Genomic DNA, 72,089 nt, shown 5'->3' with positions numbered 1-72,089 from the left:
TTAGGACTTGAACATAAAAATAGGGGGAGGGTATAATTCAATCCATAACACTGGATATGGGTAGTGGGAGAAGAGTCTGGAAAAGCAGGTCCAGCACAGAATGAGAAAGACTTGAGCCTCATACTAGGAATTCTTCATGTTTATTCTGTCAATGATGAGAAGTTATTGAAGGAAACTGTGAAAAAGAGATGATAAAATTTATGTGAGACAGCTTAGTCTAATTTCTGGTTAAATGAACCTTGAATAGCCATCCTTGGAATATTCTGTGCACATTTGCCAGTGGAAATTTTATGACAAATTAAGAACTGAGTACTCATAACCTCTGAAAGAACTAAAGCAGAGAGAAAGCCATTGCCAGAATCTTGGAGATATTTCAACATTTATATAGTCCATGCAGTTGGGCTGAGAAAAACATTCTGTGTCCCTTTCATGTAACCTTATACTAATAAATGTCTTGATGATGCTCATGCACCTGCTCTGGTGTCTTCTTCCTAGAACTGATGCTTACTGTCAATAGTGCCTATGTTAGGCATGGCAGTTGGAGATAAATCCCAACCCACTCTACTGCTGCAGAATTTCACAGTACAGTTTCGTTCCTTTTCATCTTTACAAAGCAAGACAGGAGGGGGGATAAGACAGGGCACAGACATAATTGGCTTTTTGACATTTGGAATGTTGTTTGGTAAATCCCACATATACAGTATTCTTGATGGTGGCAGAGATAGGAAAATGCTAACAGTTGCACACGGGGAATAATTTATTTTTTCTTGTTTATTAAATGTTTGTTATGACATCAGTTATAGAAGTCAGGTATTAGAATGAGATATCAGGGATCTCTATTGAGCCATGTAGCTTTGGATTGGTTAGCTTGCATGTCAATTACTGTCCATTGAAGATTTGAGATGATTTTGTTTTTGTTGCTCTTGTTTTTTTTGTTTTTTTTTTTTTTTTTGACAAGCACTGGATGAATAGTAACAGTAAAGAATATTTGTGCATCACGTATCTTGAAAAAATTTGAATTGAAATAGATCATTACTCAATCAAGTATAGAATAGCCAAAGAGAGCATTAAATGCCTATATTGAACTGATATGCATAAATCTCATTATTTGAGGCTGCACAATCATAGGAAAAACATACTAGAACTTAAGACAAAAATACCAAAGGCAAGAGAATAGGGAATATTATCCTGAACATTAATAGAAAGCTAATAATTTTGAAAATAATTTACTAAAATAACCAGAAAAAGAATTTCAGAGAACTCCATATTATATTTAATAACATATAAGACATAGCTCATCTGAAATATGAAAGAAAATCCCTAAGGGCTGAAAGGCTAAAATCAAACTGCGGTGTGATGAAATAAATAATAACATGGATTGGAAGATAATCTGCATACAAAAAGAAATAATGGCAAGTGAATGAGAAACTGCAGTAGAATAAACAAAGTCCTAACTAATGGCAATAAAATGAAAGATTGGAACTTTTTTTATTATGAATTTGCAAAGCCTTGCCAAAATGGAGATTGTCCTGTTTTGACTTCTTTCCTGGAGGCTGTTTCTAAAAGGAACAAGCAAACAAATACTTTACTAGATTATGTGAATAAATGCACTTTATAATATCAGATCCCTTTTCATAATGACATGAGAAGATCGTTAAGCTTATTATTTAGGACAATGATTCTAAAAATGTGATTCTTGAAGTATCAGAATCAGTACCACCTAAAAACTTATTAGAAAGGTAAGTTTTCAGGCCCCATCTCAATGTATTGAAGCAGAATCACCTGTGCGTGATTCTGATGTAGCTCCTATTTGAAAACTACTAGGGTAGGAGAACAACTTGCTTGCTGTAATGAGAGGTATGTATGTAATGTAAAGTAGCTCCCAAGAAGCTACCTTAGCTACCTCAAGTATTCCTTGCCTATCACTTCCCCAGACACACAAAATTTAGACAAGATTCCAGAGGTGAGGTCACTTTAGATGCTTCACCACAAATAAGGGAAAAGCAACACAAATAACTGATTTTCTCAAAGTAGAACATCAAAGCAATGTCAAATGCAATATCTGAGGGTACTTCAAAAAAAGATTGTGGAAAATGGAATTAAATGTTTATGTTGGTTCAAAAAGCTTTTGAAATTCATGCAGTTTTTTCATGATGTACATGTCCCATGAACTTTTTGAAGTGCCTCTGTATAAAAGCAAATTAAACAACAGCAACAAAAACATTTCCTATTTGAAGTGTCCCTGTATAAAAGCAAATTAAACAACATCATCATCAACAACAAACATTTCCTAAGGTGAAAGAGGAGCTGTGTTTGCAGGTTGAAAGTACTTACTGAAATACAGGTAAAGTCAACAATAAGATTTGCAGGTGATTAATTTGGGGGGGAAATTGATACTATAGCAAGAACAGACACACATAAAGGAATGAAGGAAGGAAGAAAAGAAAATAAAGAAAGACAAAAGAAAGCAAATCTGCCTCAAAGATTAAAATTCTTTGCAGAGTAGTCATATTTGAGTCATAGTGGAAAATTAGGTATACATAGGAAGATGGGGACCTCTCCTTCTAAGGCTATTAAGAAGAAAGCATAATATTATGTGGAAATGTTGGAAACTTGAAAAAGATTAAAAGTTTGTAAATTCCCATGAGGGATTTCCTGGTTTTTGGTTTGTTCTCACTCAGTGACAGCATTTGCCCATTATCACAGCACAAGTCCATGAACAGTGAAGAGTTGACTCCTTCCTAGATGGTATCATACCCCAGGGCCAAGAGTCTAGGCCACTATCAAATGTTTACCATGCAGAACAAAGACAAGATCTGAGAACAAGTCCCAGTAAGATAGTAAATGAAGAGGAACATTAAGAGCATAGTGGTGTGGGACATTTTATGTAACTGAATATGTGTTTGGGGATGGTGGCTGTGGGACATCAGAAGATATGGGCAAAAAAGAATGTAAAACAAAGGGATAGGGTTATTCAAGATTTAAGAGTGCTTCAAATATATTCCAAGTGCAACTCCATTGTAGAAAAAGACATCCAACACACATTAGATATGACAGTGTGCGCATATTACCCATCTCTTCTCTGTTAGAGGAAGGCAATGAAGCAAACCTGAACTCTCCTGTCCTCCAAGGTTGGGATGCAATGGATGAGAAATTATGTTGCTTAGATAGTACTGCTGTCACAGGCCAATGAGGACTCACATTCTTTCTTCCAATATGGTTAGTCATGAACAATAGACTTTTATTATATACGACCTCTGCTTTCAAGGATTATGAAATCTAGTCAGGGAGACAAACACACATCTGAGAAGTTAATAACCACTCAAAATCTTAAAAAAATACCCAATACAGACAATGCTATTAGAGTATATGTGCTAAGTGAAATGTGAATTACAGAAAGATGGCTCTATAGAACAATTGTTGGCCAGAATGCCAGGAGATTATGCAGAGAAGGAAGAAAAAAAAAACTAGGACAACAGAAACACAAATCAAGCAGGTGAACAGAGCACTGGTTCTACCACTGCAGATGAGGGAATAACGTGAGGCTCAAAAACAGGGAATTAGGGGATAGAATAAGTAGGTACTTTTGAAAGAATAGGGATTAAATTTGGGTACTGATATTGAATTTAAAATGATAATATTTGGGGCTTTGCAGTTTATTCTATGGGCAGTATAGAACCATAGAAATATGAAGATGTCCTTCACAAAATGCATTTCCAAAGATGGAATAGCACCTTAACTAGGTTTTTTAATCAAGTGGTAGTTTCCTTTATAGCAACCTACATTTGAATATCACACACTCAGCAAGATATGATTATATTTTTGCTAGTTCTGAAAGTTGTACAATTACTTGATATTTTATACTATTAAATATGGAAAAAATCTACTTTTCTTTCTTTTCTCCTTCTTGCGTTGCTTTTAGCAATCTGCAAATCAGCTTTCATTTTGACTGTTGCTTAACAGAATTTGATTTTAAAAAGTAAACTAATTACAATGGAAATGCAGTCCTGTGGAAAAAAAACCACATTATTTTGTTTTAGGGTTCAGTTACTATACATTCATTTATCATCTTCTTAAGTGATGTTAAGGTGATGATGAATAGGCTCTGGCCTTGAATCAGAAAATGTAAACTAGCTTGCTTGCTTTCTTTCTTTCTTTCTTTCTTTCTTTTTCTTCTTCTTTCTTTCTACAAATAATGAATATTAGTAAATTTTAAACTGTCTGATGTGCCAAGAACTCAACAATGATGTATTGTAATGAAAGCAAGTCAACACTATACATCTGTTAGTCTGAAGTAGGGAGAACTCCTGGTTCAAGGATAATAGAACATGACCCATAGAGAGCTGTGTCTCATGATTGGGCTGGCTGATTTGGAGGACCAACTGTAAGGTGCCTCCTGCTCTGCTGTTGCTCTTTGAGCCTCCCTTATGACAAATAGCTTTTTCCCTGAGAAAAGAAGATAATGAGTTCCTTAAACCTGCCTTCATCTGGATCTTTCAGCCAGAAAGCTTTTCTCTCTCCTCTTCCCCATCCAAAAAGTATTTGTCCTTTAAGGGGTTGCTTACTTTTCAGCCTCATTGTTGAAGTCTTCCTTGATTGCCTCCCACCAAAATCAAGTCTGTTTAGAATGCTACAGATACTTAAAATGGCATGAGAAATAAGGTGGCTTTACAAATAAGGGGCTCAATGTTCAGGAGGGACATAACTTAATGTTTGGGAAAGTGATAGAAAGTGGGAAAGCACATTCCTGATAAGATGAGAAAAAGGATGTCAGTTGTAGACCATGGATGAAGGGAGACCAACTCTTGATGGTGATTATTATATATATGAAGCAGAAAAGAGCCTGAGAGAGACAAAACTTGGGATGCACACCTCAGGGTAAATAAATCTTAAGTTTACATTAATATTTAGTGAAGAAAAACAAATCTAAGTTGAAAGAAAATAGTGATATGAATGTTGGCTTTATTGGTGCGGAAAGTTATGCATATTCATTTCCATTTTCAGGGATTTTGCAATGTTTACATTAACTGGAATGTAGAATGTTTAAGTTATTTGCATGTATTCTGCAAATTAAATTAAAATCAGCAATTTACTTACATTTGGGTGGCATTTATGGGTAAAGACATTATCCATAGACACCATTCATAGATAAAGTTATATTTACATCATTAATTCCTATATTCTTCATAAATTATATCAACTCTATATTTATGCTGTGATTTTATATATTTCCTGTTTTCTCTTTTGGAAACAAAACTAAACTATGTCTACTCATCATAGCACAAAGAGAATATTCGTGTTTTTATGTCATTAATTTTTGCTCTTCTCACTATCTTTCCTTTTGGTTGCTTTTATTATACTCTCTTTCTGAAGGTTGAGGCAATGATTAGGCACACTGGAACTGGCAAAATAATTAAAGTGAAGGGAATATGAAATTCTGTCACTTTAAAATGTAGCCCATTTCCACCAACATATTACAAGTTTAAATATTTCATTGTCTGGGCACAGTCTCATTTTTATTGCCCCAATCACAGCTCATTGACTAGGATATGCTGGGCAAAAGAGTGAGCTGGTCAGCTAATGGCCTCCCTGCTGCTAAAATTAACTAATTGTTAAAGTAATAACCATGGACCCTCCTGGACTATTTTAAAGTCAATGGAAATCTGGGAAATTATTTTGCTGCCTTCATTTCAGTAAGTTCTTCTATTGGCCATTTGCACCCTCTTCATCCACTTAAATGTCCTCTTGATGAGAACTACTTCAATGGGAATCTGCAGGGTGCTCTGACCAGTCTCCACAAATTGCAGTTGTAATCCATTGTTTCTCTTGTGAATAGGGGAAGAATTCTACAGATCTGTATATTGGGGCACGTGGAGGTGGCCATTTATCTAATGTACCGAACTTCCTTTCCAATCTGATCTCTCTTCTGTAACATGTGTCTTTCACATTTTGTTTCATATCTTGCTATGTACTGTCCATGCACTGGCCATATGATGTCTCTCCTTGTGGTGGAAAATCCTTCAAGAATCTCCAGCTATTCATAATATCTACAATGAATGGTTAATTAGAGACTGACTTACTAAATATCTCATTTCCATAATTTTCAGCATTGACTTCTTCCATGAAGTTTTTTCTATCTAGCCTATTATTATAGCGCATTTTACCATGGTTTTGAATTTCACATTCTTTTGTGTCTGGTTATTTATTGCTTTATGTTTACACCTTCTTTATTCTTATCAATTTATCCAAAAATATTTTGTAATTTCTCTTCTATCTCTCAGTACCAGGAACCATGTTGAATATATTACAGATGTTTAGCAAACACGTACCCTGTGTTGGTGTCTTAAATCTTTCATACACTCATATGAAAAGGTGAATTCTAGGGGTTCTTTCACTGATGCTAAATATTGATGAATTTTTCATTAAAATGTCACTAATGTAGATATAAATTCCTTGAGGTAAAATTTTTGAAATAATTTAGATAAAGACATAGTAAAACTTTGCATTGAAGAAGCCTATATCCTGAAGAAGATTAATCAAGACAGAACTGTAGTGTGAACAAACTTGAAAGCAGAGTTGGAAGGTTTTAGCTAGCTTATTTGAGAGGTTCACTTGAAAGACCTGCACTAACTACTCATGTTTGTGATGTATTCACTGGCACAAAGTGTAAGGCCTCTATGAGATTAGATACCACAAAGTATTTTTAAATAAAGCCTCATACCTATTTGATGTAGCCAAAAATTTGGACTTTATAAAACTCCATGTGGCTTTTCTCATTGTGTTATTGTGACAGCATTTCATTTTTTGTTTGTTAGTACATGATTATTGGAAGTTTTCATGTATATTAATAAAAGTATTTTGTTGATACTAACTTTTTAATTATTTTAATTTGAAAAAGTCAAGACTGAAATCAATCTATCAATTTGGGATTTCATGCCAGTTATGGTCTGTTCTGTTGAGGCATGGAAAGCTTCATGAATCATCTATTTTTATACTTTGAGTTGATTATAATTAACCCATGGAATAGTCATATTCTATATTAAGGACATATTCTAGTTTAGGTTGGTGCAACCACATTAAAAAGTCCAGACACCTTTAATTGTTGTATTTTCACATTCAGAAGGATTCCAACTCACCTACTAAATATGAGTTTAAAGAATCTTCTTGCAGATTTAGCAGTCCATAATATATGATCCCCATTTCTGTGAGGAAACCTTTGTAGTCCTGAAGATCAAATTAACATTTGGATTAGATTTTAGACAATATTTTTGGAAAAATCTTCTAAAAATCATGGTGAGGACTCAGACTAAGATGTGTCTTCTGACTTCTACACTTGCTAGCATCATTTCCTTTGGAATATAACTAGATAAAATGTGCAAATTTTATTTTACTTACAGGTGAAAATAGGAATAACTAATCTTTCTGATAGCCTCTGGTGGGGATAGGAGTAAAATTTGATGATTATTTGTAAAAGAAGACTCAATAATCATGGAATGATTTTTTAGGAGTCAAAGGTAACTCCATTAGTAGATGGAAATTTTTATACCTTATTTGATTTTACACATGCCTTTTTGCTTAACTTCAAGTTTTCATGTATGTTAAAAATAGTTGAGATAGAAGAACACTTCTCTATATATTCTGTTTTGTCTTCTCTTTTGGGTTCACATAAAGGGATAGAGATTTATCATCTTGAAATTTTTAGCAACCTCTCAAAACCTGATGTTACTTGTAGTAAACATGAGGATACCAGATATATGTGTTCCCTAGGGCTGCAATGGGGATTCCATGAAGTAATACTAAAATACATTTATCAGAGTGCACTGTACACAATGACAATAGGTGCTTAATTAATGCTAGATATTATTCTCATATTATTACTATGAACTATTCAAATGGATGCCACTTCGGCACATAACAGGCACACAAAAGAGAATCTGTGCAGTCAGGCCATGCCATCCTGAAAGACCACATCAGGGATTCACATGGCATCAGGACTTGGAGAAAGGAGAAAAGCTGCCTCCTGCCAGGGGCTATGACAATGAGCAGACATTCTCCAGACAGTCACACCTTGCCCTCCTCCAGGAGCCTCAGGTCTCTGTGGGAGCCTAGATGGGGCAGGAAGTGAAGGGTCCTTGAGGCTCAAGGATTTAGAAGTGCACTAGGGAACAAAGTCCTATGAAGGAAATCAAAGTTCTTTGTGTCCAAGAATAAGATCTTGTGCTGCAGAAGCTACAAAAACCACAGACAGCTGACTCTAAGACACCCTCACTGTGGACCAAGCAAACTCCAAATCAAATTCCTCCCCAGCATCTAGAACCTTGAGGAAAGTCAAATAGTACTCCTACAGTCAGGGAGTATAGGTCAGCACCTCCAGGTCAAATGAGATTTTTAGATTAGTTAAAAAACCAATCAGATATGTCTCTGCACACATGCGTGGGTGTGCTACATTTATCCTTTGAGACTTTACTCAAACCTTTCTTCCTCCATGAGTTCCCAGTAGATTGTTTTGTCTGACCCACAAATTCCTATAATAATGATAATCTGTTTGTTGGCATCTGATCCATTTCTAGTAGAGCTGAGTAGAGTTGTTATTTTTAAGACCGTATTTTTTTTCTCACCTCGAAGATAGGTGTCCTGAAAACATAGCTTGATGCCCTTCCCTCTTGGGTCCACTCATAGATGGCCATCTCAACTACCCAGCACTTAGCCAAGCAATGGATCCTTAGTGTGTGCTCATTTTAGCACATGGGAGATTGCTTCAAACAAGTAAACAAACCAAAAAAGGAAATCTTGTGAAGTATGTGCCAAACCATGCATGGTGTTTTCTCCTCGTTGAAGGTAAAGCTAACTTTGGGAGTTGCGGGGGAAGGTGGGCCATCTGGTCCTGTGACATTTTTCTGGAAATATCATCAAAATGGAAGTGAGAAATGCGTGACACGAACTGAACAATCATGATCCCCTCACACATCGGAAGGGAAGGTTGCGAGAGTAATGAGCATAAATCAGAGCTGGGCTTGTCCTTCCCAAATGGAGGCAAAACAGGTTTTTCTTTTTAAAAACATCTGCCATCAGCGGATTTAAATCGGTTACTCCTGTTTTTAGAAAAATCTCTATTTCCTTACAGGATGTTGGCTTTGATCACTAATGCCTGGAAAATGTTTTAGGACCTACTCCAATTGGCAGAAGTGCCAGAGAGTGGGCGTGGGCAGGTGGAGGAAAAGAAGTGTGTGTGGAGGGGAGACTCTTTCCTGAGTTAACACATTATTTTTAAAATAAAAAGACAGCCCCCAGAGCTCTTGGCTTCGATGATTGCCTTTGAATTTTCCTGCAGGACAGCCTAGAAGCACTTTCAGCAAACGCTCCTTCTGCAGGTCAGCATTTTCCCTGTTTGCCCCACTCCCAGGCCAATGGCATCAGTGTGCGTTTGTCAATATGGAATTTTATTTGCCGCATAGCAGCCTAGAGAGGGAAGCACATCGTGTTGCATTTTCCGTGCCTCTCAAACTGAAGTTCCTGTTTCTCCCCAGCTTTGTATTGTCAGCAAAACATAACACGTTTACAATCGGTCTCTTGATCTAAGGTAATTACTTCTAGGAGAAAGAGTGAGGGTAAGAACCTAACAAGAGAAGCCTTGTGTCGGCTGGTGGTGGGCTGCTGTCCTGAAAGTGTATCAGACTTGTCAAATTGGTTCAAATTAAATTGACACGGTGCTCTTCCAGGCATCACCACGTTATTATACATCTCAGAGCCCTTTTGGGCAGTAAATGCCTTCAGAGTTAAAAAGAAATGTACAAAGGAAGAGGACTCAACGGAGTCAGAACAAGGACAGTGAGGGTCTCCAGGAGGACACGTTAAGCCTGGTGGAAGGTTATGTTATTGCTGGAGCGTGGTTTTGGTCTGCACTCAGCAATTTCTAATCCCTGCCACTGTGGCTATGGTGTTCCCAGATCTTAGCACTGAGGCCTAGGAAGATTTTTTTTTTACAGCCTCTAGCTTCATTTATTTATTTATGGTATCATTTATGAGAACTGTCCAGGAAAGCTGCTGGATTCAACATCAGCCCCAGCCTGAAGGAAGACAGAGATTGCTAATCCTACCCTTTCCCTGATGGGTCTGGCGACCTTGGCCGAGTCATTTAACCTTAACACACAGGGGCTGTCATTTATAACCGAGCAGGGGAGTGAATGAGGCCTGGATCACCTCGCCAGGGTGTCAGGAGGAATAACTAATTAATGGTGGTAAAGCACTTTGCAAACAGAAAGTGCGGTACAAAATGCTTAATATTAATAATAAAATGCATTCACTGCAAGCCTCTAGGCGTATGTACAGAAATAACGACAGCAATTAAAGCAACATGCTAACAAAACTCATTAACCCTCAAACCTCCTTCTGACTGTACTTGGCTGTGGTCGCTTTGTAGCTTTCTTACAACTGCCAGGTGGCACAGGGAAGAAGGCTGTAGCTGAGGGCATTGCACTAGGTCTCTCCTTACTGTCTCAGCAGAAGAGCGTGTTTCCTGTTCTGAAAACCAGTAACCCTGACACCCCCACCTCTCAACGAAGCCCTTTGTGCCATCTACTGAAGAGGGCTAGCTCCTTCTTTCCATGCTCAGAATCTGCTGTTCTGTACTCACCCTAAATCCCTGTCTCAGTTTGTCCTCCTGTGTTACTTCAACAGAATACATGGGGCTGGGCATTTTATAAAGAAAATAAGTTTATTTGACTTATAATTCTGGGGCTTCGAAATTCCAAACAATAAGGCTATTGTGTCCAGTGGGGGCCCCCTGAGAGCAGCACAGTACTGTAGATAAGCTGTACATGCGGAAGGAGCACATGTGTCAGAGAGCAGAAGCAAGGGGGTGAGCTAAGATATAGCATCCCACATTCAAAACATACCCTAACATATCCACACCGTAGCAGTGAATGCTTTCTACTTTGTATTCTTTCTTTCCTTCCTTGTATATATGACTTTTCTGTGCCTCAGGGAACTGTCAGTTCCTTGAGGTCAATTTCCTTTGTGCTAAAATCTCCTCATTCCTAAAGCAAGGTGTAACAGGTATACAGACAGGTGGTCCAAGGACCAAGACAGCACTGATGTGATGCCTGCACAGCTGAGTGACTAGACCAAGAGGCAGAGTGTTATTTTAAATAGGCCACCCACACTGATGTCATCTCCTTGCTAGCAAGCCAGCAACAACTGCTAAAAAGTCCCAGCAGGTAGGTAAAGCTCTGCCATAGTGATAAGGAAGGAAGAAGGCAGAAAGGGCTTTTGACTCAGGTTTCAGAAAACCTATGGCATTAAAATTGGGGTGAAATCAGGGTTTGGGGATGCAGCTTCAGAGGACGAAGGGAGAGATTGGCATGATGCTGACTGAATAAGCCGAAGGAATAGCAAGGCTTGATGTGAAGGCGTCACAGCTAACGCCAGACAGAGTGTGGGAATGGCATGCAGGGCTGGAGGCCTCCAAGGATTGAGAAGAACACCCGGGGCCTTGTGAAGACAGACTGGGTGCCTTGTAAAAGATAGTATCTTTCTACTTTCTCTTTCTAATAATGAATGGCTAACTTTAAAAGTCTCTCTCCTTAGCTCCCTTCTCTTTCTCTTTAATAAGACACAGCTTTGTTTTCTGTTTCTCTTTAACTTTTAAATTTCCTATCTCACCTTGCCTAGAGTGCTGGCTCTTGTCAGAATTTTTGTGCTGCAATAGCATATTTTACAGAAAATAAAAGCTGTATGCAAACCATATTCCTGAGGCATCGTGAGTCAAAATTTAATCTGATTCTGCCTTGAGTATAATATTGTAATACAGGGTTGTGATACAGACCCCTCAATGGATAATCCAAATAGTTTTTATAAAAACTAACCACATATACTATAAGGAATGGATTCTAAATTGTACGTCAGAATAGCATAATATTTACCATGTGTTTTATAAAGCAAATAAGCAGAAAATAAAAAGTCAGATATCCTATTTAATTTTTCAAAAGAGATTTCCTGGAAAGAAAGGAGCTTTTTAGCCTTGAGTCTTAGAATAAATTGTTTACAGCCCTTGTCTCTACTGTTGAGGAACAGTGTTATTTTCTGCTTACTATTTATTGAATTCTGTGCTTACTGTAGGGTTAACCTTATGAGTATAAAATAAACTGGAAGCTGATCATTGTAAAAATTAAAAGAAAGAATAAGAAAGAAGAGAGAGTGGCAGTGTGTGGGGTAGTGGGAGGGTGTCAGGTGCTAAGTATCACTATGCTCCTAAATCTGTATATATGATATTTGTTCACCTTAAAAACTAACCAAATTAATTAATTTTTTAAAAAGAAAGAGCCAAGCAGCTTCTGGGCAGGGTGCAGTCATGGGAGTCTGTAAAGTCAAGGACTGGGGAGGAAGAATTTGCTGTGTAAAGCCTGGAGCCAGATGGGATTTGGTGCCTCGAAGTAGAAGTGTCTGCCTAAGGGGCAGAGGAAGTGAAGAAGGAATAAGGAGGGAGGGGGTGAAGGCAGAAGCAGACTGCACACAGAGGCAATGCTGAGTGACACTCATGTGTCCGGGGAAAGACGTGGTCAGAATCCAAAAGAGCAGTGAAGAGTGGAAAAGTGCAACTGGATCTCCATCCGGCAGAGGTGTGATGTGGAGAGCACTCTTGATTTTGGCAGCCACTCCATAGATGATTCCCTCCTGTGGAGAGCACAGAGTGATTGTGGACAAGCAGTTGGGGAGATTACAGGTCTGGAGATGACTTTGGGGAAAAAATCCTAAAATTATAAGAAAAAAAGCCAAGAAATGATATTGAGGGAGCGCAAGCCTCTATTTCATGGCCAAATCAAAAAATCCTCTGACTAGGAAATTGATATTCTGCCTCTGAGAGTCTTTTGTGAAGGCTGGGCACAGCTCACAGGGTGAAGGCAGGAGTGGAAGGACGTCAGAACACATTCTAGGATCCAGTCATGCCACCAACCAATGGTGTGACCTTGAGAGAGTCACTTCAGTCTGGTTTTTATCTGCAAAGCAGGCATTTGAGTTGGACAATCTGTGAAACCCTGCCTACCTCCCACAGTTGATGAATTTCCTAGTGTTGAGTGTCCAAAAGGTATTTTACGTATTAGATTACTGTCAAAAAAGCTGAATTGGGTGACAATGCCATTTTCTTGAGGCCATTATGAATTTACAAAAGTAAACTTCATAATGTCATCATAAACTTTACAAAAGTCAACTTCAGAGTCTCATGCTATTGGCTCATCCCAGTGCCCATCAGTGAAAACCCATTCAACTACTTTTGTATGCCCAGCCGTTGTTAAGCACCAAGAGGGTAACCCTCTTGAGGATCTCATAGTCCAATTGGGAAGTCTCACAAAGATAATGAAAGATAAGAAAAGTTACTAGACCCCTGTGTTCACTGCCAAATAACAAATATAGGCGAAGACTGCTTTTTGTTAAATGGGAATGTATTTTCTGTGGGCTGAATGGCAAGCTGCATGGAGTAGGTGTGAGCTGGATCAGAGTAGGTGTGACCTGGATCTTGAAGAATGAATATTCTGTTTATCCCAACAGTCCCTTCCTACATTCTGCATTCTGATTCCTGCAGGGTTATAGCTATACAATCTCTCTCTCTCTCTCTCTCTCTTTTTCCTCTCTCCTCTCTCTCTCTCTCTTCTTTCCCCCTCTCTCTCCTCTCTCTCCACACACACACACACACACACACACACACACACACTCTTGGCTGAGATTCACACCGTGACAAGTAGTGCACCTTTGTTAACACAGTGGAGAACAAGTATGAGAGGGGAAGCCACCATGTTAATGGATTATAGCCTGGAAGAGCTCACCTAAGGTAAGCACTCGTAAGTTGTTAGAACAACTATGAAACCTGGGGTCTAGAGTCTTAGGTCCAAATCCTCATTCTGTCATTTACCAGAACTATGAATTTGGATGAGTCCCTCACACTATTTTATATTTGAGTTAGATCCAAAGATTTTTTACTATATTCTGGTAGACTATGGTTAGGTTATAAGTAGAAAAGTTGGAGGTAGAGTAGGAAAGGTAGGGATCAACATGAAGATTCTGTGCATATGGGGAATGCTTGGAAGAAGTTAAAGATGATGTTAGCAAGGGAAGGCGTTGGGTTATGGGCTTGTGAATTGATTTGCTCTACAAATCAGGCTACAGTTGAGATTTCTGAAATGTTCTTCCCGTTCCTATGAAGATTTGGTTTCTTCACCTTTGTGCTCTCTATTTTTTCAGAAAGCATATTTCATTAGCAATTCTAATTAAACTGTACATAAGTGCGGGCCTGATGATGACCATATAATTTATGGCTTAAGTTAGGAAAATGCTGAGAGTAAAGAGTCTGCTAATAATTATAGTGGACAGTAGTTGAAACTCAACCATGTCTTGGGGAATCTGGTCCTTTGATCATCCTTGCCATAACATATCATTCTTTCTCCTCAATCATCATCGAGTCTTCTTTCCAGATTAGGAAGCTGCATCCATGTTCCTTCATCAAACATTGAAGATTAATTTAAAAAAGCATACAGGCCAACAAACAAAAATCTATCTTTTAGGAAACAAATAATTCACAGGAAATAGTAAAAAAAAGTTAAATGTCAAGAAATTGAAGCTTGAGAGAGGAAGAGGGGAAACAGAGGATAAATGTATAAGAAACTATGCTGGAAGGACGATTTGTGCAGAAACATGCCTTTTTTTCAACCTAAAATCTAAAATTAGGTGATCTTAAAGTGTGGTCATCCTGTGCTCAATCACATACACACACACGTGTGTGTGTGTGCATAAAAATGTGAATCTCTTGGTTGCTAAGGCAATGCAATTCTTGGATTACAGACAGGAAGAAAGAGAGAGAGAAAGCACTGGAGAGGAGGGGGTGAGGAGGAGAGATGGAGATGCATACGTAATTTAAAATTATAACCCAGCAAATGCAAAACAGGAAAGGAACAGCATTTTAAAGAGGCCAGTAGATAGCATCAGCTCATTAGTGGTTCCATTACAGTGTACATTGGTTTGCTTTCTCTGCTAGCACACACACACAAAGTGATATATGTGCATGTGGGTATGCAGGAAGTAAATTAAATAAACATAGCTCAAGTTATTTTAGGGTATTCTGAGCATTAACTCTCATCTTTGAAGGTAGTGGTAAGAATTATGAAATGCTTCAGTCTTTGAAATTAGCTATTGCACTTCAAATATAATTGGATTCCCAAAGCATCCCTTCAATAGGTGAGGAGTGGGGAAGGGTCACAAAGAAAGGAGTAGAGCTCTTTCCATCAGTTGGATGGGATGACAGGAGAATCTATTCGGCTGACACAGCACGGCTGTCAGCGATCGGAGAACTTTGTTTCCATTTGGAAATGATTAAGGTCTTATTGCTCCTGTCTTAGATATGAAAGACTTGAAATGCATCCATTTGTTGCACCTAAGGTTGAATGACAATTTTATGCATGTGGTTAGCAAAGTTCATTGAGAAGGAGAGAAGAGCACTGAATTTCAGGAAAGTTGAACCATAAGATTTGAGTATCTTGATTGAATATGATAGGTCTTAATGGGAAACTGTACTGAACTGGCAAAAAAATGCAATGTGATTTGGTGAAAAGGATCAAACTCAAATTTGGTTTTAAAAAATCTTCAGCATTAATCTTGCCCATTTTATGCAGTTAATAGTTAAAATTATTTTACATGGGGAAAGGCAATGTCAGAAATAGCAGGGTGGAATTGTAGAGGTAGAATTAGAATGGGGCAACAGGAGAAAGCTAATTTTCTTTTCCACTTCAAAATATCTCCGGAAATGATGTTTCAGAGTATATTTGGCTCTTTTTCATGAATGAGGGGGCAGGATAGTCTACAGATGATTTCTTGGTGCAGCTTAGCTCAGAGCCACTAAGTGGAGCAATCAGGAGGGAAAATGGGCTCTGATATTCAAATGTCCATGTTGTTAGATTGGATAGTGGAAAGAAGGCTCCTGTGCCATGAGGAGCAGGCTGATAGTGTCATGGGTCCTTTAAAGAATGTGGATCAGACTAGAAAAATGAAGCAATGGCAGCTGATACACAGATGGAGCAATCTTTTTGTGTACAGTTATCTGACACTTTGCTTGCTGGCCCATGAGCTTATGGGAACAGCAACCAGAGAATAGCTCTCGGGCCCCTTAGTCTTCTCCTGTTGCTGACTTCCCAGTAGGTCGGTTTTTAAACTTAATATCTTTAACTAAGACATCCATTCCGCAGATTGCAGCAGCTACCACAGCCCCTATTGTCAGATCACGGCCATGCTTCATTAGCTGTCTGATTCTGAATCTCTCGTTAGGCTTTGTGCAGTAAAGTCCCACTGCTTGGCTGTTGAAAATGCCCCCGCAGAACTCTTCTCCACACTTCATCCATGAGGATTTTCTGAGAAGCAAGAGGGGCAAAGGCCCAGAGTGATTCACTGAAGGTGCATATGGTATTCATTCTGCAGAGAACAAATATGGAACAAGAGAAAAAGTGACAGTCGCACCATTTGCATTTGGTATGTAAATTCAAGATACATATTGATTTACATGTATAATTTAGTAACCAAAAGAAAAAAAAGAGAAAGAAACCCAGATAGCTAAATAAACATGAGTACCCACCCTAAGCTAAAGGCTGGGCTCATGGTACTGTTTGTAAATGGCACTGTGTGGTAGCACATCTTGGCATGCAAATGTGTATAAACTTAAAACTGTTGCTAGGTTAAACAACACCTTTCCCAGGGAGCACAACTGATTTAGCAGCCTGTGCTTTATGCATTGGTCTCCAGGGCAGAAGGCCCTTTTCCTCACCTCATAACAAGAGCAAGAAACAAGATTTGTCCCTATTCTTTCCTTGCTGACATCTACCGTCCTGCTGATACAGCCTAGTGTCTTTAAGTGGCTTTTTCCTTTTGTTGTTTGCATTCATAAATAACTTGAACATGTATTTCACCATCTTTCAGGAAGGCATCTAAGTGCCCTCATTGACTCCTTATGTATCCAAATTTAGTTCTTATTCTCACCAAGCTTGCCATTAACTTGAACCCCTGGCTAGTCCCTCCAGAAAGAATTCTTCACTGTCCTGTAGATACATGAATATGCCCACCACACACTTTTGCTAAGAACACCTTCCTCATCCATCAAAATACCATTCACATCTCAAACCCAGCTGGGGCCCGATCACCTCTCCGAAACCTTCACAAAAGCTGCAGCTACACTCAGTTCTCCTTTCAAGGCCCAGCCAGGGACTCATGGTCTCAGGTTTTGTTCTCAATCCTGGTCACACACAGTTGTATGAAGTTCCCTAAGTGTTACTCTTGGTTCCTCACCTTAAGAAGATGCCCTCTAAAAGAAGGAATCCTTTCTCCTCTCTACAACATACTCTATTTGATGCCAAGATGGGTGTCCTGAAGATGCCAGCACCTAGTGCTGGATTGAATTGACAACACTGCACCAGTGTTCACTGCTTGTTTACCACAGCATGATTTAAAGTCTGCAATAGGAAATCTTAATCATTAATAATAGCTGGAAAATAGGTTCCAGAGGGATGCTGAAAAGTCCACTAGAGGATGGATTCAGGACTTTCTTTTTGTTCCTACTCTGTGATACCAGTTTTCCTAAAGACATCTTGTTCTTAATGAATGGCAACTGGTGCCTATTGTAATCCATGGTTCCTGAACACTGACATTGTTAACACTCTGGGCAGGAAATTCTCTGCTATGTGGGAACTGCATTGTGTATTTCAGGATGACTAGTAGCTTCCATAGTCTCAATCCACTAGATGACAGTGCTTCCCTTTGCCCCATGTCTCTGCCCCACAAATGTGACAACTAAATATGTTTCTAAACATTGAGAAATGTCCCTGGAGGCTGAAATCTGCATCATTCCCTCCATCTATCCCCATTGAGATATATTCTTATAACACAAGTCCATCTCTCTGTGGGTTAACCAAACAAAGCCCTTTGATACCTTAATACTTGGAAAATTCTGCTTTAATCCATGTTTAGAATTGATTTTTATTCATGGTTAACATATACTTACATAGTAATTCTATGTTCAATTCTCAGTTTTTCAAATTCTTTACCAATTCAACTTATATACTCATGAATTAGGTACTATAAAAATTAAACTTTATAAATGGGAAGTTGAGGCTGAGGGGTCAAGATGTTTATAGGTGGTCACACAGCTAGTAAGCTGTAGATCTGGGGACCCATCCTAGATACTTTGGCTCTGAAGTCTGTGTTTTCAACCAGTGAGCCTTTCATAAAGACAGAAGTTGTTCTGCTCAAGGTTAATTCACATTTTGTACAAGTATTTTTGTAAATTTTTGTTAGTTCATAGGAGCTGAACTTAGGGATTAACCATAACCCCAGGGCATTAAAAATACACAACTTCTTTTCTTTTTAACAAAGTGTTCCTCAGCAAGTCTTTCCTCATGTCTTAGACTTGGACACAAGCCTGCAGTGGGTACAGGGTTATAGAGGGGGGCTGTGCAGCAAAGATCTGGGTATACTTCAGCGACTGTGGAAAATATTCAGTCTGTCATACCTATCCCTCAGTTCTCTGTACCTATGGGAAAGCCCCAAACTGATTGCTGTTTTGTATTTTCAGCTGTTTTATATTGTCAGGCTATTCCCAACTCAAAATCTCTAGTGAGTCTTTACTTCCACCTGCACTGAGTCCAAACTCCTTTAACAAGATGTTAAGGCTTTTCATTGATCCCTCTGTTCTCCACTTGGTTCATCTATTGTATGGGTCCACTTCCTCACTTTCTGCCCTGACTTCCACTAATCCAGATATCCCATCTGGACATAGCACAAGTTCAACTCCTTCTGTGAGCTTCTATGGAAGCCTTCAGCTAGCTTTTTTTCTGAGCTTCTTTAGTATTTGTTTTCTGTGCTGACCAAGTTCACTCATGAAGATAAAATCTTACATTCTCTGTTATTTTTCATATCTTTTATACTCATCTTCTGAGTCTAAAACTTTCAGCTTCAACATTAGGCAAAGGACAGGTACTCAGTAAACATGTTGGTCCATTGGTCATTCAATATTTGCCTCTAGTCCCCTTTCAACATAAAGGGGCCATGCATTTTTGTTTTCACTTTGGTGGAAACTAAACTACACTGCAAAGCCCTCTACTGCTGAGTTGTAGCTTTCTTGGTGGTCAGCCTCAGGACACCAATTACCAGTCTCCAAGAAAATACAGTCTTTGGGAGAAGGTAACAGGGTGTCATATCCAATTAGCATTATGCAATGGCTTACTTTGGAAAAGGGATAAAAATTACAAATATGCTGCTATTATGAAGAACACTAGTAATAAAAACTAATAGCTTGACTTTGGTATGGGCAGCATTGTGTGCATAGCCATGTCAAAGACATGTGTATACATGTCATTAGGATAAGGGAAACTTAGGTATCTTCCAGGCATCCAGCACCAGGAGTAACAAGTGTGAAAGTGATATATGTATTTTTAAAAAAATTTGTTTGCTCAGCCCTTGTCCTGACTATTGATGAACAACTTAATACTTTATCCCTTGTAGTATTTTTTTTGTTCTACTTAATACAATTGGTTGAACTTTTTAATTAACACACAATTATTCTCAGGTGTTTAAATTTAACTGCAAAGTGATCCCTGTTAAATATAAGAGTGGGGATAAGAGGGAGGAGATGTACAATAGAGGACATGCTCAATCGGACTTGCCCCAAATGACAGAGTTAGAAACATGCCAGGGGATTCCAATTCAATCCCATCAAGGTGGCATGTAGCAATGCCACTTCACTAGCCAAAGTGATCGCAGTTCACAATTGATCATAATGATAGGATTAAAAGTCAAAGGGATCACATAAACAAGACTAGTGTCTGCTAATATTAACTGATAGAATTAAAGAGGAGAGAATGATCCAACATGGGAAGCGGGATACACAGCAAACTCATAGAATGGCAGATGTCCTAAATAGCACTCTGGCCTCAGAATCAGCCCTTAAGGCACTCGGATCTGGCTGAAGAGCCCAAGAGGGTGTTTTATGCATGGAAAGCCAAGGCACTCTGGCAAACAAAACAAAACAAAACAAACAAAAACTAAATGAAAGATCTCCGTGAGTGAGATCCCAGTGGAAAGAACAGGGCCATCAAAGAAGGAGGTACCTTTCTCTGAAGGGAGGAGAGAACTTCCACTTCGACTATGACCTTGTCTACATATGATCAGATCAGCAAACTCAAAAGGCTTCCATAGCCTTGGCAACTCATGACAAGAGCCTAGGGTGATTACTGACGCCATAAACAAGAGTGTCAATTGTTAAGTCAACAACAGGAGTCACTATGCACTTACTCCCCATGTAGGATCTCTGTCCTTAATGTGTTGTATGATGTGAATTAATGCTATAACTAGCACTCAAATAGTACTTTACACTTTGTGTTTCTGTGTGGGTACAAACTGTTGAAATCTTCACTTAATATATGCTAAACTGATTTTCTGTATATAAAGATAATTGAAAATGAATCTTGATATGAATCGAATGGGAGAGAGAGCGGGAGAAGGGAGGGTTGCAGGTGGGAGGGAAATTATGGGGGGGGGAGCCACTGTAATCCATAAGCTGTACTATGGAAATTTATATTTATTAAATAAAAGTTAAAAAAAAATTTGTTTGCTTTAGGCTGTATATTTCCTGTGATGTAGATGATGATGATGATAATGATACTTTCAGATTCCATAGTATTTTTTATGTTTTCAATGCTTTCACAATACTATGTCTTTTCATCAAAATATAACTATAATATATACTGAACAGGAGTTAATACTTCAGAGTTATAAAAACTTCTGGAGTACATTGTGGTTAAAAGGATTTATGTAAACAAATATCAAGACCTTTTTAAATTACTTAAGACTTCCTACTTGCCCTTTGCTGTGGTCTGACTTTGTTCTTAAAGTATGGATGTGTTCGAGCCTGGTCCTCAGAGTGAGGATGTTGGGAGGTGGTCAGCCTTTAAGAGGTAGACCTATTTGGTGCTATGCTCCTCTTTTTGCATGTATGTCCCTGTAGGGTGTCATTTGCCATGAGGTGAGGAGCCAAGGGAGCTCCTGCCATCAGATGATGATATGCATTCTTGAATTTCAGCTTCCAAAACTGTGAGCTACATCAGCATCTTTTCTTTAGAATACTCAGCCTCTGAAGTTTCATTATAGTAACAAGAAAAGAACAGACTAATACACTGCTTTATTCATTTTGGTTTTAGAATTCACATGAGCCAGGTGAGAGGTAACCCCAAATGCTGTAACACACTCAAGTTTATAGAATTGGCATGAATTATTCATTGAAAACTTAAAAATGAAACTGGATTTCCTGTCTTCAATAAAAACTGATAAATTAGTAAATAGAAAAACTATTGAATATCATATTTGCATGAAAAGGGATATAGCATCTTACAAAAATATTAGTAATATTGATTTAATTTTAAAAATCAAGTGGAAATTTTTATTTACAGGTTAATTCTAAAGAACAACTACATAGCCAAGTGTGTATTATTCTTCTATTGTTTTTATTGGCTTTTTTGTATTTTATGAATGCATACTTCAGTATTGCTTATTTTTATTTTGCATTTCTCTCAGGAGTGGTGGAGGTCACGCATCTTCTGATAACATTGCCTCATTCATTATTCTAGCCCCATATTGGCATCTTTCTGAAAAACCCCAGTTTTCTCTGCATTACAATCTCTTACCTGCTTTAGTTAAACTGATCTGATACTCCCCTATCCTCAACCTACAATGTCATTTTAATTAGTAAATAGTCTTTGTCAATGAGTTTTGACTCATCATTAGCATGAACAGATATGCATTCATTTCACTCATCATTCATACCATTTTTTTATTAACCCCAACTTCCTAGGATTTTCTGAATCTCAAATATGTTGTTTTCAGGCAAATCCAATGAGGTGAGTTAGACCTATCTCTCTTCATCTAATGGATCATCATTGGATTCCTCATCCATTCTCCTGGGAAGTTGATTTTTCTGTTAAGTCTGTGGGAGGATATTTGTGCTAACACTTGGGGCTGGAAAGATATTACTTACTTATTTTTGGAAAGAAGTTCACATTAACTTACAGTAGTCACACTTCGATTAGATGCTCTATGAAAATTTCTTCTAAGAAGAGAGTCCATGCAAGAAAAAGTAATTTGAAGATGGCAGTAAGGTGCAGTAGGATAACTCATTGCTTGCAGCATCAGCATCTGATGTCAGAGTGCTGGCTTGAGTCTTGGCTGCTCTGTTTTCAATCTAACTCCTGCTAATGTTCCTGGGAATGCAGTAGAAGATGACCCTAGTATTTGGACTCCTGTCACCCATGTGGGCGACCCAAACAGAGCTCCAAATTCCTGGTTTCAGTCTGGTTCATTTAGAGAGGGAAACTGTAGATGAAGATCTCTCTCTTTCTTTCTCTTGTCCTTCAAATCAATCAATCAATCAATCAATCAATAACTATTAAAAATAAAGCTAAAGCAGAACACTTTGTGTTCTATCCCTGCTTGCATGACATTTCCTCATGGAGAACTCACCATGCATGCGGCCATTATTGTGAATTTGGCAGTCATAGTCATCTTAGCTTTGGAGCAGTTAAATGATACAGAATCTAACATATCAAAATGCTCCTGCTTGACTCTTGGTTCCTAGCCCATCATCAATATATCATTTTTGGAGTTGAAAGAAAACGTCACAAAATTTTCATTCATTGATCATCAAATTCAAAATAACACATGTGATAAAGGTGTCTAAGGAAAGGAACTATTTTTAATTCCAAGCCAAAGCCCCCAGAAAACTTTTGAACTAACGGCCCAAGTTACATGATTATGAATCTTAGAGGTACAGATTCAGGATTGCAGGGAAATGTCTGAATCAGGGTCATTGTTAAGCAGAGCTTTGGAGAGGACCAATAAATGACAACGCATGGGCTTGTTTGCACTTTACTCCATGTGAATTATGTGGGATTCATGTTTGTGTATTATTATTCACAACAAAAGATGAGAGTAGGAGGCCAACATTTACTACCATGGGGTCATCGATATACTTGCAGTGGTTAATGTTTTTCATATGTGCTGTCTGCCTTTATTCAGTTATATTTTTGAATAAATATTGTTTCTACATTCTGTGGAAAATATGACTTTAAAAAATATCTTCCATTGGGGTGGTATTTTGGCACAGTAGGGGAAGCTACCACAGCAGGGGCAGTCGACATCCCATATCAGAGCACTGATTTAAATCTCAGCTGCTCTGCTTCTGAATCAACTCTCTGATAATCTACTAGGAAAGCAGTAGAAGATACTTGAGCCCATGCCATCCACAGAGGAGACAAGGATGAGGTTCCTGGCTCCTGGCTTCAGTTTGGCCCAGACTTGGCCACTTTCTTTCTCTCTCTAACCCTGCTTTTAAAATAAATAAATACATATTTTAAAAAAATATCTTCCTTGAATAAATGACACTCTTACCTGGGTCTATATGCTATGAGGACAATAGTTGATTAAACCTAAGATACTAAGAGTCTAAGAGACTACATAGAGTATATGGACTACATAAATCCTTACAAGAACAGTTTCTTGGGGGCTTGCATTTGGTATAGCAGTTAAAACACTTGTTGGGATGCCCACATACTATATCAGAGTGCCTGGTTCAAATTCTGGCTCCTCCACTTCTGAAACAGCCTCCAGCTAATGCATACCTTGGGTGAGAGCAGATGATGGCTCAAGTAAGTCCCTGCCACCCACATGGAAGACTAGATGTGGACTCTAGGCTCCTAGCTTTAGCCTGGTCTAGCTCTAGATGTTGTAGGCATTTAGGGAGTGAACCAGGTAATGGAAGATCTGTCTCTCTCTCTCTCTCTCTCTCTCTCTATCTCTCTCTTTCTCTCTCCCCCTTCAAAAAAGTAAAAATAAATAAATAAAGATTTAAAAAAGAATAGTTACCTCTTGTTTATTTCAGATGATCTACATATGCCCAGCTTTGCACAAAAAACCATGGTGCTGAATGAAAACGGTGAAGTTCTTCTATTCAGGAAAGCCTTCTAGAGAAGAGATATGGGCCCATGGTGGTGTACTGAGAAACATAAGCAAAGTCCAACATGGAGGAAAGCCAGAAACAGGTCACAGTTGCTGTGTTCTGGTTCATAATCTTTTTTCCCCAGAAACTTTTTATTTAAAGTATACCAATTTCATGCATTTCATAGATACAACTTCAGGAATGTAGTGACTCTTCTCACTCTACCCATCCTACCACCTGCACTTCCCCCCTTCTTCCTTCTCCCTCTCTTATTCCCATTCTTATTTTTTACTAAGGTCTATTTTCAATTAGTTTTTTAAGATTTTATGTACTTATTTATTTGAAAGGCAGAGTTACAGAGAGGCAGAAGCAGAGGGAGAGAGAAAGGTCTTTCATCTGCTGGTTCACTCCCCAGATGGCTGCAATGGCTGGAGCTGCACTGATCTGAAGCCAGGAGCCAGGAGATTCTTCCAGATCTCCCAAATGGCAGCAGGGGCCAAGGATTTGGGCCATCTTCCACTGCTTTCTCAAGCCACAAGAGAGAGCTGGATCGAAAGTGGAGCAGCTGGAGCTACAGGCAGTGGCTCCATCTACTACGCCACAGTGCTGGCCCCCTCCTATTAGCTCAATACACATAGGATTAACTCGATGCTAAGTAAAGAGTTCAGCAAATAGTATGAAAAATGTTTCCACAACAGCAGAGACAAGGGTGATTCAAAGTTATCACATCTCAAAATGTCAATTTCACTTCTATAGATTACCTTTTAGGTGCTCTATTAGTTACCATAGATCAGGGAGATCATATGGTATGTGTCCTTTGGGACTGGTTTATTTCGCTAAGTATGATGTTTTTCAGTTTCATCCATTTTGTTCCAAATTACAGGATTTCACTTTTTTTTATTGCTGTTTTAGATTTCCATGGAGTACATATCCCATAATTTCTTCATTCAGTCTTCAGTTGATGGACACAAACTGACACAGCTGTTATGTATATCCAATATGGCACCTACCCTCTCTTGGCTTGTTACAGGACGTTGGTGCTGGGTGGTTGGGGAGAAAGAAACATTCTCTCTACTTTGGCAAGTACACTGTCTGCCATAATACTCCAAGTTGGACTCTCCAGGCTCTTCTGGTAGCTTTATTGCCAGTGGCTTGGGCTGCTGCAGTCTGATCTCACCTCAATCTCCAAAGCTGGTGCTGAGGCTCTCAGCTGCTGAGGCCCATAGTTGTGCATGTTCACACTCTCCACGTAGATCCACAGTGTTGCTCTAATTTGCATTGATTTTCCTCTGCAATTTTCTCATCAACTCTTTCCTGAAATTGCACTTTCTTCCACTTTTTTTTTTTAAAACTATCTTTCCTGTTTTAGAAGAGTAAGCTTGCTCTCTAGTCTGCCATCTTGGAATCCTCTTAACCTTACCTTTGATTCATAATCTTGTTCCAGGATAATTTCACCACTGATTATCAACCTTGCATTTCCTTACCCTTTTATTCATTCTTGTATTAGATTCTCAACGACAGTCTATCAGGTACATTACTCAAAGTTCACAGGAGTGAACTCAATGAACATGATATTTGCCCTTTTAACAATCATGGTTGGCTCATGGCTCACTCTGGCCACCACCATCACTGAGTTTTCACTGGTTCAGCAGTAAACAGAGTCCCACATTCTGAAAGATAATGTTCTGGAGAAAATTCTTGTGAGTGGTTAAATGACAATGCAGCCACGCAGTAGTATTTTCCCTCCAAACTATGAAAAAATCCCTTTTACTACATTCCTTAATGTTCGGAGTTGTGGATGGAAGACAAGACAAGTAAACACACTATGAGATGAGATTCACAACACCTTGGGAGCCAGTTCTGGATCTTTACAACAGTGATCCAGCTGGAAGAGACTTCTCAACATGAGAAGCTTATATTATATCCATTTGCTCTTCTAAGAAACAGAGTCTCTGCTAGAGGCAGTGAACCACTCATGGTAACAGAACCAAGGGCTGATCTTACAGAGTCTTTCAAGGAACAAGGAACACTTGCTGTCAGAATTATGTTCTTTTTGATTCAATAGATGCTTTATTAAGCCTCTCCCACCTACATTGGGTATGCAGAAAATCTAACAATAATGAAAAGATTTCTCTTTTCATTCTTTTAACAAACGTTCAGAGACATATAGTCTTAAACTCCTTGAAGACTGGGAGTAGCACCTAAAGGTGTTCAGTGAACACTTTTAAAATCAAATAAGATAGGTACTATTAAGAATGGAAAATATCTTGATTGTTCAAAGAACAGAGACATAAAATTTAGTTGGAAGAGACAGTGAGAATTTACCAGGGAGAGTTTTGTGAAGTACCTGGTGAAGGGTAGAGGGAATGGAATTAAGTGGAGACAGAGGGAAAGGCATTTCTGATGAGGGAATTGTATGAACAATGAAGAAGTTTCATCTGGGGTAGGAATCAAAGATAATGGAAGGTGCAGGCTAGAGAGGGATCTTGGGTCTTACTGGAGAGAATCTCCAATGCCAGATGGAGAAGTTGCTTAGGTGGATGTGAAGATAGCAGGACAAGTGATGCACCTTTTCTCTCACCTTCCTTTATTACTTTTGGAAATGATGGAGAAATTCATAAAAGATAGTTTCATATTTCTTGGAATTGGTACCAGGACCTAACTTCTTGGGTTCTGAATCAATTGTAATGTGTTTTCCCGTGTTCCCCACATCCTTATTTTCATCCTTTATCTCATTTGATCACATTGACTCCTTTGTGTTTCTTCCTCCAGTACTCCCCACTCCCCAAATTACAGTTTGGTGGAACATAAAACAGGAAAGTGATATGGTCTAGGAGGGAGGGTGCACATTCATACTACATAATACCTGAAAGACATTTGTAAGGAGGTTTGACCCAGTCATGCTCAAGTTTTCTTTATATGCTTTTGGGGAAGAATATAGGACATCAAACAAATACTGTCTTAGTAAAGAAGAATGGACAACCTCATTCTATGTTTCCTGGGGGGCAAGTTTATTTGTTCATTGTTTTAGATTTAACACTTTTTTTTAACATTTTGCAATATTCAAATAATATGTAAATACCACATACATATATATATACATATTAAGTTTTTGAAAGTGAGGATATTAATATCACATAATGTGGGATTCATGACAAAGATCTTAAAGTGAAGAAGGAAGGGTATATTAGTCTTTAGAGAGTATTATACAATGAAGATAATATTCAAAAATACCTATTTACCAAGTAATATGACATCCGCATATTTAAAATATTCTGTATATATTATATTAAATATATGAGAGAACACATTTGGATTTTTTTGTGTGTGTGTCTGCCTTGTTTCACAATGATCTCCAATTCTGTATATTTTGTTGCAAATGTCAGGATTTCACTTAATGGATGAATTATATATATATATTATATATTTGCTTTATTTTCTTTTTGTAAAATATTTCATTTATTTATTTGAGAGGTAGGGTTACATACAGTGAGGGAGAGACAAAGCGAAAGTTCTTCTTTCCGTTGGTTCACTTCTCGAATGGCCGCAATGGCTGGAGCTGCGCCGATCTGAAGCCAGGAGCCAGGAGCTTCTTCCTGGTCTCCCATGTGGGTGTTGAGACCCAAGGACTTGGCCCATCTTCTACTGCTTTCCCAGGCCACAGCAGAGAGCTAGATTGGAAGAAGAGTAGCCAGGACTAGAACCGGTGCCCATATGGGCTGTCGGTGCTGCCTGTGGAAAATTAACCCACTGCGCCACAACGCTGGCCCCTGCTATATTTTCTTTGCCCAGCCATCAATTTGTGGACATCTAGGTTGGTTACATATCTTGGCTATTGTGAACTGGACTGCAATAAACGTGGGAGTTTAGGTATATCTTTCATGTACTGACTTCATTTCCTTTGGATACATTCCCAGAAGTGTAATAACTGAGTTATATGGTAGATCCACTTTTAGCTTTTTTAAGAATCTCCATATTAAGCCAATCCCAAAGGTACAAATACCACTTGTTCTCCTTGATAGGTGACAACTAACTGAGCACCAAAAAGGAAACCTGTTAAAGTGAAATGAACACTATGAGAAACGGTGACTTGATCAGCCCTCACCCTGACTGTTGATGAGCAACTTGATATGTTATCCCTCTTAGTATTTTTTTGTTTGTTCTACTTAATACTTTTGGTTGAATACTATAATCAATACACAATTCTTCTTAAGTGCTGAAACTTAACTGAAAAGTGATCACTGTTAAATATAAGAGTGGGAATAAGAGAGGGAAGATGTGCAATTCGGGACATGCTCAAGCTGACTTACCTCAAACAGTAGAGTTAGAAACATACCAGGGGATTCCAATTCAATCCCATCAAGGTGGCATGTACCAATGCCATCTCACTAGTCCCAGTGATCAATTTCTGTTCACAATTGATCATAATGATAGGACTAAGAACCAAAGGGATCACATAAATAAGAATAGTGTCTGCAAACACTAGCTGATAGAATCAAAAAGGGAGAGAACGATCCAACATGGGAAGTGAGATACACAGCAGACCCATAGAATGGCAGATGTCCTAACAGCACTCTGACCTCATAATCGGCCCTTAAGGCATGCGGATCTGGCTGAAAAGCCCATGAGACTATCAGGCATGGAAAGCCAAGACACTCTGGGGAAAAAAAAAAAAAAAAACCTAAATGAAAGATCTCTGTGAGTGAGATCCCAGTGGAAAGAATGGGTCATCAAAGAAGGAGGTACCTTTCTCTGAAGGGAGGAGAGAACTTCCACTTTGACTATGACCTTGTCTAAATATGATCAGAGTCAGTGAACTCAGGGGGCTTCCATAGCCATAAACAAGAGTGTCAATTTGTTAAGTCAACAACAGGAGTCACTGTGCACTTACTCCTCATGTAGGATCTTTGTCCTTAGTGTGCTGTACATTGAGATTTAATGCTATAACTAGTACTCAAACAGTATTTTTCACTTTATGTTTCTGTGTGGGAGCAAACTGTTGAAATCTTTACTTAATGTATGCTAAACTGATCTTCTGTATATAAAGAGAATCAAAAATGAATCTTGATGTGAATGGAAGGGGAGAGGGAGCGGGAAAGGGGAGGGTTGCGGGTGGGATGGATGTTATGGGGGGGAAGCCATTGTAATCCATAAGCTGTACTTTGGAAATTTATATTCATTAAATAAAAGTTTGAAAGAAAAAAAAAATAAGGAAAAAAAAAGAATCTCCATATTGTTTTAACTAATGGTTTTACTAATATATATTCTCACCAACAGTATATTAGGGTTACCCTTTATCCACTTCCTTGCTAGCATGTTATATTTTGATTTTTGTGTAATAGTCATTGTAACTGGAGTGATACAATACCTCATTGTATTTTTTATTTTCATTTCCCTGATAGTTAGATCCTGAACATTGTAATTTCTATGCTTTGATAGAAATACCAATGTCTTGAACCTTCAGAATGAATTTTTCACCAGCTATAAAGGGTCTGGGGAAGGAAATTAATAGGAAGAGTTTGTTAGCTTACATACTTACATCTGTGATAGACTGGCACAGTGTAGCCTGGCGACAAAGATAGACTCTGAACTTCCTCTTGACCTGTCAGTCATCCCACTGTCACTAAGATTTCCACATTCATTACTGGGATGCAGGAAAGTAAAGTACAAGTCATACTCCAGCAATTTCTTTAAAATTTATTTTATTTATTTGAAAGGCAGAGGATATATAGAGAGTGAGAGACAGAGAGAGATCTCTCATCCATTGGTTGGGAGATCCCCAAATGGCTGTAATGACCAAGGCTGAGCCAGGGACTTCTTCTGGATCTCCCACATGAGTGCAGGGGACCAAACACTTGGGCCATATTCAGCTGCTTTCCCAGGTGCCTTAGCAGGTATCTGGATCAGAAGTGGAGCAGTTGGGACTCAAACCAGTGAGGCTGGCATCCCAAAAGTTAGTTTATTCACAGTGCTGGACACTATCTTATTTTTAATAACCCAACTTTCCTAGTCTATATTCTTCCCACTCTGATTCTTCTCCATCTCTTTTGGGTCTCTAGAACTAAGAACCCTCATTGGCTTAGTTCTATTTTTTTTAAATAAAAGATTTTAGGTTCTTTTGTCACTCCAAACTGATTGTAGTTACACTGGTTTTCCAGGAATATTTGTTTTTATTCGTTAAGTCATTACTTCAACTACTACAACTGCTAACAGTATGTGAAAAAAGATCACAAAATTTTAGCTTTAGAATATCTATAGCATAAAAGACAAGACTTGTTGGTGGACAACATATATTACTTGACCTAGAAGTTTGGTTTTTGTACTTTTTCCTAAAAGCTATTCTTGGATCTACAAAAAAACAGTCATGTATTTGTATCCAGATGGGCTCTAATTCAGGAGATAACCAGAGGGAGGCCCAAATACCCCAAAGCCATGGAATTACACCTTGTCTTGAACAGATGGCACCACCAGAGATCTGGGATTTCCTAAAATGCAACCAACAGGAACACTTTGTCTTAGTGCAAGTGTGTTAAATATCAACATTATTATAGAGAATACTCTTCAAAGGCTAACTTTAACAATGACATGATGTGGGAACAATTAGAACTCTTTGGAATGCCTGATACTCAAGTGGAATTGTGTAAAGTGGTCCTTTGGGGGAATAGAACTGAATCTAAGACAGAAGGCATATGAATAAACCAACATAATCCGATAATCACACCCCAACCACTTCAAGATCATTGGCTAAATGTAAGCAAATTCTTGGAGCAAAATGTTGTCTTTGTGCAACCGTCTTCCTTCTTTCCTCTGATGTCTCTCAACTTTTCTCTCAGCTGTACTCATTCCTGAAGGTAGCAGTGGGAGATTAGAAAACATAAGGTATGGGAAGGGTCAGGCAGCCTTCTGATTGGTTGGTACAAAGTAAAACTCAGTTCTGCCTCTGAGCCAGGCAACTACTGATATGTTATTCACTAATCTACAAGGAAATGTTTGCACACCTGCATCTGCATCATTTCTTATGCTGATCCTCTGCTCTCTTACCCTTTTTTCCCTCTAGTCCATTAAATCAAATCTCACCATCCTTTAGATTACCTTTGAAAAATCTCTACCTTTAAGATTGTCATGCCCTCCTATAAACTCTTGTTTTTCTTACTATCCATCCCACACACTGGGAATTTTTCCTTGAGTTGCATTATTAGGTATATTTCTTGTCTGTTAATGTACTTCAACAAGTTCAAGGCAAATGAAATTAAAAGATAAGTTAATTATGGTGCAAAAAGTTAAAATCCATGCTCACAAGGATCTTTAAATTGTTCATGAAAAATATGTATTATGAAAAAACTATGTATGGATATCAACATTTTTTTGCATCTAAGGAAAATTAACCTTTAATTTCATTTTTCCACAAACTTCTTGAAGTATTTTGATATTGATTATCTACATAAATTTATTTCAGGGCCTAAGATTCCAGATAAACTTACAAAATATTTCTTTGTTTTGATCCCTCCTTTTATCACTTAGCAAATGGTTAACATGTATATATACATATATATGGGTATATATATGGATATATTCACATATTAAGTATATATACATATAGTACCTAAATCTATGTTTGTATAGCTGTGAATGAATGACATATTTTCTTCAATAATTAGTAGGGATACCTTTCAGGGAAATAAATTATGACTCAGTATGAAACGTTAGCAGTGACAGTAGTTCAATAATAAAACATTGTTCTCCTGACCAAGTTTTGGTAGATTCTTTTCGTTCACCAGCCATTAGGTTGATTTTCTCCAGAAATGACACAATGTCATTTCCTGAGGCAAATCATGCTCCCTCTTCCTGGACTGAGTTCTTTATCACCAAGGTAAGCTGAGCTGGATGCCTAGGAGAAACTCTCCAAAATTCTTCGACTACTATGTAAAGTCTGGAGAATAAAACAAGAGGCAAATTACCTGATTCTGGATTCATTTTTTCTGATACCTGCCCCCCTGCTCCTTGGCTCCTCTTAATCCTTTGAGTCCCAAGCAATTTTTTTACCTGGGCCCCTGAATGATGTCATATCCAATGCCATTCCACAAGAAAAAGTAAAATTTAGTAAAAACAATTTCCTCATAATCACCATTTATTCTTATACACATTTTTTCTCTTTCAGAAAATTCCCCTTTCGTCACCAGTTCTTGGATGTCAACATATGGAGAAGGATGGAAGAAGTCTGCTTTGGGCCAGCTCTTACACAAGTTCTTCAGGCTTTTCTCTATCTATAAAAGCCATTATTCTTCTCATTGACCTTTCTGCTAGCCTATCTAGGTCATCACTATGGTGAATGTTAGAGAAGCGAGAGACAATGGTTAGATCTATTGGAACTAACACATTTATGATATATAGTTATACATTCTACTAGAAGTGTCTAGGCACAGGTTAATTTTTATTCAATTTTTGTTTCTCGAGAAAGGGAAGGGTTGATGAGTGTGAAATTGGAGCAAATGCATATTTCCAATCTCTGGAGAAATTGTGTGTTCACTCTATGTCTCCTAATTCACACTGATTTGAAATTCATGTCACTATTCCCTATAGCATACACATATTTGTCTCATATGGCAGTGGATTTGACTTAAATTCTGTTTTCTGATTCACTCATATGCAAATGTTATAGCATAGTAACAAACTTTCTAGTGGTCCTGATTCCTGATGGATTTAGCTGGTCATTTGGATATTTCAATCGATCCAAACATTCAATGCAAAGTTCCAGCAAATGCCTCTAATTTGACAGTGTTAGTTGTGAGCTATTTTTTTTTTCTCTTGTATCAACCACTGTAGCTAATTAGGCCGCAGATTCGAATCTTCATGAATTTTTCAGGCTAATACGTGTTCTTTCCCAGGGCTAATTTGCAGCTATCAGAGGAATGACTCTGGTGTATGTTGTTGGTGGTGTCTGACCTTATTCCCCTAATTCAGATTGAAATTAGTTGGGGGACTGTGGCCAGGGAAGTCTTTTAGTAAATCATGACTCAGAAAACAGGCCTGCTTTTGAGAATGTCCTTTTCTTTCTCTCCTTCATCACCTCTTCCAGTTTCTGTTGCTTTAGGCTCCATTAAGAAGGAGCAATATTCAAGGAAACTCCTACCCAGGATTTCAGAAACTGAAAAAAATAAGTAGAGAGCATGGTTGTGAAACTCATGAATGGGGCTAGAATAATTTAATTCTAGGAGATTTCTATGTTAACAATGGGGGAAGAATTTGGCATATACAAGTGAATTACAGAATTTTCTATAAATGAATGAAGAATAAGAAAAAATATTTATCCAGGTGACTACCTCTTGCTATGTTAAGGGTCTTGGAAGAGTATAGGTTTCCTAGCGTGGGAAAGTTAAGGCTGTTCCATCTAACCTTCTTCTTTGGATATATAGGGGGAAAAGACAGAGTATTAATTCCCCATGCCACTCCACAAGTTTTTGTTTTCCAATTACAGCTGATTGATGGTTAGAATCATAAATAAGAATTACACAACTGTTAATGTGTGTTGCAAAAGTCATCAGTACTCATTTCCACAAATTGGTTATAATTTTCAGTAAGAAAATAACAATTAATTCATTCACTGAGGATTGCAACCAGTTAGCCTATTGGAGAAGGGTATGGTGGTATGACTGGAAGACTGGCATTCAGGACTTCAAGGTCAAAGATGACTCTTGGAAATCCCAAGAACTTTGTATTCTTACATTCTCAGGATAAAAAAGAGAATATTACTTACAAACCAGGATGAGAATGTCTAAAAAAAGACGTATTTCATTTTCTATTTTTCCCCTTTGGCAATTTTCTTTCCTAATTCTCCATTGGGAAGAGACAATGTGGTATTTAGCCCCTTTTCTCCCTGATGGTTTGAATATAATTAGGGGTTCAGAAATGTTATCCTTCAGTTCTAAAAGAAGTCTCCAAATTGGAGCACAAGGGGTCATTTTACTTATGGGTGTACATACTTTTTAATTAAAAATTATTTCATTGCTTTTGTTAAGTAATTAAAATTTACAAAGTGATTTCTCACCAATATTTATTAATATTAAGTTGTTTTTGGCATACTCCAGTAAATAGCAAGCAATTGCTTTACTCTGCATGTGTAATTAGAGTAACTAAGGAATTATATTTTTTCTTTGAGTACAGTTGACACTATCACATTTTTCTAAGTTTTTGCTCATTTTTATTTCCATTAGTGAATGCTTCATAGAAGCCAAGATAAGGGGTGTCTGTTAGTTAGGAGGAAAGCTGCTTCTCTTACTGGGCTTTTGAGAAATACAAACAGATATTGTGTGCCATGTTTGCATTCTCATACACTTTGTTTTCCTAAATATCTTTCTTTTTCTTTTCTTGATTGATCATGTATCTTGCTTTCATGATCTATGTTTATTAAACATTTCTATAATACATACATTCACTGAAAAATACTTAATTGTATATATTTAGACATCATTCAGATTGGAACAAATAAGTGGTGTGTCTATTCATCTACAACGTTTGCTAGTCTGCTTCCTTATTGTACCCTTTTCTCTTGTTCTTCTTCAGCTATTATCAATTTCCTTGCATGCCTCTTTATTATCAGCAAATGCCCTTTAAGGGTTCCCAGTGTGCAGACTCCCTGCTGTGTGAGCAGACTTCCGTGCATTTCAACTTAGCCTCCTTACATGCTGAGGAGCTCAGCATCAGATGGAGGGAAAGCTGAGGCAATCTGATAGTTTCCCCCAAAATAAAAGAAAATGAAAAGCAAATGTGAAACAACACACCCAGGAGACATCTGTTATTCTTAACCATGATACAAGATCAAGGGCTGCCAATGCAGGAAAGGTTAAATGGCCATGCAGGACCATGCTGAGGGAGCATCCCCTGGTGGACATCGCAGATAATGAAGGCAGAATCCATGTATAGCATAGGTGGCACATTCTAAGTAACAAAACCTGAAGTTCTTGCTTGGAACAATAGACTCAAAGGGAACTTTCCTGGTTACTGTTTGAAGCAAGAAAATCAGGGCCAACCAAAGAATACACCGTAACCTAGATTTATTGTTGTGTCTCAGCTATCATCCCACCTGAAACTACCCCTTCCTCTACAAGATAAAATGTATGAAACAATGGTTTCCAGAACCTGGACATCAGAAAACAGACTGTCAACCTGACTTTCTCCAAACTTCTTGCTTTGAGAGCATTTGAGGCCATGGAATTGAAAGGAGGAGCCATGGCAGAGCCCAAAGGATCCTGTCATTGAGAGGACAGGGTCAGGAATATGAAGTTGTTTCAAGGCTGTCACCGTGTTGTAGTAGGTTAAGCTTCTGCATGCAGCACCAGCATTCCTTATGGGTGACAGCCAGAGTTCCGGCTGCTCCATTTCTGATCCAGCTCTCTGCTATGGCCTAGAAAAGCAGCAGTGGATGGACCAGGTGCCTGGGCCTCTGCACCCATGTGGGAGACCGGGAAGAAGCTCCTGGCTCCTGGCTTTGGAACAGCCCAGCTCCAGCTATTGTGGTCATTTGGGAAGTAAACTAGTGGATGGAAAACTTCTCTCTGTCTCTCCCTCTCTCTGTCTGTATCTATGACTCTCAAGTAAATGAAAAAAATCTTTAAAAAAGTTTGCATGGCTAGTGCTTGCAGGGCAGATAAATGAGAGGCTTGCTGCTCAGAGAGAAACCTGAGATGTGCAGAGTGTGGTCCTCGAGAATTCTCAGTACAGTGGTCAGTGTGTGCAAGTGATAAAAGTACTTGAGGAAAAGAACCACCTGGAAGGAGTGTAAGGAACAGAACCTGAGTGCTTGAGCCAGGCAGAATCAGAACAGTGCCTGTTTCCCAGCCAGCCAGACTGGACAGCTCAAAACTGATGGGGCTCTGTAGGGTACAGAGGAGTCTTGCCCCAGTTGTCAGGGAGAACTCTTCCTAGAGTAATGCTTGATGGTCTTGCCTAAAAATTCTTAAAACTAAGACCCCAACGAAACAAGTGCTTCAGGTCACACCATAAGCTAGAGGTGCAGGAAGCTGTTTTTTGCTAAGTCGGTGGGAAAGAATTCTGATTGTGAAAAGCTCTGCGGGGTTGACCTTTATTGTTAGTGAGATAGAATGGCCCTAAATGGCTATGAGACTTCACATACTATACCCTACCTACCACCAGTCATAAGGAGAATCACTGCAAACTCCAACAGCCAATCCTGGAAGAGCTCTCCCATCAAAAGAAGAGTAATAAACAGAAAGGCTCATGGAACATATCTTTAAAAATGATGAAAGCAAAGGGAAAAACAATAATGAGACATCATTAGAGAATGACAACCTCATGAGAGAACTTGCCTCAGAAAAAGTATCCATAGTACAGCTGGAAAATGCGACTGAACACCTCCTACATGCAGAAAAAATGCCTCTGTCGGTTAAAAAACTACAAGGTAGAATATCACAGAAGTGCAAAAGATCTTGTAAGATATATAGCATAAGAATAGAAGGCAATAGACCCAGGACTATCATAGCTTAGAAAATAAAAGAAAGAGAAAAATAAAGCCACTGCAGAAATGAAGGCCACATAGGACAAAGAAACAAACCTATAAAAAGATTCTCAAATGTTGTGAAACACAGGCATCAGAATTGAGAACAGTGAACAAAGTGAAATGAAATGAACAAAATTAAAAGAATGGAAGCGATAGACATGGATTAACCTGAAGTGGACAAACATTACAGCAAGGCTAATAGAACAGTTTGTAGACATTGGTGTCAAAGCATCCAATGTCTGGAAAAATATTTTTGTGTACATTGAAAACAAGGGGATTTGAACATAAGCATTTTTAGTACCCCAAAGGAAATAAATGGAATATTGGGTTTCAAAACTATCCTTAAACATTAATAAGACTTTAGACAAAAAAATTTTGAATTTCATCCAGTACATTCCTTATTTCTTTCAAGACTCAGCCTAAGATTGGCCTTCCCCAGAGAGCCTTTCTGACTAATTCCACACTGAGCTTACTTTATTCCTGCAGCCCAAATTGATATCTACCACAGTGCACCTTTTCTGCAATTATTGCATTCACATTTGCTGTTGTTGTTGTTGTTGTTGTTAGTTTGGGTAATTAAATAGTTTATGAGAACTGGGCTGCATCTTTCTCCTTTTCTATCCCCTTTTGCATCTTGCTTCAGACCTTGTACAGAGTCAGAGCAGTGTAAATAATGGCAGGAATACATGAAATGCAAATTTGCTTCATGTTTCATGGAATGGTCTCCGGGTGCTGACCTGGCTGTTTAGGTCTGTTTCTGAGGTTGCCAGTTAGCCTGATTAGTGAATTTCTGTTGTTGTCCTACAAGGAAGTGAGTAACCAGAGAAGGACAAATATTGAATCAGGGCATCACAAGTTAGAAGGTACCATTTTTTTCTTCTTTTTCCTTATTGACAAATATTCTAAGTCCATTAAAAGTGCAGGTCCTGTCAAGAATTCTGGACCAGGAGTGAGGGCACTGTTGTCCTAGTGAAAGGCTTAATCCTACTCACTATATGTCCTTCAGTAAGTCCTTATGTCTTTGTTCTGCTGCATCCTGGGGCTAGGGCAGATCTGGCTTCATTATACACACTTACTAATGTTTCTTCCTATATGACATGAAGCTGTTGCATTAGCATGGTCTTTAAGAACTGCTTGTACCATAAAAATCTAATGCCTACCTGCTTGCCTCTGATGGGTAAGCACTGATGCTGTGCATTTCAATTGCAGCAACTCTGCAGATGCCTATCGATTTTTTGGAAGATGTGTTTGTCCCCACATGTGCTGTTTACACGTTCCATGTAGATTTTAATGTCCACCCTAAACCTGCACAACCTTTGAGAACAGCCAGACAAAAAGTCCAGAGGGCACACTGAAGGATTCTTACAGGAAGCTTATAGCCTGTCTCCTTTGGCTAATTTGCAAAAGCATTTTTTGATTTAAAACAGAAGGAGGGTGAATCCCTGGGAGAAAACTCACATCTACTAATGTTCCTTCTGGAGTGAGTTATGAGAGGAAGCCCCAGATGGATTACAGACGAAGGTTAAACTTTGAGACACTAATTTATTGAAAAGGTAAAGATAGGAAAAGAACAAAAAGTGCCCTGGAAGCTAGGGCCGGGTGTCCTTTTTGCCCCATGCTTTCCACTATTTCAAGGATCTCAAAAAGGCGTATATTCATTTTTAAAGGCAATGTCATCCAGTGTCCCAAGGAAAATATTTCTCCCTTGGAAACAGTTGAAATGACATTCTAATTAGATTCTCTAATTAGATAAAAATGGACAAACTTTAAAGGAGACATTTCATCTTGAAAAACAGCAAGGCTAATAGCACAGTTTGCAGACCTGGTATCAAAGCATTCAGTGTCCTGAAAAAATATTTTTGTGTACAGTAAAAACAGTGATATGGAATATCACTTTTCATCCATTTGAAGATACCTGTCATGTTTACATTTTAACATCTTTGAAGTCACTTTGTAACCAATAGATGCTCATGATTGCTGTGAGTCAGATAAGAGATAGGCAGGCCCAGTTGTTATCACATACATTAATGAAAACCTGGTTATTATTGTTGGTGGTGTAGCCTAGCAATCACAACCTCTCAGTACTTCAGTAACCATATCCATTAAAGACCATTTGGAGAAGTAATATAAAGCTTGATTGTTTTCTGAAAAACTTCTGTTGATACCCTCTGGTAAGATTTAAAAAAAAAGCACTTTCATCTAAACTCTCAGAATAGGGGGCAGTAGTTTGTAAGAAATTTCTGAGTACAATAATTGCGCCTTCATCTAAGAAATGCTGCATGACCAACATGCGTGAGATAGACAATGTGGAAGGCAATTTATCTAATATATGTAAATTGTAATGTATTTTCTGAATATCAGTACTTTAATATACATTTTTTTGTTTTTACTCTCCTCAAATTCTGGTAACAGGTCACACATCTACAAAGCTCTCATTCAGTGCTGTTGTCTGAATGCCTGATATAGAGGCTGTCATCAGGCACATTTTGGAGAACATACTTAAAATGATCTTTATGGGATTTCTCAAAAGTGTATTTCTCTAAAATGAAGTATATTAGGGGAATTCATTAATGGCCTCCCTTAATGGTATGCTCATATCCACACCCTTTACAATCTGTCTTTGCATGAGGAGTTGGAGTCAATTTCCTTGGGCTTTGAACCTGGGCTGGTCTGTGCAAAGAAATACAGTTGAGTAATGGTCTGCCTCTTCTGAGAGTAGGCTAGGCCTTCAAAGGCTTTGCACACTTGTTCCCTCTCTTATAATGCTGCCAATGTCTGCAGACCATCAGAGTGACCACAGAGACAAGAGTCCGGTTGTCCATCCACATCAACCTAGACCAAGTGCATGAGTGAATTCAGTGAAAAACAGCAGAGCTAGCTTTCCTTGTACGTACCTAAATGAGGACTTGTGATTGACTATAGTTAAGGACAATGGAATTGGCCAACTGGCTTATAGATGCATGCACAATAAAATACATGCTGTCTTAAGTCACTGAGATTTGTTACACAGCAAAAGCTAACGGATACATGAAACACAACATATGCTCCTCACATAAAAGCAGGTCAATCTGCAGTTCACATCAAATTGCTTTTCCTTCAGATGTTTTGAATCTTTTGAATCCCACATATCCATCTATTTCTGCATTTCCTAGGAGCAGAAGCTCTGAAATTCTGTATGACAGGCTGCTCTTGAGATATTTTCAACTTCGTTGGAATCAGGGTCTGCCAGAAATGTCGTGAGACAGCTTGTTTAAGTGAGATTTCCTGCTCAGTTTCTTTTTTTAAAAGAGAGAAAAAGAAAAAAAAATAATGATTTTTGGATGGGGTTTATCTGTGCAGGACACATTTGGGCATGTAGCTGAGGGGGACCAATGTGTGAGAATCTTCACACTCTTCAGAAACTCTGGCAAAGTTTGAAACCACCTGAGAATTCTTAAGATTGAATGTTTGAAGTGTGATTCTAAATTAATAGCACTGACGTCACAGATTTCTCCTACCAATCAGTCCCTCACTCCTCATAAATGCTCTGTTTACAAATTTACAAATTGCTGTATATTCCTCTTTTTTTAAAATATAAGCTGGATGTGGCCTTTCACTATCCTGCTTATTAATTATTGCAAGACTTTCCCCATTTCTTTGCAGGCTTGTGCTGAAATGTGAGATTTTGCCAACTTACTATTTGGTTAATATTTTACATTTCAATTTTCCAATTCAAACCAGGGAACCAGAGAAGGGTATGAATAAAACTGAAGCTATAGGTGTACATTTAGAAAAAAGAAAGAGCAAAGGATGAATATGTATGAACCTTATTTAAAATGCCATATTTATGAGGAGAGGAAAAATATTGGAGCCTCACTTTCCCTTTACATATTTTCAAAACACCACATGGAATTGAATGGGACCAAGTGAAAAGTATGAAATTTGTTGAGTGTGGCGGGTGTTTGAGTGTCAGTGTGGGGAGAAGCTGGCAATGTGAGTCCTCTGGGACTTGTGGGTAGGAGGACATGCAGAAGCCTTTTGAGGAGGGAAAGATGTGGCTTCTCTTGCGCCTGATTTTCAATGGGACATTCGGCAGGATGCTTGTGCTCTTTCTGTGCCAGTTTAGTTCACACTTGGGGCCAAAATGTCAGAAGCCTTAACTTACCCCTCAATGGGTCAGGGCAGGGGTCTGCATCAGTCTCAGTGGTTTCTTTTCTGCCTTTGCGCTAGTGCTGTTGCCTGTTCTGGATCTTAACCAAAGCCAAGCGGTGGTGATAGGAAAAGGAAGAAAGGGCCAGAGAAAATACTCAACTCTGGGGATTTTAAGTCTGCCAATGTTTGTTTTACCAGGAAGGAAGTAGGAGAATTGAGGGAGGGAGAGGAAGAGGGAAGGAACAGTGGTTATCATCTTAGAACTGTAGGCATGAAATCTGCTCTCTTTATACGAATAAAAATTTAAATATATATATATATACATATATATATATATATATATATATATAAACAACCTACAAAGAAGAAAAGTATTTAATATGAGGGGGAAATTGCAAAGTTCATAGAAAATGGAATTAAAAGTGAAGTTTATTTGGAATCATCCTTGTGGTACAGTGATTTAAGCCAGAACCTACAGTGCTGGCTGCACCCATGAGCACTGGTTTGAGTCCCAGTAGCTCAATTGCTAATTAGTTACTGTTAATATGCCTTGGAAAGCAACAGAAATGGCCCAAGTGCTTGGGCTCCTGCCATCAACATGGGGGATCAAGATGGAGTTCTTGTATCCTGGTTTTGGTCTAGACCAGCCTTGGCCATTATGGTCATTTGGGGATGAGCCACCAGATAGATTCTCTCTCTCTCTCTCTCTTTCTCTCTGTTTTTCTGTCACTCCTCCATCTCTGTAACTCTGCCTTTCAAATGAATGAATTAATCTTTATAAAAAGCTGTTTATTTTGATAAAAATATTTTTAAAAACAGAGTTGGTGAGCAGGGGAGAGAAACAGGTGGAGGTCTTTTTCACATACTTGGTTTACTTCCCAAATACCTATATCAGCCAGGATTGGGCCAGGCTGAACCCAGGAGCCTAGAACTCCATCCCAGTTTCCTGTGTGGGTAGCAGAAACTCAAGTACTTGAGCTGTTACCTGCTGCCTCCCAGGATGAGCATTAGTAGGAAAATGGAATTGAAGTGGAGCCAGAACTTGAACACAGGCACTACGATATGGGGCCCAATTGTCCTAAGAAGTGTTGACTGTTGTGATGAAGGTCCTCTCCTAGAATGAATTTGTTAATCTCTATTTTCAGAGTAACTTTTCCTTTCCTGTTGCACATCTCTGTTTGCATATTTGTCACCAATTTTAGCTTAGTGTTTCTAAACCTAAATTCAGCCCCACACCTACAATGAGCTGTTTTCCTATTTCCTTTTTTATTGTTACAATTTTATTTATTAATATATAGAGAATAAATTTCATGAATTTTGTAGATATTCCAAGAATACATTGACATTTTCTTCCCTCATTCCTTTCTCCTTTCTTTTATTTTTTATATTTTAATTTTTTTATAAAAATCTATTTTCAATTACTTTATAATCACAGGCTCAGTGTTCCTCTAAATAAAGAGCTCTACAAGTAAATGGTAGATAGACCACTGTTCTGTAGGGATACAGACAATGGTTATAGACAACAGTCAGATCATAAGATAACAGGTTAGGCTTGATATACATTAAGGTTTTTTTTATTTTGTACTCTCTACATTAGTTACAATCAATCAGAGAAAACATGATGTAAGTCTTTTAGGATCTGGCTAATATCACTAAGCATAGTGGTCTCCAGTTTCATCCAGTTTGTTGCAAAAGACAGTATTTCAATCTTTTTTATATCAAAGACATCACCGTTCTCCAGTGTCTCAGACTTAGAAATTATTTTGCTCTTTCTCCATCTTCCTCACCGTTTGCAATATCTTATCCCACCTTATTTTCTGATGTGTTTTACACTCATAATTTACCCTCCATCTTAGACAGTTCAGGCTGCCATAGCAATAGACTGGTAACTTAAACCATCAATATGTGTTTGTCTTAGCTCTGGAGCTTGGAAATCTCAGATCAGTTTCCAGTATTGTCCAGTTTGAATTTCTGGGTTGCAGATGGCCAAGTTTTCCTTGTGTGCCAGCATGGCAGAGAGCATAGAGAGAGAGGAAGCAAGTTCTTTCATTCCTCTTCTTATAACTAGTACTCAAACAGTATTTTTTACTTTATGTTTCTGTGTGGGAGCAAACTGTTGAAATCTTTACTTAATGTATGCTAAACTGATCTTCTGTATATAAAGAGAATCAAAAATGAATCTTGATGTGAATGGAAGGGGAGAGGGAGTGGATAAGGGGAGGGTTGCGGGTTGGAGGGAGGTTATGGGGGGAAGCCATTGTAATCCATATTCTGTACTTTGGAGATTTATATTCATTAAATAAAAGTTAAAAAAAAGTGAAAAAAAAAAAAAACCCTGCTAATCCCATCATGAGTGCTCCACCTTCCTAGTACAATTATATCTGAAATCCCCACCTCCAATTATCAACACATTTGGAATAGAGTTTCAAGGTAAAAATCTTAGGACATCTAGTCCGATCAACATCTGTTTGCATATTTCCTCACTGGGTTCTCTCAAACAAAAGTAAAACCTAAAGCAAATAGAAAAATTAAGCTATTCTTTCAGTAGCTGAGGAACTCCAAATGTTTACCTATTTACCTGCTTTATCTTTTATGATAGTTGTTTTGGTGTCAATTGCATGGTTACCATTTTTTTCTGCTTTTAAGCATTAATCAATCAGTTTTATATTCATGATTTAAAGATATAAAAGGTATAGGATACATAGGTTATTTTTTGAACAACTAATTGTGAAAGAAGTCATCAATACATAAAATGAGCAATGAAATAAATTTCACAGCAAGACAGAATATGTGTAAAACACAATAGAAGCAAATTCATGATATTGTCTTCCCTTATTTACTTCCACAGTTATTCATTAAGTTTCTACTATATGCCACACACTAATATAGGAAGTGGAGATATGGCATAAATAAGTTAGTCAGTGTCTCTGCCCTTATGGGACTTCTATTCAAGTGGAGATTGTAAATGAATAAGTAATTAAGACACTTTCTGTGAATGATCATTTCTGTAAGGAAAAAGAATAATGCAGGGTGATAGGATGGAAAAGGTTGGGGATGAAATTTGACTAGAGATGTCAAGAAAGTCCTCTATGGGTATTTGATTTGAGACTTGCATGTTAAATGCTACCAGCCATAGTGAAACTTGGGTTTATTCAACTATTGGTTGGGTTTACTCTAAGGGCAAAGTTTCAAGGTGGATGTGAGTCCGATGTGCTTGAAGAAATTCCAGATTAAAGGAGGTGTTAAGAATGACAAATCCAAAAAAAAATGGTTGATGATCTGATATCCAAGGAATGACCTGTGTGGAGGGAGTAAGGTTCTTTCAAAGACAAATTTCATAAATGTCCTCTCCATGACCTGGAAATTTCTGGACATGCAGACTATGAATTAGGCTCTCCAGATAACCTCTCCCTTCCCCAACCCTGCACAAGTCTCCAGAGTAGCATTTATGTTAGGCAGATAAACAGGAAAAAAGAAAAGGAATTTACCAGGAAAGAGAACAGCTGAGAGAATCAACAACATTTTCCTAATTGGTTTCCAGAGGCATTTGTCTATGTGAGAATGAGATGTTTGATATTCTGGTTGAGTAAGTTCTTGATTCCAGGTCATCAATTATGATAATAGAACAAATCAAAAAGTTTCCAGCAAACAGAAATTCTTCATTTCCTGGCTCCTACTCAACTTTATTGATTGGACTATTGGGTAAGACTATAAATTTCTTGTAGAAATGCTAGAAAAGGTTTTGGCTGGGATCTTTGCTCTTTCTAATCATAAAAATGGTTCAAGGTGCCTGGGACAATTTGGATTATTCATCCTACCCATTCCTTTGCCTGTAGACAGAAGCAAGAGTAGAGAAAAATAATCTTCACTCTTTTTATAAAAGGAATGGCTAACCAAATATATCACAAAAGAATTCTTCCAAAATATATCCTCTACTTGTCTTCTAAAATGCTAAAATGGTAATCATTAAAACATTTTCTTTAGAGTTATAAAATATAGGTTCTTTCCTAAATAACTTCAGGTTTCCAGGAGGGAAAGGAAGGTCCAGCTTCATTTAATATACACTGGTGAGTATATGAAACAGAATTATGGAAGATTTGAGGTCAAATAGCTAAGTTCAAAGCTCAGTCCTTCCTCTCATGACCTGTGTGACTTAGCAATTTTTTGTGAATCACAATTTTTCCTCTGCTAATAATAAACTCCATCTAGGTATATGTTGTAGCTTTGCAAATTTAAAAGCAGGGGCTCAGGGCCGGCACTGTGGCACAGCTGATTAACGCCCTGTCCTGAAGTGCCAGCATCCCATATGAGTGCCAGCTGCTCTTCTTCCAGTCCAGCTCTCTGTTATGGCCTGAGAAAGCATTGGAAGATGGCCCAAGTCCCTGCGCCCCTGCACCCACGTGGGAGACCCGGAAGAATCTCTGGCTCCTGGCTTCAGATCAGCGCAGCTCCAGCCGTTGCAGCCAACTGGGGAGTGAACCATCGGACAAAGGACCTCTCTCTCTCTCTCTCTCTCTGTCCTCTCTCTGTGTAACTCTGACTTTCAAGTAAATAAATAAATCTTTTTAAAAAAGCAGGGGCTGGCATTGTGGCTGAGTGGGTAAAGCCATCGCCTGTGATGCCAGCATCCCATATGGACTCCGGTTTGAGTCCTGGCTGCTCCACTTTGGATCCAGCTCCATGATAGTGACCTGAGAAAAGCAGCAGAGGATGGCCGAAGTATTTGGGCCCCTGCCACTCATATGGAATACCTGGAAGAAACACCAGGCTCCTTGCTTCAGCCAGGCCCAGCTTTGGCCATTGGGGCCATCTGGGGAATGAACCAGATCCCTCCATCATCTTCTCTCCCTCTCTCTCTCTCTCTCTCTCTCTCTCTTTCTCTCTCTCTAACTCTGGCTTTCAAATAAATAAATAAATAAAATAATTAAATCTTTAAAAATTAAATGCAGCAAATAAATGCAATCTATAATAGACTGAATCAATAGATAAGTAGAGATTTATTTTAAGGTCAATTTCATTATTTTGGAAGATACTAGAATTTAAAAAAACAATATCTTTTCATTCTAAATGTTTTAAGTTTATTTTCATGTTATTTTAAATGTAGTGAGAGAAAGAGCTAGAGAGAGAGAGAAAGAAAGATGCAGAGAGATCTTCCAACTGCTTGTTCACTCTTTAAATGCCTACAATAGCCAGGACTGCCAGGCTGAATCCAGGAAAGAGGAACTCAGTCTGGGTCTCCCACATGAGTGGTAGAGACAAAAGAGTCCTTGAGCCATCATCTGCTGTCTTATAGGATGCACACTAACAGGAAGCTGGATCTGAACTGAATAACTGGGATTCAAACCAGGCACTCCAAAGGATGTGTGCATCCTAAGTGGCAACTTAACTGCTGCATCAAATTCCTATCCTGAATTTCTTTTTTGATAAAATTATTCACTCAAAAGTGTTGGGAGCAAAGAGAGAGGTCGTTCATCTTCTATTCACTCCCCAGATGCTCAAACTGAGTTGGGTCAGACCTAAACCAGGGGCTGGAGAAATCCAGATCTCCCACATGGTGCAGGACCCCATGTTGATCCATTGTTGCTGCCTACCAGGCTGTGCAGAAAGCTAGAATTCAGAGTGGAGCTTGGACTCTAACCCAGGTACTCTGATAAGGGAGTGGGCCTCCCAAGTGGTGCCTTAACCACTGTGCCAAAAGGCTGCCCCAAGATACTGGCTTTCTGAAAGGGCTTTATGCAGAAAATTCCCATAGCCTTGGAGTACAACAGGAATATAATTGAAATAATGTTTAATGGTAACTAGGAACTGGAGAAAATGCTAACGACCTTACATATATTCTCATTTCATCTTTACAACAGTTGTATGAGGTAGTTGCATTCAAAATACAGAGATAAATCAGGGTTATAAAATTAATTTACTCTCTCAAAATTATATATTTGTAACGAGTTGCAGTCTTCAAAACTCAGGTGCTTAAGCATTCAGTCACCCTGCTTTACATTCTTCACAGTGCACCAATGTTGGGTTATAGAAGGTTACCGAGTCACAAAACTCTGAGAAATTAAAACTCAAGGCAAGTACCTTTTGGATATGGGGGGTAAGAAAAACGTGTCCACTTGAAGAAAAGTGCAAGTTGGGAACTAAGCTCTTATTCTTTCAAATTTTGTCTTTAGATATTATTTTGTGTACACACACACACACACACACCCCCCACTCATTTTGGTTCCAGTGTCCTTCTTGTGTTTTACATATAGTGTCAAGATAAAAGGATATAAAATCTCCATTCTTTCCAACACAAATCCTGCTTCAAGTCTTATTCAGTGCCTTATGCTTATAGGAAGAACGTTATGATTTTTCTTACTTGCTTTCCCTCTTTCTCCCAGACGATTACCTCCTTTTATTGTTCATTCAGTTACTTTATACTCCTAATTCTAAGCTGGTACATAAAAGCAAGTAATTTTCCTAAGAGTCAGAAATGGCCTTTTTCTAGAACCCTTCTTCTGATAGCAGCTCATGACTGAGAACATAGTAGCCAATAGTAAATAGTCACAGGTGGATTGTATTAAAGGAGTTGGGACTAGGGGATTGGCGTTGTGGCGCAGGGGGTTAATGTCCTGGCCTGAAGCACAGGCATCCCATATGGGCACTGGTTCGAGACCCTGCTGCTCTACTTCCGATCCAGCTCTCTGCTGTGGCCTGGGAGGGCAGTGGAGGATGGCCCAGGTCCTTGGGCCCCTGTACCCACGTGGGAGACCCGGAGGAAGCTCCTGGCTCCTGGCTTTGGATCAGCGCAGTTCCAGCTGTTGCAGTCAATCGGGGAGTGAACCATCAGATGGAGGACCTCCCTTTCTCTCTCTCTGCCTCTCCTCTCTCTGTGTGACTCTGACTTTCAAATAAATAAATAAATCTTTTAAAAAAAAGGAGTTGGGACTGAGTACAAGTGTCATGTTCTTTATACCAAACATCATATTTAATTTGGTCCATTTGCTGAATTCCTTTCCATTAGTTGAGTCAGAAGTGTATACATTGTTGAAGGAGATAGGGGGTTAATATGGCAATAAGAATTTTTCTGACACCCAAGATATGATTGGACAGCATAAGTGGTGAATAACTGATTGGGGACAACCTCCAATAAAAGAGTCTTAAACAGATAGCCCTTTAAAAAGTACTCTTTCTTGAAACGTAAATGTGGATAATTCTCCTAGAAGCCACTCTTCAAGATTTTCAGGTGACACAAGAATATAACATCTTTCTCATTAATTATAATATTTTCATGTGGAACCCTTTTTCTTCATCAATTACTAAAAATCTATCATCTCAGTTGTTTGGATAGTAAATTCTTGAAGGACAGAAATCATGTCTTATTCAGGTCACTTCTACAAAATTTTCCAAATCCTGCTCTAACTGTAGAGTCTAAGTCTATACAAAGTTCCTCTAGGAAGATTGTTATGAATATCCATGCTCAAACACATGCATTTTCCTTCTGAAAATCACTCTACTATTTTAAACGAGTACTATTTGCTTCATGGACTTAATTATTTTATGTGCTTTATCTTGCAAATAATGATTTCAACTCCTTTAAGATAAAGGCCATGAATTTACTTTCCTATGCATTTCTTGTAGTACCTAGGCAAGGTTTGGAGTAAAAGTGTTCATTTTCCAGAAAATTATGATGAATGAATTGCATGCATACATGCACGAATGAATGAATTTCTCTGCTTGTGACTGAAAAGCAGCATAGCATTTATAATTTCTCTCTTGGCATTTCAGTTAGCTTAGTGGCTTTTTATTGGATAATTACTGCACAAATGATTTCTGTATCTCTCAACCACCATTTAGAAAGTCAAATTTAAAGAGCAGAATGCCTGTCTGTTTGTAGAAACTTCCTTCCTTCTCTTAAGAAATACCAGTGTGTTAGCTTCTTCCACTGTGCCTGGGAATCTACCTTCTCTTACTAATAAAAATGATTGAAAAGCACCTTGAAAATACAAAGTGCCATATAAATGCTAACTGAGGCAATAATAAAACAGTAATAATAACTGTTTGCTGATAAACGTCACTTTTAAACCCAGGGGAGACATTTCGCAGGAGGAAAGCAGAATGGGTACTGTGCTTGTCCCTGGGCCATGCCTCACTCTGAATCACACTGTTCTCACTCCTTTTGGACACCATCATTTGCAGTGGTTATGAAATAGTACTGGTATGTAAAATTATTGTCAGCACCCACTTTGTAGAAGGCAATGTGTTGCCAAGTAATCCATTCCCTAACAATTGCCAGGGTTACCTCACTCAAGCTGATCATTTAGAAAATGAATGGACACAGGAAGGCGTGCAGAAGGACTGCTCAGCTCCTATTGGCCATAGCTCAGCCCCTGATGTAGCTGCAGTATATACTCCAGTTTTGATTATCCCTGAGCCAATTTCCATCAACAAACTGATTCAGTGTGGACCCTGATGAGTTCTCAGTGAACAAGGTGAATTTGAGAGGCTATGGGAGTTACCTTGCCACGACCCTGCTCCATTTGTCTATACTCTTTCTGATGAGGAAAACGAAATCAGGGACAGGGGAGATGAGATTCAGGGCAGAGTTTAATGGGAAATTTAGAGAAAGGGAATTCAGAGTGCAATATGCAGAACCAGGAATGCATAGCTATAAAAGATGGAGAAGATTTGACAAAGAAAGCAGTCATCCCCACAACTCAGCATGTTTGAGTGGAGGCATAGGGCACTCTGGCACACCTGGCTGCCACACGTGAAAGAAGGGAAGCATAGATGAGGATGAGGGGCCCAGGTATGATGCAGGCTCTGGTGTTCATATTGCCTTTGTATGAGTAAAGCCCTTTCCCAAGGGACAATTAAAATCACGCAAATTTTCCTCATTCTCCTAGGGGAACCCTCTTTCCATTCTTAGGCTTCATGGTACTAATATTGTAAGGAATTGTCTCAGGCAGTTAAGGAGGTTGAGGCATCCTGTGATCTGCTGCTGTAAACCGGAGACCCAGGAAGGCTGGTGGTAGAGTTCACAGAGGAGCACTGAATGAAGAAGATGATGTCCCAAGTCAAACATTGACAGAGGGCAAATTCTGCCTTTCTCTACTTCCTTGTTCTGTTCAGGCCCTCACTGGATTGGATGATGCTTGCCCACACTGAGGTTGACTCAGTCCACAGATTTAAATGTTAATCTTGTCCAGAAGCATCCTTACAAACACACCCAGAAATGATGCTTCACCAGACATCTGGGCATCCTGTGCATCAGTCAAGTGGACACAGTGACCCGGACTGCTGATCCATATTCTGTGTTCGTTCCTCCTTTCCATCCTCAGTGTTGCTTCTGATGATCAACACTTAGAGTTAAAAACAAACAGACAAACCAATAAGCATGAGTTGAGTTTACCTCCAGTCTATGTGGTGGGGAGAGACTGTTTTGAGGTTGGGGCTTTCTTCTTGGGTACAAGAAGCTGAATGGAACTGAAGCCAATTTTAGAGAATGAGTGTTGAAAGAAGGCTCTCCTTTATGATCATAATGCCTTTTATGTATGATTATATTTATCTTTTATGAGTGAAAGAGTTAGTAATATATGATCATATTTTTGCTTTTAGTTTTTTTTATTATTTTGGTGTCCTCATAGCTAATCCCTTAATTGTCAGCAATGCTATTGTCATGAAAAAAAGCTTTCTCATCTTCGGTGGCAGTAAGTAAGTGGGCTGCTGGGAGGAGTGTGAAGGAGGCATGCTAGTCACAGTGAAGAAGAGAGCTAAGGAATAGAATACATTGTGACGGCTACAAAGAACAGGGAAGAGCAGAATCCGTCTGTGATCCTTCTTTCCCTTCTACTATGTGCAGAAAGAAAATAGAGCAGGGTAAAAGCACATGGTTCTGCAGGACAATGGTCACTATTTAATATATACTCATTACATGTAAGACACTTTACATACATATCTCTAGTGTATATTTTTTTTGACAGGCAGAGTGGACAGTGAGAGAGAGAGAGAGAGAGAGAGACAGAAAGAAAGGTCTTCCTTTGCCGTTGGCTCACCCTCCAATGGCCACCGCGGCTGATGCGCTGTGGCCGGCTCATCGAGCTGATCCGAAGGCAGGAGGCAGGTGCTTCTCCTGGTCTCCCATGGGGTCCAGGGCCCAAGCACTTGGGCCATCCTCCACTGCACTCCCGGGCCATAGCAGAGAGCTGGCCTGGAAGAGGGGCAACTGGGACAGAATCCGGTGCCCCGACCGGGACTAGAACCCAGTGTGCCAGCGCCGCAGGTGGAGGATTAGCCTATTGAGCCATGGCGCCAGCCTCTAGTGTATATTTTAACACTTAAATTAAGCATATTTATTTTCTTGTTGAAGAAAAGAATCCTGAAGGTCAGTGGTTTAATAAACCCCTGCCATTTTTCATAGTTAATGTCCCTTTTCTCATTTCTCTTTCTACTAATCTTTTTTTTTAAATATATTGACACTGTCAATCACCCAGTCCTGCCTCTCCTGTCCCAAGTCCAGGCAGGTGATCTAGGCTAATCAATCAAAATTCTCCATTCTTCTGTTGAGGTTTCCAGGGTAGTCTTTTCTGCCAGAGAAGAAAATTCCTTCTTAGGGATTAATGGGGGGATACTTTGAAAGGGAATCTCAAAACATTAATTAATTGATTCAAATCAACAAATTCAAAAATTGTTACAATACCAGCTAAGATGCTTGCATCCCATACAGAAGTATGTGAATTCAAATCCAAGCTCTGCTACCCATTCAAAGTAGTTGATGGCACAAGTAGTTGGGTCCCTGTTACCCACATGGGAATTGCAGATTAAGCTCCCAGCTCCTACCTTTGGCCTGGCCAGCCCTGGCCAGTGTAGGTATTTGGGGCATGAATTGGTGGGTAGGCAGTTTCTCAGTCTAAGTCTGTCTTTCTTGATATGTATTCAAATAGCAAATAAATAAACAAATGAAAATTAAAATACAAATGAAAGGGAGACTTTCTTCCTAAGAGATGTATAGGCTCAGAGATACCAGTGGCTGTCACTTGAAATGAATCTGCTGAAATTAAAGCCAGGAGAAAATAGAGCTGAGAGAGAAAGGATGGAGTTCACAACAGAGGTGGAGGATATGATAACTCTCCCTCAGCTTTATACCCTGGCTCTTTTCTGGTATCTGCCCAAATATCTTCTCCAGCCACTCAGTAAAAAACAGCTACTCCTATTCTGCTTGATTTTATACTACTTTTCTCCATACCACTTATCACCATCTGGCATATTATATATTTAGAGAATGGTATGTGTTTTCCCTGTTGTGTCTTCAGTACCTAGAACAATCCCTGGCCCCAAACAGAACTGCAGCCAATAGTTGTGATATGAATAAATGAATCATTTGAACAATTGAATCCAGCTCACATCCAGATCCTTGTTTTGAAAGCCAGAAATGTTACCCCTGCCCTAAGGATTTTCTAGTCACACTGGTCAATGTAGTCCCTTTTCAATATTCATAAGTTTAAATTGAATTTTGTCATTGGGAAAGTAGAGCTTGGATTAAGAAAAAGGTGAAGTGAGTGTCCATAATCCCTTTGCTGGTCCATTGTGAAGCCAGGGGTGACCCAGCTCTCAAAGGCTCAAACCATTGCTTATTCAGATGCCAGACCCCCCTGGAGCGTGATCCATGCACTCCCTGACACCTCAGCCTAAGGGACTTTGAGAGACACTTTTCTCCCAACTGTTGAGACATTGGCCATTTGGGTAGGGGAAAATGCTCAAAGAATGGAACTAGAAGCCCAGAAACAACTGGATTTTGGGAAGGGCCAAGGTGTCATGGTTTCCCATGATTTCTCTTTGTCCAGATTCGTCTAGTTAATATGCTTTTTCACCAGAATCAGTCATCTATATGAGAACATTTTGTGATTTATTTAAACTCCTCTAAGCACTAGCTGAGACTGTGTCTGGGAAGTACAAAAGAATCCATGGATCCCCAGGGTGGGGGAGGTCTGTCATAATCATAAAAGCTTTATGAGCCCTCTCTGGGGGTAAGGGGCAGTGAAGGCATGGTGGACTCGTGCTGTTGCTAGGGTTATGCAGCATCAGATAGATTATTCCATATATATTTGAAATAAAATATATGACTAAACTAAATTTTAGTTATGGATATTGATTTTATTGACCAAACCCTCCTCCTTACAAACTCCTCGGTTTGTCTAACAGAAATGTTACCATTTGACCAGAGTAAACAGGAATGAGGCCCAGAGGTCCATGAACTGAATGAGTAAATAAGGCTGAAGATGACTCCTGCTAAGGGTTTTGCAGAAAGAAGCCATCCACTCAGTGTCCCCAGGATTAGTTCCCATCCAGTTTCTCTTTTTCTGCAGGCTTCTTGCTCCCCTCTCAGTACCTAGTCTTAGATTCTTCATTTACACCAACCTATAAGAGACCCAAGTCAGTCTAACTCACAGCTCTTACAAGGGAGATTTACACTTTGATCACAAAGGAGGACTCCGTTTACACTGAAAGCATGTGTTTCAGTGGAAGAATAGCAAGCACAGACCGACTGGGAATACTGGCAGCATGATGGTGAAAGCGCTCTTCTTGACCTTGTAGTCATCTCATACAGGAGGGTTTCAATTAACTCCTAGCACTGGATGTAGAAGTTGGGTGTTTTCAATACTAATGGGACAAGAGAGAGCACTTCTGCCATTTTTATGCACATTAGCATTTAGGCTTCAGGGTGATTCCCACAGGAAGCTGTGGGAATACATTGCTAACGTGTGAGCCCTGAGTGGTGCAGGTGAGGCTGGTGAGGATGAAGCACTCATTCAAGACAATGCATAATGTGCTGACAGCGGGGTAGTAAGGGTGGTAGATCTTGACCCTACTGACCACTGGGAAAAGTAGCCCATTCTTTTTTTGCAGACTTCTCTAAGTCTGTGGATCACTCAGGGCAGAGAAATATATTGGTTCTTTGGTTCCCCAAACCCAGGACTTTCATCTTGATCCATCGTAAAAGACCCTCCAGAATCACACCTTGATTTTACCATGTGTGTAGATAAACACATTTTGATCACAGTTTCACCCACTGCTGGTAGCTGTGGCTTCTCCCCACTCTTCTTGCTGTCTTCATCGGCCACAATATTTTCTCCTGAAGTGTGAAACTCTTTAAATCTCTGCTTGCAATTATATTTATCTGTGTCAGTTATCTTACCTCTTTAATCTTTAATTCTTTCACTTGGAAAATGGAAGTACCAACAGGTATAGTCCGCTATACAGAGTTATTGTGAGGATTCAATTACTTAACATAGCAGATAACTATAGAATTCCTGCAGTGTCTTGGCTTCATTTGGAGAGAGCACTCAACAAGTGGCGATTCCCAGTGGCAGGAACAGGAATGGAAATTATGGTACCAGTATCACTGGAGACCCCAGAGAAATTCTGCTCTTCCCACACCCCTCTTCACACATCTTTCTTAACCATCCCATCCCAACCCAAGCTGGAAACATTCCCAGCTGAGTTGGAGATGAGAACATGCTTGGTGTCTTGTTTCCCCAGTGGACAGGCCAGTTTACAAAGTTTCTGAATAGTATTTCACTTTTCATTCTTGGGCAAAGTTTTAAGCAAACCAAGATTTTCCATTTCTCTTCTATCTTACATCTTTACTAAGCATAAATTATAGAGCATTTTTCTGTAAACTTGACAACTTTTTCTTTCTTTGTCCCTGAAAACATGCCTGAGTCTACTTGCCCTAAATTTTAGGGCAAAGAAGGATACAAGTAGACACCAACTACATCCCCAGTTTAATGACAAGCACCTTCCATGAGACAAATCTGCACTGGGGTCTCAGGTCCTTTTGTATCTGTTAACAAATGGGTAATTTTTGGCACTCGGTGAAAATTTTCCTTGTGTATCTAATCCTCCCAAATCTCAGTGACAGAATAAGACACATCTAAGATGGAATTCCTTAGCCCAATGATATTTTGGTGTATGATACAACCCATGCCTGGTGCATAACCCTATTTGTTCTGCTACCTCTACCATCATTCTATTTATCATTATTATGCCAGGTAAGCCATACCTTTTTCTACCCAAAACAATAAAGGTCCCTGGAAGGCATTTCTTGTACATTATTCTGGTGATAATATGATGTTAAGTATTGAAACAATCACTCAAATGGTAAATAATAAGAATTCAGGGATTGAGAAGAGAAAAAGGAATTGAGATGACATAGCATAGCAATGAGGAAATGCTGCTTGAAAGAGAGGGTTCTAGGAACCACAAATAGATGGTGGTGTTATTTATCACATTTGCCTTTTAAGAGTATTAGAAAATACTATAGATCTATAGTAGGCTATAGATCAAGCCCAGATCAAAACACTGAAGTAAGTGCCTCTCTGTAATATTTGTCATGCTCCAGGTACCATGTTGTGAAATCTCAGCCATATTAAATGTTCAGGTCTAATAACTTGTATATTCCCTTATTTGTATGAAAAATTCCTGATCTAATTGGTCATTACTAGTAATGACTATTACTATGATAAAGTATTTTACATGCATATGTTAATAACCAAAAATAATCATTATTAGTTTTTTTTTTTTTTCCTAGCAGTGTTTTAAACAGATGGGTTTAATTCAGAAAACTTAGATACAGCGGTAGCATTTTCAGGTCTATATTAAAATATTAGTAGACTTTTAAAATGACCATCTCTAAATAGATGTGTGTGTATGTGTGTGTGTGTGTGTATGTGCGTGTGTTCTATGTATGTAGATACATACACTCCTTTTGTAATATTATACCGTTTCACTATAAAGGAATCACATAAATTTTTAGAAGTAAAACAGGCTATGTTGTGCCTTCTTTCATATGCCATTGCCTTTGTGCTCACTAAGTTGAGAAGCAAATATGTTTCTCTCTCTCTCTCTCTCTCTCTCTCTTTCCTTCCTTCCCTCCTTCCCCCTACCTCCTTCTTTCCTTCACTCTTTCCCTCCTACTTCATTCCCTCCCTTCTTGCTGGTTGGTTCTGACTAATGGCCACACTGATAATATGCTTCTAATTAAACATGCAGTGTTCTTTACTTTCCTGGAAAATGCCGTACTTTGTAAGTAATTTAAAAATAATACATAATCTGATTAAATAAGTTTGATATTTTGTATTTTCTTACAATTTATTAAGCATCTATAGATTTTTTTGGTTAGTCAATATCTTCATTTATTAAGTTGAAGTTATTGTTCATCAGTCAACTACAACTTTCCAAATTAAGTCATTTAAAGAATATTAACTATAGATATGTCCATATATGCATTCTTCAGCTTCATTTTATTAGCATCCAGTGAAGCAGAGAGAATGCTTGGTCTCAGACACTAAACACATATTCTACGTGGTCTTTAAAATCGTAGCTCACCTTACTCAATGTTAATAATTTCTAGCTGCAAAGAATGCTTCACAGTATGACCCTAGCACATTTTGTTAAAGTTATGTGTTGGAAATCTATGCTTGTCAAGGTTCCTGTGGATGCGTGACATTCTTTTATTTTCTATTGTTCACCAAATTTTCATGGGCTTCTCCAGCTGAAGAGATTTTTCTTAAGTTGGCAGAGATTCACAGACGTGGGCATACCCTCAAGATCAACATTTTGAAGCTTCATCCCAATGCTGAATTTCATTCTTCAACATTATTCTCAAAGATATAATAATAAGAAATTCCCTGTGTGTGGGGGAACTGATTTTTCCCATGCAGTTTCTGTGTAGTGGTAGTGCTTGTACCTTATAGGTCATGCTATATTTAGATATTTATATGGTTATCTTATTGTCACAAAATTGCACTGTTGAAGTCCATTGTCTTGGATTTTTTCCCTTTAGGTCTTGTTTAAAGGGAAGCAGTGTATATTAACAGAATAAATGGAATGTATCAGGCAATTTGTTGTTCTATTTCCTTATCATTATGTTTTGAGGCTACTAATAACCCAGTTCCAGTTTTCCAGTTAGTTTTGTGGAATATAATACATTTTAATGAGTTATAGTCACCACACTGTATTGCAAAACACCAACACCTATTGTATTCACTTTATTGCATTGTGGTATATATTATTAAACCTTCCTGCCATCTTCCACCCTTTCAAGCCACTAAAAATTGCTATTTTAAATTCATATCAAATATGTATTTTTTAAATTTACACATATGATAGAAAATATGAAGTTTTTGTATTTCTGTGTCTGGCTTATCTCACTGACATAATGATCTTCAGTTCCAGTCATTTAGCTGCAATGTCAGGATTTTTTTCTTTTTTTATGACTGTATAATATTGCATTGTATATGTACTATGGTTTCTTTACCCATTATTTTGTTGAAGGATATTCAGGATGATTCCCTATCTTGGCTTTTGTGACAAGTTCTACAAGGAACATGGGAATTCAGGTAACTCATATGTTGATTTTATTTCCTCAAGATATACACACAGAAGAGGAATATTTGGGTCAAATTGTTGATCTACATTTAGATTAAATGGTGGGGTGAGAGGGAGGGAATGAAGGAGGAGTAAGAGAGAGAGAGAGAGAGATCCCCTCCCTCTGCTGATTCACTTCCCAAATGGCTACAAAAGTGAAGGATGGTTCAGACTGAAGCCAGGAGCCAGGAAATCCATTGTAGTTTCTCATGTATTTGGCAAAGACCCAAATACTTGGGCCATCTTCTGTTAGCTTCCCAAGTGCATTAGCAGGAAGCTGGATTGGAAGTGGAGTAGAAAGGACTTGAATAGGTACTCCCATGTGGAATGCCAGAGTTGCAAGTAATGGTTTAACCTGTTGATCCCTGTAGTTGAAATTTCTGAGTTACTTATATATTCTGTATATTAATCCTTTGTCAGATGATTAGTTGGCAAATATTTTTGGCCCATTCTGTTAGTTTTCTGTTCACTTTGCTATGAGAGGGATGCTTAGCTTGATATAGTCCTACTTATTTATTTTTGCTTTTGTAGCCTGTGCTTTTAGGGTCTTATAAAAATAAAATCAGTGCCTTTATCAATGTCTTGAAGTGTTTTCCCTATGCTTTCTTCTACTAGTTTAGTGTTTTCAAGTTGTAGATTCAGGTCTTTCATCTACTTTGAGCTGAGTTTTATATATATATTTTTTATTTTTTTATTTTTATTTTTTATTTAGTAAATATAAATTTTCAAAGTTCAGTTTATGGATTACAATGGCTTCCCCCCCATAATTTCCCTCCCACTCGCACCCCTCCCATCTCCCGCTCCTTCTCCCATTTCATTCACGTCAAGATTCATTTTCAATTCTCTTTATATACAGAAGATCAACTCAGTTTATATTAAGTAAAGATTTCATCAGTTTGCACTCACACAGAAACACAAAGTGTAAAATACTGTTTTAGTACTAGTTATAGCATTAATTCACATTGGACAACACACTAAGGACAGATCCCACATGAGAAGTAAGTACACAGTGACTCCTGTTGTTGACTTAACAATTTGACACTCTTGTTTATGGCATCAGTAATCTCCCTAGGCTCTAGTCATGAGTTGCCAAGGATATGGAAGCCTTTTGAGTTTTATGTATTTTTAGAGATGGGAAGACTTGCTATAAATTTTTTACATATAAATATTCAGTTTTCCCAATGCCACTTACTGAAGTATTCTTTTCTGCTGGGCTGGTACTTATTTATTTGAGAGGTAAACTTAAAGACAGAGAGGGGAATAGACAGAGAGAAAGGTCTTCAATCCACTGGTTCACTACTCAAATGGTTGCAATGGCAGGAGCTAAGCTGATCTTAAGTCAAGAGCCAGGAGCTTCTTCTGGATCTTCCACAGAGGTGTAGGGTCCCAAGCACTTGGGCCATTTTCCACTGCATTCCCAGGTCATAGCAGAGAGCTGGGTTGGAAGAGGAATAGCTGTGACACAAACTGGTATCCATACAGGATGACAGCCCTGAGGGTGGAGGCTTAGCTCACTGTGTCACAGTGTTGAACTCTGCAGATAATATTTTTTATTCTTTTTTCAAAAATCAATTGGCTATAGATGTATAGATTCATTTCCAGTTCACTTTTGATTCCATCTATATAGAATATTTTCTCCCATCCTTTCACTTTCAGCCTTTTTTATCTCTATTGATGATATGAGTTTCTCAAAGCAGCATATCATTGGATCTTTTTTAAAATCTATTCAACAAGTCTGCATCTTTTAATTAGGGAATTTAGTCCATTTACATTTAATGTTTATAATAAGTAATGACCTAGTCTTCTCATTTTTCTTTAATTTTTTCCATTTAATTTTAATATTCTTTGTTCTCCTGATGAGTGTTGAACTCACATATTTTATGATGGCTGTTGTCTTTCTTTGTGTCTACATGCAGAACACTCTTAAGCATCTTTTGTAAGACTGACCTAGTGATGAAGTCCTTCAATTTTTGTTTGTCTTGGAACGTCTTTATTTCCCCTTCATTTATGAGAGATAGCATTTCTTGTAAAGTATTTCTAGATTTCAGTTCTTTTCCTTCAGACCATAGGTTGTATCATTCCATTCCCATTTGGCCTGTTTCTGTTGAAAACATTTACTTTTAATCTAAGGGGTTCTCTTAAAATTCACATGAAACTTTTCTCCTACAAATTTTAATATGCACTCTTTATGAGAGTTTGCTTATATTGTGTTATGGTGAGGATATTTTCTGTCTTATGGGCCTCCAGTACTTTGAGGTCCATATCTTTGTCCTCCCATAGCCTGGATTTCCCACTAGGGCAATCATGCCAGTGGACTCTGCTATAGATCTACTGTTTACTATTTTCCTTGGAATAGCCATTCCCTTTAGCCACTGCACCAGTGTCTCAGTTGCTGATTGGCTTTGTTCCTCTCTCTGTGCTGCCATCCCAGATATCCATGTCTTACTGGGTTCCTGTTACCCCCGATAAGTTCTGATACTTTTTCTCAGACATTCACATAAAATGGAAATATTTATTTGTTGTATTTTTTTCTTTTATGTAGAGTAGGAGGTAAACACTGGAAATCTCTATTCAACCACCTTAGAAGTCCCTTAGATACTCTTTTAAAAATAAAAGTGATGTGTGAAATTTATTGGATTATGTTTCTTTGAAAAGTGTAATGACACAAGAAGTTAAGAATGATTTTTGTGGAACTAATCTTGGAAAACTGTAGAATAGAGGAATGGTATCAAGAGGCTAGTGAATAATATTCTGGCCATGTTTGAAATATTACATAGCAGGGCGGAGGCAAGATGGTGGAATAGTGAGGGCGTGCACCAATAGTCTGGGAAAAGATAGCTTAATAAAAGTGGAGGCCGGTGCCGCGGTTCACTAGGCTAATCCTCTGCCTTGCGGCGCCAGCACACCGGGTTCTAGTCCTGGTTGGAGCGCCAGATTCTGTCCCGGTTGTCCCTCTTCCAGGCCAGCTCTCTGCTGTGGCCAGGGAGTGCACTGGAGGATGGCCCAAGTCCTTGGGCCCCGCAACCCATGGGAGACCAGGAGAAGCACCTGGCTCCTGCCATCGGATCAGCGTGGTGCACTGGCCGCAGCACATTGGCCGCGGCGGCCATTGGAGGGTGAACCAATGGCAAAGGAAGACCTTTCTCTCTGTCTCTCTCTCTCTCACTGTCCACTCTGCCTGTCAAAAAAAATAATAATAATAAAAACATGGAGTTAACGGTAGCCTCAGAAAAATGATCAGGAAAAAATTGCAGAGGAAACTCTTCCGGATCTAGTGGCTGTGACTCGGAGGACCTACGGGGAGAGCAAGGTTGCCCACCATGTGGAAGCCAAGCCGTGGGAGCCGCCGGAGCCGCCGGAGCTGCGGGAGCCGCAGGGTTTGCGCACCAGCGCTGGAAGGGGAGGTGAGACAAAAACCTCTTGGTAACCTGAGACATTGGCAGGAAAAGGCAGAAAGAGCCTACAGAGAATGAGGCCTGAAACCCAACTGGGGAAAATTCACCAGGCTGGCTGGAGGAGAGAAAAAATCGAATAAATAAGGGGAAGCGGTGCGAACATTAGCCTCTCTCTCCACTCACCTTACAAAACCAAGAAAGACAAAGGGCAGGTGCCATTTTATGTAAGTAAAGCAGCGCGCCATTTTGCAAATGTAAAGCGGATGCCCCTCATTAGCCAAGCAGAAAAACCTGACTATGGTGGGGAGAAATAACAGGAGGTTAACATCTAATGAAACTGTGGAGCTAACCAACTGAGACTGTGAAAAACTAAGGGGGGACGAAACTAAGGGGGGACGAGAGACCTCACCGAGTACACAAACTCCGTAACCTGGGCAACTTGGTGAGAGACTGTGGTGAAATCTGAGAACACACTGAGGGCTGCATAAACTCTTTGTGTGGTTCCAGCAGTAAGCAAATGAATACACACAGGGGCCAAATTTCATACATCAACTACTCTCAATTCCACTCAGCTATATGGAATTACTTCCCAACTGAGTATCTAAGGATGCATCTAAGGATGCATCAAAAGCAGAGAGTCGAGCCGGCGCCGTGGCTCAATAGGCTAATCCTCCACCTTGCGGCGCCGGCACACCGGGTTCTAGTCCCGGTTGGGGCGCCGGATTCTGTCCCGGTTGCCCCTCTTCCAGGCCAGCTCTCTGCTATGGCCAGGGAGTGCAGTGGAGGATGGCCCAGGTGCTTGGGCCCTGCACCCCATGGGAGACCAGGAAAAGCACCTGGCTCCTGGCTCCTGCCAGGATCAGCGCGGTGCGCCGGCTGCAGCGGCGGCCATTGGAGGGTGAACCAGCGGCAAAGGAAGACCTTTCTCTCTCTGTCTCTCTCTCTCACTGTCCACTCTGCCTGTCAAAAAAAAAAAAAAAAAAAAAAAAAAAAAAAAAAAAAGCAGAGAGTCCTCTTAATCTAGAGTCACAGTATAACGAGAAAAAATACCACACACAAAAAACCAAAGAATATCTCCAATATGCCAAACAACAAACGCAAAAGCCAAGGTAACAAGAACAAGGAAGACACTATGACGCCCCCAAATGAAATAGACACCCCAATTCAAGATTATGAAGATGATGAGATAGAAAAATGCAAGAAGCGGATCTCAAAAAATTGATAAGAACATTAAGAAGTTCTCAAAAACAAATTCTCGAACTACATAAATCCTTAATGGGCAAGATAGAAAATCTCTCTCATGAAAATAAAATATTAAGGAGGAATCAAAATGAAATGAAACAACTAGTAGAACATGAAAATGTGATAGTGATAGGAAATCATAATGAAATGAAGAATTCAATAGATCAAATGACAAACACATTAGAAAGCCTTAAAAACAGAATGGGTGAAGCAGAAGAGAGAATATCAGACTTAGAAGACAGAGCACAGGAAAATATACAGTCAAACCAAAGAAAAGAAGAGGAAATTAGAAATCTAAAAATTATTGTTGGGAATCTTCAGGATACTATTAAAAAACCCAACATTCGGATTCTAGGAGTTCTTGAAAGCATGGAGAGGGAGAAAGGATTAGAAGGCGTTTTTAGTGAGATATTAGCAGAAAATTTAACAGGTTTGAAGAAGGACAGAGACATCCTAGTACAGGAAGCTCACAGAACCCCTAGTAAACATGACCAAAAGAGATCCTCACCACAACACGTTGTAATTAAACTCACCACAGTGAAACATAAAGAAAAGATCCTAAAATGTGCAAGAGAGAAACGTCAGATTACTCTCAAAGGATCTCCAATCAGACTCACAGCTGACTTCTCATCAGAAACCTTACAAGCTAGGAGGGAATGGAGAGATATAGCCCAGGTACTAAGAGAGAAAAACTGCCAGCCCAGAATATTATATCCTGCAAAGCTCTCATTTGTGAATGAAGGTGAAGTAAAGACCTTTCACAGCTAACAGAAATTGAAAGAATTTGTTGCCACTCGTCCAGCCCTGCAAAAGATGCTTAAAGATGTGTTACATACAGAAACACAGAAACACGCTCATCAATATAAAAGAAAGTAAATGAAGGAAACCTCACAACAAAAGATCACAGGGAATTCAAAGCATATATTAGAAAATATCTTTGGCAAATGTCAGGGCAAAGTTACTACTTATCAGTAGTCACATTGAATGTTAATGGCCTGAACTGTCCAGTTAAAAGACACAGATTGGATGATGGGGTAAAGGAACAAAACCCATCTATTTGCTGCTTACAAGAAGCACATCTTTCCAGCAAAGATGCATACAGACTGAAAGTGAAAGGCTGGAAAAAGATATACCATGCCAACAGAAATGAAAAAAGAGCGGATGTAGCCATCTTAATATCGGACAACATAAACTTTACCACAAAAACTGTTAGGAGAGACAAAGAGGGACACTACATAATGATTAAGGGATCAATTCAACAGGAAGATATAACGATTATCAATGTATATGCACCTAATTACAGGGTACCAGTATATTTAAAAGATTTGTTAAGGGACTTAAAGGGAGACGTAGACCCCAATACAATAGTACTGGGGGACTTCAATACTCCACTCTCAGAAATAGACAGATCAACAGGATAGAAGATCAACATAGAGACAGTAGATTTAAATAACACTATAGCCCAAATGGATCTAACAGATGTCTACAGAAATTTTCATCCTACACAGAAGCACTTACATTCTTCTCAGCAGTACATGGAACCTTCTCTAGGACTGACCACATACTAGGCCATAAAGTAAGTCTCAGAAAATTCAGAAGAATTAGAATCATATGATGCAGACCATAAGGAATGGAGTTGGAAACTAGCAACTCAGGAATCCCTAGAGCATTTGCAAACACATGGAGATTGAACAACATGCTCCTGAATAAACAAAGGATCATAGAAGAAATCAAAAGAGAAATCAAAAACTTTCTGGTAGTAAATGAGGATAACAGCACAACATGCAAAAACTTATGGGATACAGTAAAAGCAGTGTTAAGAGGAAAGTTTATATCAATAGGGGCCTACATCAAGAAATTAGAAAGGCACCAAATAGATGAGCTTTCAATGCATCTCATGGATCTAGAAAATCTGCAACAAACCAGACCCAAATCTAGTAGGAGAAGAGAAATAATTAAAATCAGAGAAGAAATCAAAAGGATTTAATCCAAAAAAAAAAAATAAATTACAAAAAATCAGCTAAACAAGGAGCTGGTTTTTTTTGAAAAAATAAACAAAATTGACACCCCATTGGCCCAGCTAACTAAAAAAAGAAGAGAAAAGACCCAAATCAATAAAATCAGAGATGAAAAAGAAAACGTAACAACAGACACCACGGAAATAAAATGAATCATCAGAAATTACTACAAGGACTTGTATGCCAGAAAACAAGGAAACCGATCAGAAATGGGTAGATTCCTGGACACATGCAACCTACCTAAATTGAACCAGGAAGACATAGAAAACCTAAACAGACCCATAACTGAGACAGAAATTGATACAGTAGAAAATGCCCTCGAAACAAAGAAAAGCCCAGGACCAGATGGATTCACTGCTGAATTCTACCAGACACTTAAAGAAGAACTAACTCCAATTCTTCTCAAACTATTCAGAACAATCGAAAAAGAGGGAATCCTCCCAAATTCTTTCTATGAAGCCAGCATCACCTTAATTCCTAAGCCAGAAAAAGATGCAGCATTGAAAGAGAATTAGAGACCAATATCCCTGATGAACATAGATGCAAAAATCCTCAATAAATTTCTGACCAATAGAATGCAACACCACATCAGAAAGATCATCCACCCAGACCAAGTGGGATTTATCCCTGGTATGCAGGGATGGTTCAATGTTCCAAAACAATCAAGGTGATACACCACATTAACAGACTGCAGAAGAAAAACCATATGATTATCTCAATAGACACAGAGAAAGCATTTGATAAAATACAACACCCTTTCATGATGAAAGCTCAAAGCAAACTTGGTATAGTAGGAACATTCCTCAATACAATCCAAGCAATCTATGAAAAACCCACAGCCAACATCCTATTGAATGGGGAAAAATTGGAAGCATTTCCATTGAGATCTGGTACCAGACAGGGATGCCCACTCTCATCACTGCTATTCAATATAGTTCTGGAAGTTCTAGCCAGATCTATTAGGCAAGAAAAAGAAATTAAAGGGATACAAATTGGGAAGGAAGAACTCAAAATATCCCTCTTTGCAGATGATAGGATTCTTTACTTAGGGGACCCAAAGAACTCTACTAAGGGACTATTGGAACTCATAGAAGAGTTTGGCAAAGTAGCAGGATATAAAATCAATGCACAAAAATCAACAGCCTTTGTATACACAGGCAATTGCATGGCTGAGGAAGAACTTCTAAGATCAATCCCATTCACAATAGCTACCAAAACAATGAAATACCTTGGAATAAACTTAACTAAGGACGTTGAAGATCTCTACCATGAAATTACAAAACCTTAAAGAAAGAAAGAGAAGAGGATACCAAAAAATGGAAAAATCTTCCATGCTGATGGATTGGAAGAATCAATATCATCAAAATGTCCATTCACCCAAAAGCAATTTATACATTCAATGTGATACCAATCAAGATACCGAAGACCTTCTTCTCAGATCTGGACAAAATGATGCTGAAATTCATATGGAGACACAGGAGACCTCGAATAGCTAAAGCAATCTTGTACAACAAAAACAAAGCCGGAGCCATCACAATACCGGATTTCAGGACATACTACATGGCATTTGTTATCAAAACAGCATGGTACTGGAACAGAAACAGATGGATAGACCAGTGCAACAGAATTCAAACACCAGAAATCAATCCAAACATCTACAGCCAACTTATATTTGATCAAGGATCTAAAACCAATCCCTGGAGTAAGGGCAATCTATTCAATACATGGTGCTGGGAAAATTGGATTTCCACATGCAGAATTATGAAGCAAGACCCCTACCTTTCACCTTACACAAAAATTCACTCAACATGGATTAAAGATTTAAATCTACAACCCGACACCAAAAATTACTAGAGAGCATTGGAGAAACCTGGCAAGATATAGGTACTGGCAAAGACTTCTTTGAAAATACCCCAGAAACACAGGCAGTCAAAACCAAAATTAACAATTGGGATTGCCTCAAATTGAGAAGTTTCTGTACTGCAAAAGAAACAGTCAGGAGAGTTAAGAGGCAACCGACAGAATGGGAAAAAATATTTTCAAACTACGCAACAGATAAAGGGTTGATAACCAGAATCTACAAAGAAATCAAGAAACTCCACAACATCAAAACAAACAACCCACTTAAGAGATGGGCCAAGGACTTCAATAGACAGTTTTCAAAAGAGGAAATCCACATGGCCAACAGACGCATGAAAAAATGTTCAAGATCACTAGCATTCAGGGAAATGCAAATCAAAACCACAATGAGTTTTCACCTCACCATAGTTAGAATGGCTCACATTCAGAAATCTACCAACAATAGATGCTGGCAAAGATGTGGGGAAAAAGGGACACTAACCCACTGTTGGTGGGAATGCAAATTGGTTAAGCCACTATGGAAGTCAGTCTGGAGAGTCCTCAGAAACCTGAATAGAACCCTACCATACAACTCAGCCATCCCGCTCTTTGGAATTTACCCAAAGGAAATGAAATTGGCAAACAAAAAAGCTGTCTGCACCTTATGTTTATTGCAGCTCAATTCACAATAGCTAAGACCTGGAACCAACCCAAATGCCCATCAACAGTAGACTGGATAAAGAAATTATGGGACATGTACTCTGTAGAATACTATACAGTAGTCAAAAAAATGAAACCCGGTCTTTTGCAACAAGATGGAGGAATTTGGAAAACATCATGCTGAGTGAATTAAGCGAGTCCCAAATGGACAAATACCATATGTTCTATCTGATTGGCGACAACTAACTAAGCACCAAAGGGGAAACTTGTTGAAGTGAAATGGACATTATGAGAAATAGAGACTTGATCAGGTCTTGTCCTGACTGTTGATGTACAATGTAATACTTTATCCATTTTAGTATTTTTTTTTGTTCTAGTACTATTGGTTGAACTCTGTAATTAACACACAATTATTCTTAGGTGTTTAAATTTTAACTGAAAAGTGATCCCTGTTAGGAATTTGAAAACATTATGCTGAGTGAAGTAAGCCAGTCCCAAAGGGAAAATATCATATGTTCTCCCTGATCAGTGACAACTAACTGAGCACCAAAAAGAAACCTGTTAAAGTGAAATGAACACTATGAGAAATGGTGACTTGATCAGCCCTTGCCCTGACTGTTGATGAACAACTTAATACGTTATCCAGCTTAGTATTTTTTTTTGTTTGTTCTACTTAATACTTTTGGTTGAATACTGTAATCAATACACAGTTATTCTTAAGTTTTGAAACTTAACTGAAAAGTGATTGCTGTTAAATATGAGTGTGAATAAGAGAGGGAAGAGATGTGCAATTCGGGACATGCTCAAGCTGACTTACTTCAAACGGCAGAGTTAGCAACATACCAGGGGATTCCAATTTAATCCCATCAAGGTGGCATGTACCAATACCATCTCACTAGTCCCAGTGATTAATTTCTATTCACAATTGATCATAATGATAGGACTGAGAGCCAAAGGGAACACATAAACAAGACAAGTGTCTGCAAATACTAGCTGATAGAATAAAAAAGGGAGAGAACGATCCAACTTGGGAAGTGAGATACACGGCAGACCCATAGAATGGCAGATGTCCTAAACAGCACTCTGGCCTCAGAATCAGCCCTTAAGGCATGCAGATCTGGCTGAAGAGCCCATGAGAGTATTTCAGGCATGGAAAGCCAAGACACTCTGGCAACAAACAAACAAACAAACAAACACCTAAATGAAAGATCTCCGTGAGTGAGAGCCCAGTGGAAAGAACAGGGCCATCAAAGAAGGAGGTACCTTTCTCTGAAGGGAGGAGAGAACTTCCACTTCGACTATGACCTTGTCTAAATATGATCAGAGTCAGTGAACTCAGGGGGCTTCCATAGCCTTGGCAACTCATGACAAGAGCCTAGGGTGATTATTGAGGCCATAAACAAGAGTGTCAATTTGTTAAGTCAACAACAGGAGTCACTGTGCACTTACTCCTCATGTAGGATCTCTGTCCTTAATGTGCTGTACATTGTGATTTAATGCTATAACTAGTACTCAAACAATATTTTTCACTTTGTGTTTCTATGTGGTTGCAAACTGTTAAAATCTTTACTTAATGTATGCTAAACTGATCTTCTGTATATAAAGAGAATTGAAAATGAATCTTGATGTGAATGGAAGGGGGGAGGGAGAGGGAAAGGGGAGGGTTGTGGGTGGGAGGGAAGTGATTGGGGCGGGGAAAGCCATTGTAATCCGTAAGCTGTACTTTGGAAATATATATTCATTAAATAAAAGTTAAAAAAAAAGAAATATTACATAGCCATCACTGTTTCCATACCCTAATGAAAATTGTCACCATTTGAAGATTAGGAGTATTATAACTATGCAAAAACATGATATAACATGAAACATTGAGATTTATGAAATTATCTATGCAAATTTTGAGATGATTCACAGCTCTTTTATATCAGTGAGCTATAAACTTATCAATAATATGGAAATTAAAGACAAAGATACATTCCTTCCTTAGGAAGGAATATACCTGTTCTATTTCAGATTATGCCTCTATCATCAGTTTTTCTGCTTACTTTCTTAAGGGTGGGATATTGTATCACGGGTTTACATTATGATGAAATTCCTCTTTCCTTCAACTTTGCTGCTAATACATCATAACTTGTCATCTGTGTGGTGGATGACTAATAAAGGAAATCAAAAGGAATATGGACAGTATAGGGCAAAACAAATTGGATCTTGGCAACTTGTGTGTTACTTACATGAGAATAAATTTCAGTGTTCCAACATCATGATTTTCATCACCCTCATCATTATCAACATCATCCCCATGATCAACACTAGTCTTGTCAACATCACCAGCCTCATCACCTTCAGCAGTATCACCATCATTATTATCATCAGCAGCACCAGAAGCAGAATGAACATCATCATCATCACCAGCATCACCACCATCAGCAGCAGTATCATGACCATCATCACTACCCACATCAACAGTATCAATAACATCACCATTGGAGCCAGCACTGTGGCATAGTAGGTTAAGCTTCTGTCTGTGGTGCTAGCATCCCATACGGGCTTGTTTAAATCTTGGCTATTTCACTTTCAATCCAGTTCCCTGCTATGGCCTTGGAAAGAAGCAGAAGATGGACCATGTGCCTGGACCCCTACACCTACAAAGGAGACCTGGAAGAAGGTCATGGCTCCTGACTTCAGATTGGCCCAGCTCTGGCCATTGTGGCCATTTGAGGAGTGAAACAGCAGATGGAAGACCTCTCTTTCTTTGTCTCTCCCTCTCTGTCTGTAACTCTACCTCTCAAATAAATAAATAAATTTTTAAAAAATAGCAACACCATCAACATCATTACTATCATACTACCAGCATCATCAGCATCACAACCATCATCATTACCATCAACAGCACCAGCATCAGTATTAATACCATCATCACCAACAGTGTCCTAGCATGACTACCATTGTCACAGCCGCCATTATCACCATGAAAACCATCAGCAGCAGCAGCATCACAATTTGTATCCTCACTATCATCAATAGAATCATTACTAGTATCATCACCACTGTCATCACCATCATCACAGCATCATGAGATTATCACTATCATCATTATCATCAACATCACAAGACACATTACCATAATCACTGGAAGCTGCACCAGAATCACCCACATGATCACCACCAGCTTCAACAACATCATCAACATTGCCACCAACAACATCATCTACATCACCCCAGTATCACTGCCAGCATGACCAGCATAATCTCCACCAGCATTATCTATATCACCAGCATCATCACCACCAATATGGTCAACATCATCACTGTAATTACCATCACCACAGTTTCTTATCTTCCTTCCTTCCATCCATTGCTCTTTTGCAATATCCATTTATATCTAACCGCTTCTTTAGAGATACTGTCCACCCACTTCCAAAGCATGAAGTATTATCCTACTCCTTTTTCTGCCAAAATTACGCTGCTTATTTTACATAAAGGTCAAAACCTATCTGTTCCTTCCTCTGATGACCCTAAGACAAAACTTTCCCTCTATCCTTTGAATTTTGCATGGTGTTTTTATGCTATGCATAATATGCTTCAAAAAACTGTTGATAATTTTGTCAAAGTCTTACTTCCCCCTTTGAAGGGTATGTGTATCTGGTTGTGAGAACATTGCTGCTGGGCAGGACAATAGATGAACAGAAACCACATCCTCTCCTGCAGGGTGTGCCAGATAGAATCCCTTGAAAGAGCACTAGGTGTGTTTACTCAAGTCTGGGGAATCTCTAGGTGAAAACATGATGATCACCATGGGGGAAAATGAATCATAGAAAAATGAACTGTGTGAAAAATATTTTTGTGTGGATGCTGATGGGGCAGGTGCAGGGGTAGAGATGGCAGATATGGAATTGATTGCAGTATGATGTGTATTTGTGATTATTGATGAACACACTAGTAATGCCAGACAGGGCTCCACCGGGGTTAGATGTCCTACAGAAACAGGTGGTAAGCAGAGCTAGTAACATCTAAATAATTTTACTATGACCACTTTTTTACCTGAACACTAGTCTACAATCATTTGCTTATCTCTTTTCTGGACTGGACTTTATGTTTTAGCCACTTTATTGAAGTATGAATGATTGGCAAAAACTGCATGTATTTAATGTCTATAATCTGATGAGTTTGGTGATGAGTATATACCCATTAAATGATCACTGTAGTTTGTCATAAACTTATCCATCATCTCTAAAAATTTCCTATTATCATATTTTATATTATTATTATTTTGTGATAAGAAAGCTTAATGTAAAATCTGTCCTAAGCCAGAGAATTTAAAAGCATTTTCTCTTGATCTTACAAAACCTCTTCAAGGTAGGTATTATTATTTCACTACAACAGACAAAGAAACTATGAAAGCTCAGGTAGTCTGAGCATTGTGATCAAAGCCAAACAGCTCGTGAAGGTCTGTAATTATGTCTTGGTCTGGAGCCCAAGCTTCTTTCTGTATTCACTCCTCTGTCACAATTTGGAGACATTCAATAAAAGTTTATTGAAATAGCCAAGAGATTAAGATCAAGCTGAGGTCTGAGGGTGGGACCCCATGGTTTATATACATACCTTGAGGAAGAACAACATTGTAGTAGTTGGAAAAAAGGTTCATTTAATTTCATAGCATTTTTGGTTTTTAATGTGTACTACCCCATCAATGATATTAGACAGATCTCCTGAAGAAAACTCTTCGTAAATGCAGATCTGATATTTTAAAAGGGGGGTGCATTAAGCCTGTGATTATAGAGTAGACTGAAATTATGTTTCTGCAAAAATTAAAGAAAACAAGAAAGGAAGGAAGGAGGGAGATTGAGAATGGGAAAGTATAAGGGAGGGAAGTATGGTTATCTTCTTATAAGTGTACCTATGAAGTACATGAAATCTGTTTTCTTTATATTAATAAAAATGTTTAAAAAGGTAGAGTGCAATCACTCTTAGTCACAAGGTAAGGTCTAACTTCTGCTACCTGCTCTCCCTGTGCAGGAGACAGAAAGCTTATTCAAGGCCACATAATATAGGGCCCATCATGGGAATGATTTTTTTATTACTCAATATTTAAAAGCAATGATTTCAGGATACTTAACCTCATAGATTTTCTAATACATAAAATTAAATAAAAACACCCTTAATGCAGCTAATATAATCCCTTCATGTGCAATTAGCAAATATTAAATAGAAATTTTAATATTAGAATTATTCTTTATGCCCCAATGAGTGGGATATTATTTAAATTGATATGACATAAGAGGATATAAATAATTCCTAAGTGTGAATTTAAACTGGAATTTTAGGCAGAGTTTGAAATCAGTAAGTATTATCAATTCCCTGTTCCCCAGTATATCATTTATTACCAGCCTGAAATTTTTTTCAGAGATTAAATTAGCATTAAGGCAATGATAAACATTGTAAATAAATACAAAAGCTGTTATTCTACAAATCCAGTGGAAAAGAAAGTAAATGAATTGGTGTGGTATCAAATTCCATCTTCCCTGGAAGAGCACCGACACAGCTCCAAGCATAAGTAACCCTCTGTAACTTCTTCAGCAATCAAAAATGAAATATACGAAGCCTGAAAGTATAATTTCATTATCTTCCATTCTAGATACACAAACTAAGATTCAGAAGTCACTATGGTGTTTGGGGAATTTTGATTAGCTTCACAGGTCTAGTTGGTCAAGGCAGGTGAAAGCTGGCTTTACTGAAACACTCCACTTGATTTCTAGGCGTAAATGCCTTCTTCCGATTCCCTGTGGAGGAACAGTGGTGAAAATTTTCATTTACAGATGATCTTCTTTTCAGGCTTGTATGAACTTCTCAGTGTACAGCTCAGGTTGCAA

At 38.7% G+C, this 72,089-nt stretch overlaps 1 long non-coding RNA gene across 1 annotated transcript; it reads left to right on the top strand.

Annotated features, from left to right (window-relative positions):
* The first annotated feature begins 13,558 nt into the window (after nt 1-13,558).
* On the top strand, nt 13,559-40,927 carry LOC103349326 (uncharacterized). Its single transcript, XR_517535.4, has 3 exons — nt 13,559-13,825; nt 16,309-16,509; nt 32,172-40,927. It is a non-coding gene; the product is annotated as an uncharacterized lncRNA (long non-coding RNA).
* Nucleotides 40,928-72,089: the final 31,162 nt, after the last annotated feature.

This window comes from Oryctolagus cuniculus, chromosome 10 (assembly GCF_964237555.1).
Source record: "Oryctolagus cuniculus chromosome 10, mOryCun1.1, whole genome shotgun sequence".
Taxonomy (NCBI): Eukaryota; Metazoa; Chordata; class Mammalia; order Lagomorpha; family Leporidae; genus Oryctolagus; species Oryctolagus cuniculus.
The sequence above is the reverse complement of the archived record's forward strand: the minus strand, read 5'-3'. Positions and strand labels throughout refer to the sequence as shown.